A 60,948-nucleotide genomic window follows, 5' to 3' on the forward strand; every position below is an offset into this window, starting at 1 on the left:
TATTGATTTGATTTTATACCATTGACATGTTTGGCGAACCACTCGAGCTCTGAGTGAGACGTACAGTAAATAGATTTCTTAAGATTTAAAAATATTGACATTAATTAGACAGAAAGTTTGGCCGCATTATGAAACGTTCTCAACGGCAGACATGAAAACAGAATTACAAAACAGCTGTTACTGCTCTGAAGTAAAACATACCTTGTTTTAAATCTTCAGTTAGATCAATGCGGTGCTGCATTTTTGAATGCTTAAAAAGCAGTCACTTGCCCAAAAATAGAATTAATTATAATTTGAAAAAAATTGTTTGTTTCAACTTTTTGAAATCAGGATATAAATGGAACAGCCAAAGTGCTATAAGAACTATTGAGGTGTGAAATAAATAATACTGTGTGGGGTTCAATCTGCCAGCGTCCTTCACTTCCTGTCCCTGTGTGTTATAACCCTGTTCTCTTCTGTGCAGAAGCAGTGTAAGAACTGCGGCGGGGTTTTCTGTGAGAGCTGTGTGTCCAACGAGCTGCCGTTACCTTCCTCCATCCTCCCAGAGACTGTGTGTACCTCCTGCTTCTCTCTGTTGCTCCAACAATACGCTTCAACACCAACCTGAAACAACTCCGCATTTTACTACAGGACACCATGATCGGACACATGGAAACCGAGGCATTCAATACGAAGCTGGCACTGCAAAAATGCACTTTTTGACTTTGTGTCCTGAAACATTATGAAAAATCTGATGGCGTTCCGAAGGAGGTCTGAACTCTAATGTCCAAACATGTGCCAATTAGAGCTGTTTTTTTGGAGGCAGGTTTTTAGTCTTTCAGATACTGTTGTTATCTGTTATTCTTCCTCCAGGAAAACCTGCACTCAAAAAGCTGTCAAATGGCACCTGGATTGAAATGTATAGAAAAAGTCAACTTGAATCATCTCATCTCGTGCATGAAAACTGACTCTGCACAATGTCCACTAAGTGGATGATTGATTAAGAAGGTCAACTGTTATATTTATATTAAAAGTAATTAGGTTTTAAAATACAGGACTTTTTTGTTGCTTTAGTCACAACTGTTCTCCACCGCTCTAAATCATATACAGATCAGTAAAAGATCCAGTGGATTAGATGAAGCATGAAGTTTCACACTTTTGACCAAATACTTTATGAAACATTGTATTTAAAATGTGTCTATTTGGAGAAAGCTTTATTATCCACTCTAAAATTGTATTTAAAGAAATTCTAATAATACATGCGTCAAGTCTAATGAGTAATTGTAAGGCTAGAAAAAATACAAATATTTAAGATGTAGGCTACTGTATCACAATGGCAAATTTCTAGTCTGTGCCGTGTTTCTTATCACAATATCATTATGTGATGGAGACTTCACACTGCTGTTCAGACTGTAGAGTGGAGTATGCTGTTTGACATTTTGGGCAGTGTGCTGATTCTGTCTTGCAATGAGTTAATGACAAAATCGTTACAACTACATTCAATATATGAAGCTACAGTCAGCAGCAGGTTAGCTTAGCACAAAGACTATAATTGGTATATATTTTTTGTTTTATAGTACCAAAAAAAGTGTAAAAATGATGGTATGGGGGACTCTTTTTTTTCCTGGCCACAATAAATTCCTTTAGTGTTGAATGTGTTTGTGACTTTTAGAATTACTGGAAGGCAAACCTTTGGACTGAGTCAGATAGTCTTTATGCTCGGCTAAGCTAACATGCTAGTGGCTGTAGCTTCTTCAGGCATAATCGTATTTCCCATGATGCCACACTAAGTTTACAAAGCTGAATATTCTTGGTAAAATATGTATTTACTATTGTGTTCAGTATTAGGAGTGGCATTAACACGTTTTCTTAAAGACCCTGGTTTTTCTCAAACAGTTCTGCAGTTGAGGTTGTTTTCTGGATAATGTACCTTTCTTTTCTGGACATCTAAACATATTACGGCACTTTTAAAAGCATGGCTCTGGCTGTACTGAATAGGGCTTATAGCTGCAACAGCTTTTTTATGTTTTGATTTATATGAAGAAAAATTAGAAGCTCAGTAAAACGGCTTATTGTTCTTGTTGAAGCTCTTTAAACCATGAGATGGAAATGCGTGTTAGATGATCAACAATAAACTTTTATTAAATGTTACTGTTGTTTAAATGGATTACCCAGTCATATTTTTCATTTTAATCCTTTGTTTTTTATTCTTTATTTATTTGGGGTCACATAATACAAGTACAGTTTTTCAAATCATATATTTTTAGAGAGCCGAAAGTGACATAGCAAACAAAATTAGTCAAGATAACAAAAGTACACAGGGGTTGTTTGAAATAGCAAATGTCTACACATGTATGCATACATATATACATTCAATACACATACCACATACATGTGACCATACATGCACACCTATACATATACATTAAATCGGTGTATAGAAACAGTCAAACAAGGGATGGTCGTCTTTGGGATATGTACATTCTCCACTTTTTCCATATTTCTTCAAATGTGTTTTCCTGAAGCCTCATTGAGAATTGATTCTTTCCATAACATAGATTTCATGGGTTTTGTCGTACCAGTTGTCAAGAGAAGGGATATCCACTTTGAGCCATTTTCCAGGTATTGCTTTTTTTGCTGCAACAGTAAGAATTCCAAATAATTGTTTTGAAGTTTGTGGGGATTGAATGTACGAGCCCAAATAGAAATTCGTCCCAGTTTAAAGGGATTTTTTTCCTGTAGTACTATTTCAATTTCTATATGGATCTTTTGCCAAAAAGTTACTATTAAAAGGGCAAGCTCAAAACAAATGGTAGTGATGTGCTAACTGAGAACCACATTTCCTCCAGCAGCTGGGGGGCCCGAGATGATGTGATGACTGAGCAGGGCTGAAAAAGTACCTGCTCAGCATCTTCCAAGTAAACATTCTGTAGGTGCCTGAGCTCGAGATCTTCCATTGAAAAGTGCAGTAATTTGTCCAGACTTCCTCAGGGATGGTTTTTTTTTTGTTTCATTTTTCCCAAATCAAGATCATGTGAGCACCATCTTAATATCTTCATTTCCTCCAGCAAGTCACTCCTGGTAAGGACCCTTAACCATCATTTTAAGGAGAGGTTGATCCAGCGGTTATCTTTTTCCAGTAAGTTTTTAACATGTCTTTTATCCCCACCAGCAGAACAAGCTTCTTAATTGGGCTGATGTATAGTAGTCCTTCAAGCAGGGCAGCGCTACTCCTCCCTTGTTTTTTGCTAGTTGAAGAGTACAGAATCGAATCCTTGGTTTCTTCCCTTGCCAGATGTACCTTGATATGGTTTTATCCCATTCGTTAAACTGCTTGTCTGTGATTTCAATTGGTAGATTCTGGAAAAGGTATAAGAGTCTAGGTAGGATGTTCATTTTCACTGATTCTATTCGAGATTCAAAGCTCAGCACTGGGATCACGTTCCATCTATTTATGTCTTCTATTTTCTGACTTAGAGGGTTGAAATGTAGTGTATACAATTCCTCTGAATCTTTAGAGATGCTTACATCCAGATATTTTAAGTGGTTCAGATCCCAATTAAGATCAATGAGTGAGTTTATATGTTTGCTTGGCTTGTAATTAAAGCTCAGTATGTGGGTTTTTGTTATATTGAGTTTGGACCCTGAGACAGAACTATAAGTATCCAAAAAAGTCAGTAAACTCAAGAATGATTCATCTGCGTTTGACAGGTATATTAATATATCATCAGCAAATAATGATAATTTATGTTCCTGACCATATACTTGTATACCGGTAATATTGTTATTTTGAGTAACCCCCAAACTCAGAGCTTCGATATAAATTGCGAATAACAGACGGCTAAATGGACATCCCTGTCGTGTCCCTCTCTCAAGGTAGAAATAATTTGATATGGCTCCATTTATTTGTATTCTTGCATAAGGGTTGTCGTCCAGTGCTTAAACCGTATTAATAAAGATTTTGTGAAAGCCAAACTTTTCAAGAACTTGGTATAGGAATTATACTATGTATAATACTTGTTTCAGGGTCTTTTATTTTATAAATTGTGTTTTCTACCTGTTCTTTTAGTTTGTAAGCCAATAGTTTTGCTGATTTACCTCCTACCTCATAACTTTGTTTTTTTTTAATGTGGTTTGAGAGGATTTCATGGAGTTTTTTTATCTATTTCCATTTTAGTTTTTGTATTTAGGGTTTTCTTATGTATATTTTCTAGATGTTTTAGTTCTGTTTGAAGCTGATTTGTTTTCTCTTTTCTTTGCTTATTTATGTTTGAGGAGTATCCAATTATTTTTCCTCTTAGGACAGCTTTGCATGCATCCCACAAGATTATTGGGGACACTTCTCCATTATCATTATCGTTCAGATAATCTTTTATATCGGTCCTGATTTGAGGCCTAATTTGGTTAAGAATTCCTGTGTTCAGTCTCCAGATTGTGCTTTTCCTTTCTAGTCCTAGATTTAATGCCATGGAGACCGGGGCATGGTCCGATAAGTCCATGGTCCCTATACTGCAATTTTGAACCCTATAAAAATCTTTCTGATACATAAACAGATAATCAAGCCTTGAATATACTGAGTGTGGTTGTGAGTAAAAGGTAATATCTTTCGTAGACGGATTTAGGTCTCGCCATATATCCGAGAGCCCTAGGTCTCCCAAGATCAATTTAATGTTCTTGGTAATTTTTTTCCCTCCTAAGGAAAGGGGTTTTGATGTATCTAAAGTTGGGTTAAGTCTAACATTGAAATCTCCCCCACAAATTAGAATTCCTTGGGCCTCCAATGTTATTATTTCAAAAATGTGTTTGTAAAATGGCCATTCAGATCCCGGGGGGGCATATACATTCAGGAGGGTAACTAAAGTACCCTCCAAATAAGTACATATCTCCCATCTTTGTCCTTTTTTTCATATGTGCATTCAAAATGTAATTTACTGGAGATTAAGATTGTTATGCCCCTCCTAGATCCCTTTCTGTAAGAGGATGAATATGGACTGAAGTTCCACTTTAAGTTTTTGGTGTTCCTGTTCTGTTAGATGAGTCTCTTGAAGGAGGGCTATTTCTGCTCCATCTCTTTTTAATTTTGACATTACTTTATTCCTTTTAATTGGATTTCCCAGACCGTTCACATTGTATGTAATTACTTTAATTGACCCTTTACTTTGCATGGTGATTATTTGCCTTTATTTTAAATCCATGAGTTCCTACATTTAAATCATTTCACACATCCCCTGTTGTATATATATAACATTAATAAAATCCAAAAAAAGTATAACAAAATAATATCCACAAACATAAGTGACACTGACTTCCAGATTTAAGGCCACATATTGGGCCTTGGAGTGTGGAGGGAAAGTCTCTTCCTCTTAGAGATGGAAGGGGGCCCTCTTCAGCCCTTAAGCTGATACAATGGTCCATAGAATACAGAGAGTAGCAAACCGACCCAACATTTGGCTCACATGTGCCCGTGGTATAAGCCTTCTATTCAATTTGGTCTCAACCTTTGGGTAGGGAGAAAAATAGTAAAGGCAAGGAAAAAATAATAGTCTCAGTTACCTCAAAATAGCCGTATTATTGATGTTTCTTTTTAACCAAGATATTCAGAAAGGAGCATCCATTAAAGAGGGCATTTATGAAACATAGGCTACTTATCAGATATCCCGATGTCGAAAGCTTCAAAGCCGTTCCTTGAAATGTTGCTTGGAGCTCGGGTGTAGTTGATCTCCTCGCTTTCTGCTGGGTCCCCAGGTCAGCCGGTTAATCTGGTCCAGTAGCTAGCTCGGATTTGTTAGGACAGTCACTGTTATCCCTCTCTTCACCGTGTCTGCTGTTGCCTCCTCAGCCGAGTTGTCCTTTGGTTTTTCAAGACATTATCAGTGTGCATGGTGCTCTTTGTTGCTTTGAGCTATTTTGTATAGATTTATTTAAATTTTTAGAATAGATAAAAAGCTCTTAGGTTAAAGTGGATGACTGTTAACAACAAGTTATCTTTGGTTCACCGACACAATTTTGACAAGATGTATCTGCAATTAGTTTTACCATTCAAATCAACCTTTTTATTTCTGATCGAAACACAAATCACTTTAGATGCTAGTTTTTGTAAAGCATAAGCACTTTCTGTAAATGTATTACATAATTGGATGTTATCTTAAAGGTGAATCAACTAGCGCATGGTGCCTAATATGCCAAGAATCATGCTGCTATTTTCATTGCTTAATACAATGGTGGTGGTCAAATGTGAAATAGGTTATACTATAAGGGGAGGCCCGTTTGGTTAATTGCTTCATAAGTTTAGGGGATATTGAAACATCAGATTTAGAGTAAAAGTGTCCACAATTTTGCAAATTGTATTGACAAGAATAATGAAATGGTTTGGTTTCACTACACCTTCAAAGCAGATTAGCATGCATCATTATGGAGGAGTTGAAGAAAAACTCAGCTGAATCTCACACGGTTCCAGTTACAAACTTATTTTTATTTTGACACAAGGAATGTTTCTTGTTTGAAGTCCAAGTAGGGTTGAACATAAATACAATAGTCCTGTGTATGTGTGTTTTTTGGCATCTGGGACGGCATTCACCTGCAGGAGACGGTACAATATGTCAAACCACATCCGGAGTTGAAAAGTATAGCAGAGATTAAGCAAGGTAAAACAAGTGAATTCACATTTAAATATTAGAATATCAAATAATAAACTGTCTTTTAGAAATTAAGAAATGCAGCAGATTTTTTTCAAGTTGGAATTTGAAACGTTGTGGACCTAATTCAGTGTTTCTCACCTTAAATAGTCATTAGAGTTCAGGAATAACTCCATGTATCTTTCTCCTAAAAATCAAAGAAGGTTCAAATGTTCAGTTAAACCCGCAGTGACACAAACACAACTGTGATTATTATATCATTTTTTTATATTGTAACAAATAATGTTGTAGCAGACCAGTAAAACTGGGGATTGTAGTAAAGATCACATCCAATCACATTTAAGATGCTTCAACCATAACATACATAGAAGATGTTGTTGACTGTTTGCTTTATCTAAAATGATAACGTACATTAAAAAATATACGGAACTGTTAAGAATACCAAGGCATTGTACGAGGATAAATAATAAGTTATGGACATTATTTCCATCATGGTGACTTAAAAAAAAAAACTGTATAAAAAAACTTGCTATAACATCCTGACAAATGAAAGTAAATAACAAACACCATACAGTATCTACACCAGCACCAGCTGTCCCTCCGTTCTCACCTATGTAATTTCTGTCTCTGGACATGGCGCTCATGGCGTCCTGGTGGTTGCTGAAGTAAATTTCGGCATCTCCATTCGGCCGCCCTTCAGGAGTGCACTCAATGGTGATTTTAGACACAACTAGAGGACTGAAGAACTGCGGGAGAAAAACATACCCATAAAATATCAAATCACATGAGGATTGACCTTTAATAAAACAAGACCACCATCTTCAACTTCTCAGAGTTATTTAGTTTTTACCTCAACAACGTCTTCTGCAGACACGTTTTGAGGAAGTCCTCTCATGTGGATGTAGTGGCCCTGAGGGGATCCTGATGGAGCATATATAAACAGATTACACCAGTAAATACAAAATAAATCATTTACCACAAAAAAAGCCAACATACATTTATTATCTTTAATAAGCCACCACTTAAAAACAGCTAAAGAGATAATCACTGTTTAAAAGAAAGCGGTCAAAGTGTCCGGTCAAAATAATTTCCCCTTAGCGCAAATCGCATCAGTTGCACAACTTGCGCCATTTATGTGACAGACAAGAATAGTCAATTCTAATGTCTAACACTTAATGTGCAGAAAGAGATGTCCTGTGTGGGTTGATTGTGCGTTGATCTGTTGGTAATGCCTCGGGGTTCCGGTGGGCATGTAAACAAATGCATAATGCTGCGCTATACTTTGTGGCCTTACCCGGTTGCATAGCGACACTTATTGTTTAGGTGTCTGTTAATAAGCAGGTAGTCCTATCATTAGCTAGAACTAGCTGGATCTGATCGTTATGGACATAAACGCGAGTGAAGTCTAATCTGACGGGAGAGAGAGATCAGCTGCTTCTGACGAGTCGATACGCAGCTCTGCATAATCACATGCAGCGGTGAGCGGAACAAAACACACACTTCAGGTTAGAATATCACACATAGCTATTTTAATTACCTCTCAAACTACCTAAACTAGTTATAGATATGTTTAGTTTTACTGTCGGGTCACTCATTACTGATCCGCGAGCTGCATGATACTGACGGGCTGTCAGGAGGGGGAGAGCGCTCCGTTTTATTATTCCCGTGTTATTATTTCCGTGTTATTATTCCCGTGTTATTATAAATTACTGTTCACTTTTGAATAGTTAATCTACTATAATTAGTTTGTTTAATATCGAATCATATCAAGACCTTTGACCGGCACCTTTCACATTTTGTCCGGAAGATTTCAACTTTAACGGACATGTTGACCGGCGAAAAAATATTCTAACGGGAACTCTAGTATTACCACAGTTTAGGTTGTGTGAATTGTGTTAGTGTAATAGAAAAATACATTGTAAATAAGCTGCTGATTAAGTGCATCTAGTGTTTAAGCTACCGTGCCGTAAGAAGCCCTCACCTTGTCTGTCCCATGAGTCAGAGGCCTTCCTCCTGTTTGTGGACCGAGTGCTGGTCTGAGGAGAGACTGAATTACTCTTCCCGACCCAACTGGAGCAGTTCCTGCCAGCACTGCTGGGAAACACCTCGATGTATCTGCAAATCGAACAACAGGGGGTGAGCATATCCCTTGTGCCTCACTAGGTTGATTGCTTTTTAGCATTGTGCCTGTGTTAATTAAACATTCTGGCAGAGGTGAGTTTCCCCTCCCTCCCTTTTCCCCTGTATTTTGGATGTTCAATGTCAGATTCCTGTATTAAGTGTCTCCGTTGAGAACCACAGTTTTTGATCCCTTGTCCATTAAAACATGAAATCCTTCATTTTATTATTACATTGTTTTTCAATCTAAAGCGGTACCTCTAAAATTGTAGTTTCTTACCATTTTCTGCCAGAAACAGTTCTCATGTTTGGGGCAACAGTGTCTTTATTAAACAAACTTGCATTAAAAAGGCTCTAGATTCTGAAAATAAATAAATATTTGGTATTTAGTAGTTAAGAAATGTAACTCAGTGAAGGTGGAAAAATATCATTAATATTAACTATATCTATGGCAGTTTTTTTTATTACCCTATCCAACACATTGTTGTACTGAGAGGTACTATTCTTTTTAAACGTTGAGGTTTAACAAGGGTTAAAGGAGTTTTCTGGTATTTGCACAGTAACACCAGCGGCTGTCAGTTGGAAGTGAACAGATTACGGGTGGTATGAGCGCAGCAGCATCCTACCTTTCTCCAATGAGCTCTCTGTCTTTCTGCAGAGCTTCCTCAGCTGCTTCTTTAGAGGAAAATTGCACTAAGGCCTCTCCAGAAGGTTTCCCTTTGTGGTTTTGGATGAAGGTGATCCCACTCCTCACTATTTCCAAACCTGAGGGACGCAAAGACACTGAATGAAATATTTGGCATTTAAGAAAAATACCTTTTTTCAAATATAGATAATGTTTTCCTTTATCGTTCTACCTTTGAAATATAAAAACCTTTTTCCTTTTATCACATCACATATGTAACTTAACTAGACTTCACAACACTCTGGGATTCTTAGACATGTTTGGATCAAACAATAATAGGCAGCCACCACAGGATAAAAACGTTTACAACTCTTATTATGCTATTATACTGATACAATAGTTTAGCCTAATATTTTGTCTGATTTAAATCACAATAAATATAAATGCTAACAGAAAAAGAAAGCAGGCCCATTTAAGTTTAAGCTTTTTGTATCCGTCCGCGAGCATGACGCCATCCACGATCGATTAACTACCCCTCCTGTACCTGTTCGCTTCAGATCTGTGGGAAACACTGAGTCCAACTTTTTGTGCCCACCCAAAACCCTCTTTTTAAGCTAGTGCTCTGCTCACATAGATAGAAAATAGATTCGGAGAATGAAACCCTCTTTAAAAATTCACACATACATTCACACAGTGAAATGTGACCTCTGCATTTAACCCATCCTAGTACTAGGAGCAGTGGGCAGCCATTGTGCAGCGCCCTGGGAATGCCATATCTCCAGAAAATGAGAGAAGTTCACCTGAAAAAAATTGGACAATGTCGTCCGCGGTGGAGATGTAGGGGAGACCTCTGATATACACGACTCCTTCATCAGATGGACCTTGGACGGCTTTCTTCAGGATTTGTTCAGCTTGGCTTCTACTCACTTCATACACTGAAAACCCAGCAAGCAGGACATGAGCATCCGTCTGTATATTACATGCGTTAATAAGCCAATTTTTCAAATGAATTCTAGTTTAAAACATTTCGGACAACTCTTACTTGATAAAAAAAGCCCAATAACTTATTTGCATAACAAGATTGAAATACACACTTCTGATTTCCCCTAACCCCTCTGGACACCCATGATGACTGCTACATGTTCCTGCTCCAGCATGTCAAAATGTCCCCTCAGCATGTGGTTTTTGACCTGTAAGAATACAATGAGACGAACCTTCCACATATCGCGAGCCGAGGTACTGTCGGTCCTTCTCCAGAGCTTTTCTGACATCGTCTTCGTGCTCCATCTGGATGAAGGCCTCTCCTGACTGCCTCCCTCTACTATCCATAGTGAGATGGATCCCCTTCTCCCCGTCAAGGATCCTACACTCTAAAACACGGTAAACGTACTTTATTAGTATTTACTATCTCTCACAACCTTACTTTTTAACCATTATCATTCGTTGTATGCTGAGTTGTTATGTTAGACAATAAGGAGGACAACAGGCGTAATCATTTTATAGCACAGTGAACAATAAGGATTTTAACTTGAGAACCATGTTTATGGTATTGATACGTGATATTAGAGTTATGATCAAAATAAAGGTCCTGAAAAAAGTGTCCCCGCCACTTTCTAACAAAGTGACGCCCTTGTTTGTGACAGTCGTTTTTTGACTTCTGCTCACCTGAGAAAAACTGCAGGAGGTCCTGCACTGAGCACGCCCAGGGGAGCCCTTTGACCTCCATGACGTACACCTCCTTCTTCTCTGGCTCTGGTTCCGGCTGATATGGCGTCAGCGGAGGGTATTCATCTTCCAGCGGTTGTCCTGCCTGAAAAAAATATGGAAAAGTCAGTTGCACATCATCAGCCATATGAAACCAACAGATAAACTACAATCACTTGAAGAGGTATGCTGTGGATGTATCAATCTGAAATGGACCATTCTGCATAGGCTACTGAGTATAAACGCTAGCATTTCACTTGAGTGGGGTTGATGCAGTTCGACTAGAGTAGGACTTTGAATGCAGGAATGCTAATTCCCTGTGTAAGAGACTCACCTTGGTACAGAAGCGGTACTGGCTGGTTCTCACTGCGAGCTGCAGCGGACAGACTGCCCGGGTTGTGGATGTCCATGTCGGCTGTGAAGTGAAGCCGGACCCGGCTGACAACACGCTACTGCTGCGTCTTGTTGTGATGCATGTCGGTAACTTTCTTACTGCGACACACCGCTGCAGTAAACACAACAGAAACTTACTGTTCTGTGACATGTTAGCAGAGCCTATCCGGGTTTCAGGTCAGGTGTTTTAGAATAAAATAAGTAGATGTAACTAGCCGTTTTACGTTAATTTCTATTTTATTTGTGACCAGCTAGATTCGCTATCGGTTTAGACTGACTCACGTGGGGTTAGTCAAGGGCATATTTTAAGAGATGGAACGGTGCTAACAGTGAAATCCTTTATACTTCCGGTGAACCTTTCACAAAAAACGTCGAATGACCATATAAAATAGCATTCTAATTTTTATCACCTCAAAGAGCGATTGATTTTAAACTCATATGGAGCATTTTATAAATTATCAATATCAAAAGTCACCACCAGGCTCACTGGATTATTATTTGAATTTAGAAACGTCTAAACACTAACTAGAATTATAATACAAACGTTACAATAATGGCCATTAAAGTCCCTTCATTTTAATTTGTAGGCTGTATAGGAACAGCTGATCGTACAAACTTCTGCAAATTTGTCAACCGTCTATTCCCTCAAGTACTTCCGGTCTTTCACTGTGCTCTTGGTAAAGTCTCCTGTATGCTGCCACCTACAGGTCAGGATGCCAAAAATCCTCATTTTGGTGGTTATTCCGGTGGTGCAGATTCTGATTAATGATGTGAAATATAAACAACCCAGACTTTAGTTACACCTGAGTAAAATTCAGGGAAAGGTGATTGTCAAGTGCCAACAATCAGGCGAGATATTTTATAGTTGGTGCTTGAGAAGACTAAACATTTATCTGCAGATCTCTATAAAGTATATTCATTCATCGTTATTCTCTACTAATAGTTAATTGAAAACTGTATATAATTGCTATTTTGCACATCCCTTTCAACATTTCAAGATTTTCTAAGGTTTATTGACATATCATATACACAACTACGGTGTAGTTATGCAATGACTGAAAAACCTGGGTCGCAGGTTCCTCAACAGTGCATTACAATACATCTATCAAGTGTGTATACCTCCACCATTAAACTGTCATATTCTGCACATTTTCTTATACTATCTACATACATCTTATAAGAGTATAATACATGTGTATAATATCAGTTAAAATAAGTGCTTCAACATAGTTAACATTGCTGGAGGTATACACACATATTGATAGATGTCTTGTAATGCACTGTTGAGGAACCTGCGACCCAAGTTTGTCATTCATTGCATAACTACACCGTAGTTGTGTATAATATGATATGTCAATAAACCTTAGAAAATCTTGAAATCTTGAAAGGGATGTGCAAAATAGCCATAATATACAGTCTTTAATTAACTATTACTAGAGAATAACGAGTAATGAATATACTTTATAGGGATCCTATTAATATCTAATAATACAATTATAAAATGGAATAACGTGCTTTAACCACTAGGTGTCCCTTTATATCAGCTGTGCACCGTTATGGTGTAAATACAGCCTATCTACCAATTGGATCAAATATAAAAGTCAGCCAAATTAGTATTGATACTGCAAGGAGACGTATTGTGTGAAAAGAAATGTAAGATGTTGTTTAATGGCTGATATATTTATGATCCACGTCACGTATTCAGTTTTGGCGGCAGTTATTCCTGTTTGTCTAAAAGTCTTCTCAGCAGGGCTCTATAAATAGAGAACTACGGGAGATAATATGTAATTCAGCCGAACCGTCTATTACAATGCCGTTTCAAAGAGAAAAGCAAGCACACTCGGAATAAAGTATTATTTTTAAAAAATGTTTTCGGATTTCACATCGCATAAACACCATTTCCCAACGTGCATTGCGGCTAAACCATCCAATCACCGAGCTGAGGATCTTGCCTACGTCTGTTTCCGGTATTTGTTTGTGACGATGTGAGATGTGAGATGTGAGACTGGGCTGGAGAATTGCACAGGGGAAAATAACGTATCTATGCCACAATTTTAAATGCGGATTTTGTTAAACTAATACGTTTGCGCTGTGGACCAACACTATAAATTGACGGGGAAGGGGGTAGCAATAAAGATAACACCATTAAACAGTTACACAACATAACAGAAATCATATCGATAGCAGCGTCCCTAGCAACCACCTTGGTAACAATGAAAACGTTGAATGGACACAATTTCCTGTAGTAATCTTCGTAATAACTAGCAAACTAAAGATCATGTACATCCACTGCACACATAATCTGAAATAACAACTCATATTTCTCGCATCAAATGACATCAAAACGCATTTTAATGGCCAAACTAACCTTAAAACAGGGTTGCCAACTTTGGGTACCTGGCTGGAGTGAGATTTTGATATCATGGGTTTAATTACACATATGCGCACTAAATGACTGCTATCGTGTCAGCAGCGGGACCTTAGCATATATATAGCATGCATATACAATATATACAAATACACAATATTGGACACAGACTATAAAGGGTACACAGTTTCATTCACTAATGAAAGTCAAACACGTTTGTTTCCATTATATATTGTCCAAATATATTAATGAACACAGTCTCACTCTCATATACTCTTTGACTCTATTTTGGTCTAGTAGAACAATAAGCAGCAGACCTTTACTTTTGTATCATTTCTACTGGATCTTAGATCTGCGCATGCGCAATACGGGTCGGGGATTGACCAACCGGCTCCCACTGCTCTGCTGTCTGTTAACGTTGTTAAGAGTGGTGGGGGCGGGGAGGGAGCGGATCGACAGCTTGAGCAGCTGTCAACTCAACATTGTAAATAACCAACCAAAAACGATCGCCGGTTCATCTTGTTTTTGGCGTGAGAATAGTTTGGGGAGCGTGAGAGCGTGAGATTGAGAGTGAAAGCGTGTGTCACACGCCAGATGCGTGAGAGTTGGCAACCCTGCCTTAAAATAGGCATTTTCCACCGAGAATAAAACGAAGGTCGGCCATGTTTTTTTTTCTTCTGCGCGGAGAAATTTGAAGATAACGTGACATAGACGCCAGCCATTGGAAATGAATGGTGAAAAAAAACGTAGGGATCCTACAATTTCAGAGCCGTTTTTGTAGAAATACTACGTCCCAAGTTGTGGACCAACGTAGTTAGTACACGTTTAGATGTGAGACTGGGTTGGGTACGCAGTGTTTTATGAATCGGAAAATGTCTGTGCATATTTATTTGCTTTGTCCTACGTAAGCAACCTTCCCACGTGAATCCTACGCAAGGCTTTATAAATGAGGCCCCTGAGCGTTGTGGTTCGGTTCAACCGATCTAAAGCACTTTCTGAAGCAGTAACGTGGTATTGAGGGGCAGCGAGGCTTCGTTTGTCATCGGTAACGTCACTGGCCCAAAACGACACAAGCCTCGATACAAGCTTCACAAAAAACTTCTGTCGGATTACTCAACACATGCTCCGAAGCCTCGGCGCAATACGTAACATCACTACTTTCTGGTACGAAAGATGATGAGCAAAAACACTACTGTGCGTTAGCATCAGGGCCGCCCCTCCCTACAGACCGATCACACAGACTGCGATGGGCCTCACCTCGCGGAGGGTGCTTCATTTTGCGGAGGGTGCTTCATTTTGCTGAGGGAGCCTCAACTGAAGCGCAAATGCGGCGCACCTACAGTGTACGCGCGCCCTCCCCCCCCCGCTCGAGACACAGAGGGCCTCATCATATAACTTTGCGTGGGGCCACAAGTTGGCCAGGGGCCCCTGGTTAGCATAAACCCATCGTGGCAGCCTGCTGTAGGGTGGTGACATTCTGCTAAACAGTATGTTTGGGCCGACAGTTTTTAAATTCCTCTAGCTCACACACTGCTGCCATGTCTTCTTCTTTAATATCCTTACACCTTTTTCTTTAGAAGGTTTCTTTTCTCCATTGCAAAGTCGACAAAGGTCTGGCCAGGTGCTTTCTAGAGCCCATGAAAGAAACACTGTCATAGGCCTCAGGCCCTAACCCATATGCCTTTAGGATAGCACCTTAAACCTTGTCATACACAAGAGTATCTTAAACAGGAAGAGAAGAGCAATCCGTCTGAGCCTTCCAGACTAACTTACACTGTTAAAGTATGGCCTACACATCTTCCAGCCAGCAAAGCAATAGCAATGCAACACACTAAAGTAGGACTCAACTTCAATCTTGCGAAAGATTGGAACCAGCAGAATGTTAATACTCACATCAAAGCAGCAGCAGCAGCAGAACGTCACAGCGGTTGTGTACCAGAAGAGGTAACATCTAAACTTGTCTGCAGCTCTAGCTGACACATTTGGATAGCTGTGTCGGCCTCCAACTTTTGAATTTCCAGCTCCCAGGACCTGAAACCCTCGCTCCTCCTGCTTCAACTGGAGACGAGCTAACCGCAGCTTGGCATCTAATTTAGAACCAGTATGAGAGGAGTCACTCAACACGATGGAGGTCATATTTGTTATGTTCCTTTATAACCTAGGAGTAAAAGGGTAACATATCAAATAACCAGGAGGAAAAGAAAAAGAGGAAACTGATTTGCAAATCAATAGATAATGTGTTAATGAAATTGAATTAAAACAAATAACATGTCTCACACAGACACAAGAGAGAAGGACTACACATACTATATAACTGGACTGACATTTTAACTTCCATCCAAACAATACACAAGAATATTTGGAAAACAAAACAATACAGTATCAATTAATAAACAAAATAAGAGTTGCCTGATTTCTCTGCACAATGTTGTATACCTTTTTCTATTTCTATACATCTCAGTGTCACTTATATCCTAAAAACTACATTACAAGTAAAAGTCCTGAATTCAAAATGTAATTATGTAAAAGTACAAAAGTATTTAAATTAAAATGTTAAAGTACAATAAGAAAAGGTTCTCATTCTGCTCTCTGGCCCATTGCAGAGTAATATAAAGTAAATAAATAAATGATCAGCTTAATGTACTATTGTTAAGTAGCGAAAGTACAATTACTACCCCCCTATCACCTCTGAGGATACTCTTCCTTCACCCCACAGCTCTCTCTACTCTCCATTCACCCTTTCACCCTCGCCCACCCTCCTGGAGATCGCTGAACACATGAAGGAGATACAGAGGGTTGGCACCGATTCCTTCCTGGAGTTCAATAACCAAACTAAGGCGATACGCAGGGCTGGCAGCATGTCCTTTACCCCCGCTCCTCAACGACGCCCATCAAAATCACAGAAGCAGAGACGTGCACCACCTCCCCCGTCTCCGTCACCGTGCCTACGTCAACCACCTCCTCCCCCTGGACGCGCACCAACACCCCCGTCACCATGCCTACCACAATCATCCGGACCAAAACGTCCTCCCCCGCCCTTCAAGACTGCTGTCTCCGAAGCCTGATAAGGATGTGTGTGTAAAAAACGCAAACTCTAACTGATATGTGATGGGTCCAGGCTCAAGGGCGTATGGCACTCTCAACTCTTTCCAGGATATGCCGGGGCCCTGCCTGCCTGTAGCTTTGCCGATATCTGTCTTGATAGGTAATAGATTAAGAGCGGTGAATCAGCTTAGACACAGGAAGCGCTCAAACGTTTGTGTGAGTTTATCAAATTTAGAAGTGATTCCATGTCAGCCACAGCTTGTTACAAAAAACCTGACTAATAGTGTGTTCAACAGACTTAAACTAGCTTTATTAAATGTCAGGTCTTTGGCAGGTAAAACATTTTTAATCAATGATTTTATCACTGAGCACAATCTCGATTTTATGTTTTTAACGGAAACATGGATTGAACAAAATAACAGTGCAGCTGTTCTTATCGAATCAACCCCTCCCAACTTTAGTTTTATGAGTCAGGAAAGAATGCATAAGAGAGGAGGTGGAGTTTCTATTTTGTACAATGATTCCCTTCAATGCAGAAAGACATCTTATGGGAACTTTGCTTCTTTTGAATATGTGGCCCTTCAGCTGAAATGCTCCTCTCGAGCTCTGTTCCTAAATATCTATAGACCACCCAAATACTGTGCAAGCTTTTTTGATGACTTTACTGAACTGCTGTATAGTGTGTATTGACTTTGACCGTCTAGTCATTGTTGGTGATTTTAACATCCATGTTGACAACCCCCAGGACAGAGGGGCTAAAGAACTGTTTTGTGTTCTTGATAACTATGGACTGACTCAGCATGTGACGAAGGCGGAGCCCACGCACAATAAGGGGCACACTCTGGACTTAATTATCTCAAAGGGTCTGAATATCTCTGAGGTTGTGGTGACTGATGTTGCACTCTCTGATCATTCCTGTGTTTCTTTGAGAGCTCTATTTCTGTTCACAAAAATGTTCAAAAAGAGGTAACCACAAAGCAATATTTAACTGAAAACACTAGGGAAATGTTTACTCAGAATTTTTCTTCCACACTTGCCCCTGCTAACATCTCAGTAAATGAGCTAGTAGATCATTTTAATTCAAAAATTAAAAATGTTATAGATGCCATTGCTCCAACTAAGGTAAAGGAAGTGACTGGGAAGAAAATATCTACTGTGAGAAAAGAGAAAAAAGAGTGTCGAAAAGCTGAACGCAGGTGGCGAAAAACAAATCTCCAGGTGCACTTTGAAATCTATAAAGAGAGACTTGGCCTTTATAATTTGGAATTTAAATTTGCCCGACAGTCTTTCTTCTCTGATATCATTGCCGAAAACAAAAACAACGCACGTGCCTTGTTCGCTACCGTCGACCTACTAACTAACCCCCCAGTGTCAGTAGCCTCTGAATTCCTATCCACCTGGTTCTGCAATGATTTTGCCTCCTTCTTCACTGACAAAATTCAGAAAATCAGACAAGCAGTCAGTGCCTCTGCATCAGGAACAGCAAATGTTTTGTCTCTGTGTCCACCTAATATAAATTCAAACACCATGACACAATTACATCAGATTAATGATAAAAACCTAGAGGACATTATACAACTTCTGAAATCCTCCTCTTGCTGCCTTGATATTATTCCAACAGGGTTTTTCAAAAATGTTTTTCCTTGCATGGCCTCAGATCTACTTCATATAGTAAACAAGTCTCTTCACTCAGGTGTTTTTCCACAGGCCCTGAAAACTGCAGTCATTAAACCGCTCTTAAAAAAGCATAATCTAGACGCTTCAGTAATGAACAATTACAGGCTTATATCAAACCTCCCATTTCTAGGTAAAATCATTGAAAAAGTAGTCTTTCAACAGTTGAGTAACTTCTTGCATTTAAATAACCGTTTTGATGTTTTCCAGTCGGGATTTCGTCCAAACCACAGCACTGAGACTGCTCTTGTAAAGGTCTTCAATGACATCCACTTAAACACAGACAGTGGCAGAACTTCAGTGTTAGTATTATTAGATCTCAGTGCTGCGTTTGACACTGTTGACCACAACATATTACTAGACCGACTAGAAAACTAGGTGGGACTTTCGGAAACAGTTCTTAATTGGTTTGAATCCTACTTAAAGGACAGAAACAACTTTGTTTCTATAGGTAAATACAAATCTGAGTTGACAAATATGACATGTGGGGTTCCTCAAGGCTCCATCTTGGGGCCTCTTCTCTTTAACATCTACATGCTACCACTGGCTCAGATAATGAAAAACAACAAAATAAGTTACCATAGCTATGCGGATGACACACACATTTACATAACCATTTAACCAGGAGACTATTCTCCAGTTAAAACACTGAGTAAGTGCATTGAACAAATCAATGACTGGATGTGTCAGAACTTTCTCCAATTAAACAAAGACAAAACTGAGGTAATGGTCATTGGAGCCAAGGCAGAACGTATTAAAAGTTAGCGCTGCGCTTCAGTCTGCAATGTTCAAAACAACAGATAAAGCCAGAAATCTAGGTGTAGTCATGGACTCTGACCTGAGTTTCAACAGTCACATTAAAACAATGACTAAATCAGCCTACTATCACCAAAAGAACATATCTAGGATTAAAAGACTAATGTCACAGCAGGATTTGGAAAAACGTGTCCATGCTTTTATCTTCAGTAGACTTCACTACTGTAATGGTGTCTTTACAGGTCTCACTAAAAAATCTATTAGAAAGCTGCAGCTGATTCAGAACGCCACTGCTAGAGTCCTCACTAAGAAAGTGGATCACATCACTCCTGTTCTGAAGTATTTACACTGGCTTCCTGTGTGTCAAAGAATAGATTTCAAAATACTGCTGCTGGTTTATAAAGCACTGAATGGTTTAGGCCCAAAATACATTTCTGATCTTCTGCTAAATTATGAACCATCCATATCTCTCAGGTCTTCAGGGACTGGTCAGCTTTCTGTCCCCAGAGTCAGAACTAAACGTGGTAAAGCAGCGTTCAGTTATTATGCTCCAAATATCTGGAACAAACTCCCAGAGACCTGCAGGTCCGCTACAACTCTTACTACTTTTAAATCCAGGCTGAAGACTTATCTTTTTGTCGCTGCTTTTAATTGAAACTGAGCTGTTGTGTTCATCAGTAAAGTGGAATTTCTGTGTGAACTATTCATATCTTAAACTGCACTGTAACTTTTTATTCATGTACTTTTTATTCATGTATTTTTTCTTTTAATGTTTCTTTTATTATCTTTTACTGTTTTTAAATGCCTTTGTCTGAATGTCTTTCATTTTTGTAAAGCACCTTGAATTGCCTTGTGTTGAAAGGTGCTATATAAATAAACTTGCCTTGCCTTGCCTTACTAGTTAAGCACAATGGCCTATATTCGAATATTTTATTATTCTAGCATATTATATTATATTTGTATTGCCAACAAATATGTGTCATATAATCTTAGTGTTGTCGTTTCTCAGTGTGGAGCTTTTTTAGAGACTTCAGAAGATATTGGGGACATTTGTATTACAGTAGTTGATCATATCATGTGTTTTTGATATGTAAAAAGTAAATACTAACTGTGGAGTTAACTCCTCTACTCCCTGTACACACACGACAACACCATCATCAAGTTTGCAGACGCCACGACTGCAATCTGCCTGATTATCGAGGGCGACGAGATAGCATACAGAGAGGAGGTCAGAACTCTGATATCTTGGTGCCAGGATAACAACCTCCATCTCAACGTCAGCAAAACCATGGAGCTGATTGTGGACTACAGGAAGCAGCAGAGAGAGGGACACGCCCCCATCGCCACCAATGGGACTACGGTGGAGAGAGTCAGCAGCTTCAGGTTACTTGGGGTCCACATCACTGAGGACCTGACATGGACTCATCACACTAAGACCATCACCAAAAGAGCTCGACAGCGGCTCTTCTTCCTCCCCTGCGGAGGAAGAAGAGCCGCTGTCGAGCTCTTTTGGTGATCCTGACCTTCTACAGGTGCACCATAGAGAGTATCCTGACCTTCTACAGGTGCACCATAGAGAGCATCCTGACCTCCTACAGGTGCACCATAGAGAGCATCCTGACCTTCTACAGGTGCACCATAGAGAGGATCCTGACCTTCTACAGGTGCACCATAGAGAGCATCCTGACCTTCTACAGGTGCACCATAGAGAGCATCCTGACCTTCTACAGGTGCTCCATAGAGAGCATCCTGACCTTCTACAGGTGCACCATAGAGAGCATCCCGACCTTCTACAGGTGCACCATAGAGAGGATCCTGACCTTCTACAGGTGCACCATAGAGAGGATCCTGACCTTCTACAGGTGCACCATAGAGAGGATCCTGACCTTCTACAGGTGCACCATAGAGAGGATCCTGACCTTCTACAGGTGCACCATAGAGAGGATCCTGACCTTCTACAGGTGCACCATAGAGAGCATCCTGACCTTCTACAGGTGCACCATAGAGAGCATCCTGACCGGCTGCATCACGGCCTGGTACAGCAGCTGCACCGCCCTCAACCATAAGGCTGGTGAAAACTGCACAGCACATCACCAGGACGGAGCTGTCATCCATGGAGGACCTCTACACCCAGCGGCTGCCGTCTGACAAGCGGTACCACAGCATCGGGACAAAGACCACCAGACTTAGGGACAGTTTTGTCCCACAGGCCATAATACTGCTTAATAACTAAGCTTTTCCTAAACTACTTTTATTGGTTTATTTTAAATTTGTTTTATGTCTTTTATATATTTATGTTGGATTGTCTGAGGAAGCTGTTGACCCAAGTTTTTTCCTTACACTGTACAGTGTACATGTATGTAAGAAAAAAGTAAGCATTTAACTGTACATTAATACTGTTGATATAAAGTACTTTTTGCTAATACTACTAACATACTATGAAGTAGGCTAGTATTAAAAGCAGGTATTTTACATTTCAGTGCAGTAACAGTTTTCTCAGTGTTCTGCGCCCTATTATACATTTTTAGGGTCCTGCATTGATCAATCTCCTTTTTGGAATTGTGTTTTGATTGCCCCATCTAGATCCCCTGATCTTTACATAGCCCTTTGCTGTTTTCAAAGGTCCAATAACAATGGTTAGTTTTTATTTTCATGCCATGTAATTTGGTAGCAATATCCTAATATTAATAAAAAACATAATATCTGGATTTTGTATAGGTGAAGAGTTGTTCATGTGTAGCCCAGGCTTACTAATAATTTGGATCATAGAAATATCAACCATCAAAATAGACTCCTAAAGTTTACCTTTAAGTAGGCTGAAGGAACTGGATAGTGCGTTTACATCAACCTTACTGTATAGCTTGTCCTGCTGAGTGGAAGCAATACCTGGAGGCTTCTCTGACCATCCAAAAAGTAAAGAGGGAAATAAAAAAAGAAAACAGCGGATCACATGACCGCCTCCGTTATTTCCTGCAGCAGTAGCCACTTCTCCGCCACTCGCTCCTGCACAGCAGTGGTGTGGCCGCTCTGAACGCACTCTGACGGGAAGAAGAAAACACTCAAAGTGAAGGCCTCTAACGTGTTCACAGCGACGAAGGATATAACACTCATATAACTGTTTTCTAGTCTTAGTTCCAGTTTTTTGTATTTGATAGTCTCGTTCAGAAACAAGAAGGCTCATAATGGCGACAGCTGCTGTGTCTGCCCCTGCTGGCCCCAGCCCCGGGTCGGGGACGGAGCTAGTCCGCGGACAGGCCTTCGACGTCGGGCCTCGGTACACCAACCTCTCCTACATCGGAGAGGGAGCCTACGGGATGGTGTGGTGAGTGTTTCTCTGTTTACCTTCCTAGCTTTGTTTGCTCTTTTATTTTTACATTATGTAGTTTATGGACGTTTCTCTTTTAGCCCGACTGAACGTTTGCTAACTTACATATTTTACGTTAAAAACATGACATTTAACTAGCTTTAATATTGTTTGAGCTAGCAGGCAACAGTTTGAAACCGATGTTAGTTTTATAAAGGCAGCGTCTGTCTGGGAGAAAAAACGGGTTAATTCACGGCTGAATTGGCTTGACTTTTTGTCAGTGGTATGATGATTGACTAGAAGTCAATGCAACTTTGGTAAACGTGGAATTCTATATTTTTGGCGTTGGTTAAAAACGAATTATAGATGTTTCTCCATGAAATGCCATCGGGTTTACCTGGATGTCTTCCATCCTCTACGTGCAGTTTATAAAATGTACACGTTTGGTCTTATGTCAATAATAAATAACAACAGGCATCCAACTCCAATTTAAATTTACAGTCACTTGAATTGACTTTATGGTGATTTCTCTCTCCCAAATCAGCAATTGTAATACAAAACCACTGAGTAGCCTACAGGTTTAAGTTGTAATCAATACAGCATATACTAGTACTACTCTGACACTGCTATCTGCTAAAATATTCTTAAATTAATGTTCACAATTAAAAAATAACAATCAAAACAGACTAGGCTATATACTTTGCAGAAAGAGGCAGGAAACCCACTGGGCTTATTTGAGGGGGATATTGGTCAATAAACCCTGAGCAATGGTTATGACACTGAGAGTGAAACAAATAAAAAACTAAAAATGAATACAAGGACATCAATAAATGGGGAAAAGCTGTTAGAAAATAAAGAAGCATAAATGGTCATTTCACTTCACTTTATAGAAGAAGATTTGTTGGTGATTGGGGACTGAAGGACCTTTGCAAGTGATTAATATGGTAGCAGGGACATCTGAAGATTGACCTGATAGCTTTACACTTTGTTTAATGCTTTGGGATGGTTTTGTCTATCCCCCAAACTAGCTCTTGTAATAACTTACTTTGGAATGAACAGGTTATCATTCGTAATCAATACAGAATTTATACAAATTCTGAAGCTACTAGTTGCTATTTCTGTCCATTATATAATAATCACCGTACAATGTCCATTTGGTCTCAACCACAGTATGTTTACATTTACAGCGATTTCAATTTACTTTCTGGTGAGTTTCCAATTCATAGTTCAATACTCCGCTATTGTAATTTCCACATGTTCTCTCTGATTTTTGGTGCATATTGTGTTTTGAATTAATTGGTAATATTTGCTTAAAATGTACTAGTTTTTTTTTCTTATACATCTGTTCCAGTATCTGATGACCTAATCTAAAATCAATATTTCCTGCCTAAATGATATTGTACCAGGGGTGTAGTGGAGGAAAAACACATCAAAACTACATTTATGGACACTTTCTTATTAGATTTTACCCCATTGGTGTAAAAGTCATTGTGTAAATAACACAACATGAATTATGTTAATTTAATTTAAATGGCATTACAGATTTTATTAAGTCAAATTCTACTCTCGTCTTTTCAAAAATACTTGGTGTTTCTTTAGCCTGTGGTAATGTAGTTGACCTCAAATATGCACACTGTACTGTATTACATAATATGTTGTCATTGTGTCAAACAATAGCAGTGTAGTTCTTTCTTTCTTGTGCTGAGAGGAGCGGGGTTTGTTTTATTATCTAGTCAGCCTACACTAGTAGAGCTACAGCAGCATCTTTCTGTTCGCCTAATGCAGGGGTGGGGAACCTTTTTCCTCTCAAGGGCCATTTCAAATGTTACAACATCCTCCGAGGGCCGTACAAATTATTGAACTCAACCTCTGCTTAAAAAAACTAAAATCACAGCCCTTTCATTTCACCTTTCTTTCATGCTGTGCAAAGAAAAAGCAACCTCTTAATCCAGATATCTTTGATATCCAGATACCATGACTCGCGCATGAATGCACGTGCACGGTTGTGGCATGACCACCAAAACAGAAAGATATGGACACAAGATGTGTGCAAATGTATTTAGTTTCCTATCCATGTGAACATGATTTAAGAGGGGGGGACCTAACCTCCTCTAGGGGGGTCCAGGGGCATTCAAATATTGAAGTTAAAAGCATCAATCTGGTGCACTTTGAGAGCAAAATTCAGAGCTCTATGGATACATCTCTCAATATCCATTTGAAACAGAACTGTAAGCAGATTTTCTTTTTCTTTATGGATATTTTACAAATCACTCCCCTTTGTGTTCAAGGACCCTGACCTTGGCCAGGAAAAACAGGCACTCGCTTGTTTAATTCTTTTGCGGTCTAGATTTCTTTAATTCTTTTTATTTGCGTGTGTTTATAAATGACCTCGAGGGCCGTACCAAATGGTCTCGCGGTCCGTATACGGCCCGGAGGCCGGAGGTTCCCCACCCCTGGCCTAATGGAACAGACCCACCAATAGCGCTCATTCAGGTTTCTCAGTGTGTTACCCGATCAACAAATCAATGGTACATGTAGCTCAACGCAAGCAGACCATATACAATACAGTTAGCCACTAAAGCCCCTGTGTTGGAATGATTTAGATTTTTGTGGGAAGCTGTAAGCCGGGGGAATGACGCAACAAGAAACAGCGTCTGAGGGCTTCTTAACATTTAATAAACGATGAATGTGTCATAACCACTTAACGGGAAGAAACTCAGCTATCGGACAATATTAACCATTTTTAGCAAAATGAAACATAAGGGTAATAACACAAAGGCTCTGAATTAGCCCTAACGCAGTCAGCACAGAACTCAAGATAAAATACCCCTATTACTTATCGGATCTGCACAAACAATATATCGATTGGCATGCTGAGACTCCACAGATTCCAGACATATAAGTATCATCACTGAACGATCAGAACTCGCGACAGGGGAAGCAAACACAGACATCACAACACGTAGCTTCACGGAGGAAACACGGAGATATTCTTACCTTAGTTGTTGTTCTGATCAAAAGTTGTGTTCAATGGCATTAAAACGCTGCTGAAGGTTAATCCAATGTGTCTGTCACTTTGAAATGATTACTGATAATCCATCTTCATATTTACTAGTTTGAGCCTAGGTTTCAGTTTTCAGAGCGTAACATAGCTTTCGACTGCATGCACGTCACACTCACTCCTCAATGGTATGTGTATGTGGAACTTCCCCTTCAATTCTATTGACTCTAACGGTTCAAAAGAGATGTCAATCACCAAAATCGACCAATGGGTTCCAGAGAAACGTCAAATCCACCTAAATCTACCCAAATGACCCCAAAGGTGTTTTTTCTTTGCTAAACCTCTCTAAAAAGGTCAAATGTCACTTGTTTTGCATCAATCTTGATACAGGGTACTTATTATATGTTGGATTCCTAAAGCTTTTAGTCTACTATCCCATCATTCAAGGGTGGTTTTCACTATAAGTAATGTTTTTATTTTGGACGGACACTATAATTTACATTTTGTTGTAACAGTATAATGTTCAATCTGAATTTACTTTTCTACATCCAACTCACAGGTTTGTCATTGCTTTGAGAAAAAGATTATTAATTTACCCCTTTTAGAAGTGAAGTTATAGTAATTTGTTCTGGGAATATCATTTTCGAGCCTGAGGCCTGAAAAACAGGCTCGGGCTTAACTGGTTTAAAAGAGACAATAACACATTAGAGTAAATGTCTTTAAACTAGAAGCTGGATGACATACATACCTGTAATTTAGAAAACTGCATTCTCTAAAATGTACTTTTGATAAATGCTTAAACACTTATCAAACATTCTCAAGTTGTGGCAGTTGCTTAATCATTTAAGTTACTGTAAAAATGCCTTTTCTTATGTGTGAGGATGTTTTGTTGTGTTTCTGCTTCACTGTAAACTTAATATCTTTGAGCTTTTTGACATTTAGCAGGAAGGAAATCTATATATTTAAGACATAATTTAGCTCCATGGTTATCTTTACACTTGGCAAAGTATTAAAAACTAAATAAAGCAACAACAACAAAAAAACGTATGGAAACGCACACCATTGGACCAGCTGTTTTTGTTTTTTCCTGATTGCCTTGTTAAAGTGTATTTCAGTCATAGGGGAGGTTACAATAACTTTAGATAAAACCAGTACATAACGTCCTTGGGGGAAAAAATAAAACATGACCACCTGGACCGTCACAAATCAAGAATGAACTGTTTCTACTAAACTTCATAACATAATATGGTAGATGCATCGTTAGCATTTGCAATGCCCTATCAAAACTCTGCTCACAAAGAAAAGAGCTGTGTTTGTTTTAGGTAAAAATTGGCACATCATCCTTTTGAGCCAACAATCAACGTTGATTAGTTACAAGTGGTAACTTTTGTGGTTGCCATAACTTTGGTGTTTCTGTACTTTGCCTCTAAGAGATAATCTGTCAGCAAAACTGTGCGGGGGGGCAACTGTGATCACCCATTTAGACCATCAGTGCCTATTATTGCAAGTAAATATGTGATGAGACAAACATGTGTCATCACTGCAATACTTGATGCTGTCTTGAGCAAAACTCCTTTTGGTCCATTTTGGTACAGGTAACACTAAATATTGAAGAAAAAAAATGGCTTTAGTCTGTATTCTTTCCAAGGAAACAGCAATTCGGTATATTAGGAATGAGGATCTCAACAAACTACAGGAAACACCCCAAAAACACAATGAATACTGAGTATGAATAAGATGGCTCCTTTTATTATTTTCAAACATATAAAAACAGACACGGGCAGTTTCGTCAGGCTAGACAAAGGTTTCAAGGAAGTATATTTGACTCTCAATGATACCATATGAGTTACAATAACTTTATGTCCATTTATTTTTTGTGTTCTTAAAAGCCTTCCTTGCTTGTCACGTCGTTGTTGAGACATAATATGCAAAAGCCATTTAATTTAAACAATAATTGTGATCAGATTTACTTTGAGTTTCCTAGGAAGAAATTACATCTGAGTAATGACTTAAATTACCTTTTTAAATTGTTACCCTGACCAACCATGACTAAACATTTCACAATATGCAACTGCTGTATAAACAGTTGAGCCTATTGTTCACTCATGTCTCCCAGTTTTCTTACTTTGGTGTTTCTATGTTTTTGGTATTGAGTGGGTGATGTGTTAGACTCCACTAGGGCTGTACCCGAATATTCGAATATCCGAATATTCGTTCGTTGGAGTACTATTCGGGTTTCAATTTCGTTATTCGGACATTCGTTTTTTCCCGTTTTCTTTCAAATAGAATTTATTGAAATCTCCAATCTCAACGTAAGAGCTTGTTCGGGGGGTGCTAACACTTAACCATAAACGTTATTGTTTACTTTTTCCGTCTTTATATGTAGATATTACTTTTCTCCGTTAATCTCCGTCACGTTGTTTCCAAAGCAACAACAACTTCCTGTCAACAACGCTACCTCTCCTTCAAAATAAAAGCATGTCCATAAATAGGAAGCCAAGCCAAATTACACTTAAGACATACAACTGCAACTAAAGTAACAAACACAATTTCAAAGAACACAAATTGGGTTAATATCTATAAAACAACAATACTGTAGAATAACAAAATGAATGCCGTGAATACACCAAAATCCACGTGTTGAAGCGGTTCGCTGCTGATTACTACGACAGGCTCCATGATCACCCTGTTGGGTGTTCTTTTTCATTAATGACCGTTACCCGCTTAGTACACACCACATACTAAATAAACAAAAGACTTGACTCCCAATATGAATTTAATCAGAATTGAGTATTCAACTAAGCCGTATAATAATAACATTTAATCTTTTTTTATTTAAAAAGTGACAGTGTACATTAGCTAACATTCAAGCACATGTAAATGTTCTCTAGTTTGCTAGTTGGCTAGTTTCCATGAGAAGTGCCTTTGCTTGATGTCGTCAGGCTTTTCTGAGAAGCTGAAGGGAGAGTGTTCAGTTAGTACAAGTTGTCCAAAGAAAGGTCTGCTTATCAGTATGTTTTGAGTTTGTCAGTATATAGGCTGTATTACAAAATCTGGTTGTGTTTGTAATAAGAGAGTGTTCGACTGTGAGGCATGTCGTTTTTCAGAGAAGACCTATTTCTGTTTTCAATAGCCTCTTGTCGACTGTGAGGCTGTTGCTTGTCAGGGCTTTCCAGTGGATGAGGGCTGCAGATTGACGGTGTACAGAGCCTCTTCACACCAGCTTCAGTTTGTGCTTAAACAAACTTCACATACTGTATCACCTTCTGTGATGTTGTTCAGAAGCTTAGAATGCTCTGCTTTTTCAACACACCCACATAAACAGTTAGATCATGGGGGAATGCTGTTCGAGTGGCTCCTGTTTTATATATAAGCGCTGGTTGTAGTTGGTCATGTTTGGTCAGTTTAGCAAAACCAGATACCTTATTCATCCCCAAGGGGAAATTCAAGTTTATGGCAATTTGTAAGATATTTAACAATGGGATGGCATCTCATTGCTTCTTCCTAGAAATCTTGATTTCTTTGCTCAAAAATGCATGTAAAAGCCTATTGCAGTTTGCCCAATGGGACATGTTCAGATAACTTGTTTTGGCCAACCAACATTCCAAAACCCAAATATTTACAATTTGAAATGATAAAACGGAGAAAAACAGCTGTGTTATGCCATGAATTCAAATGTCCAGTAAAAGCTCACCGTGACATTTTAAGGGTATTCATTCTTTGTTTTTGTTGTATTTTATACATAGTTGTTAACAGTATACGTTTTTAGCACAAAAATAAAAAATGTAAAACAAATATTGTTTTGGCCAACACTGACGCACATTTCATATGTACTTAATATATTTCTAGTAAACATTTAATCTTATTTAACTTAAACTCCTTGACCCGCTTGATTCTTGCTGTTGCTGTTGCTCTGCTTCATTACACCATGAGCCGTCCTCTTGAAATGCCACTGCGGCCGTCTCCATGGCAACCCCTCTGCGTCTGACATCAGTACCACCACTCAATAGCCAATGGGAGAGGAGGGGAGAGAATGAGAGCCTTGACACTCTGAGATCTTGTTGTGCGATTCAGAAGGAGATGTCATTTGGTTGATTACGCCTGCCAAGACGAGCACAGTGACTTCTGGTTCAACAGCGTGTAAAACATTCCACACATTGAAGCTGAGATCCTCGTTCATCATCAGGGCCTGGCAGACAGTTTGTTTCTCTGCTGTTGCATCAACATATTTTGTAGGAAATTGTCTGACTCAAATGAGCACAAACTTGTCTTGCTTGGGGTACAGTATTACGATTTGATTTCTGTGTTGTGGTCTGGGGGGGAGGAAATGAAGGTTATTTTATGCAAAGTCAAATTTGCAGAAGTGGTCTGACCGTCTGACAGCTTTGATGTTATCTGTTGGTCTCATTTTTACATCATAGTACGCTTGCAGAAATTGAAGTTGCATGGAAATCAGCACAGATGACACACAGTATGGGTTTTAAAGTACAGTGAAGCTTTGTAAGCAGCACAGAGCTGAAGGATTACATCGCTGCTCCTAAACTTTGTGCAATGTTAAAGTGCAGGAAATATGTACAATACATTTGCATGTGGGAAAAGAAAGTTTGGGGCTCTCTGCTGGAACTGCTACCCCCGCGACCCGACCACAGATAAGCGGGAGAAGATGGATGGATGGTTGGACATTTGCATGTAAAACAAATGTTTTGCATTTTGTACCATGGATCTCAACAAATGCTTTTTAATGGGAAATCAGCAGAGATGTGGTGGATTTTTCTTCAAGGTTGTGAAGAATGTGCATATAGTATATACATTAATAGTTGTTGCAGTCCTCTCTGGATCTTTTGTTAGTGTCAAGGCTACAAACTTACAATTAGTTTCGGAAGTGTTTTATTTGGGGATTTTCTTAGTGGTTTTGTGTATTAAATGTAAGGCTTTGTCTGTAATGTGTGATTCATTTGTTAGTTGTATTATTATAATGTTATGATTAAGTTTCTGTTGACATTCAGTGTAAGTCAATAAATTGCACTGGGCGTATATGAGGTCTAACACATTAATGTATATCCTTACTCCTAAGATTCACTCAAACTCAATTTGCTGTATGAAAAGACACCTAGCTTACTATTACTTTATTTTGGTTAATGATTCATTTTTTAATAAAGTATATGACACACTTTATGATGTCCATCACCAAATGTTTCTTTGCGTCACTTGTATTAAACAGGATCTTATCAAAATGTACATTTTCCAGAAGACAAGGCCTTCCTTTTTATCTACAAACAGCCAAGGCCAAATTGTGTGAACTCCTGCAGTCAGTGTAGCCCGCACAACCTCTCAAAACAATGATATCAGTTCTAAGAAAGACTCAACTAAATTGATCTCTGTGCCCAAACCAAATGTACTCTGATTGGTTTTGTTTTTTTTACTAAGAATTCAATGATTTATAGTAAAAAGAGAGTTAATGTCTTCAAATGTCTTGTTTTGTCTAGCAAAGAGTCCAAAACCCCCAAAATGTACTGTACAGTTATAACATTGGTCAAATTTCAAACACATTTTCTTTTTTCACTTTTGCTTGAAATGAGTTACAATGAATTATAAAAAGTATTGCCAATCATCTGATACTGATTATTTTAGTCGTGAGGGAAACGGATACAAACAGTTGTGGTTAATGCACTGGCACTAGCCTTGACACATTACATCATATTAAAATCAAAAGAGAAAGTACATATCTGAGAGGATATTACTGAACACTCTAAAGGCCCTCTATTCCTACAGTCCCAGTCCTTAATGCACCGTCAACCTGTTGGTCTGAAGTTCTTTGCTGCAATCTGTCACGATGCCTTTAAAGCCTTTGCATATCGTTGGACTCTGCGAAAACTGTCTGCCTTGTGCATGGCGCATTCATATCTGCACTTCTTGGCTCACGTCACCCTTAAGCATTGTGAGCTTTTCGCCTTCTTCCTTTAACCCCTTGAATGTCGTCATGGTAACAGCCCAATTGCATAACACAGCGGCTGCAGTATAAAGCCTTGTATTCTCATCTCCTTGGAAACAGAGTCCGCCCCCCCCCCTCTCTGCTCCTTCCTGGGCACTGAGCATGCTCAGAGACCCATACAGAAGCAGAGGAAATAGGAAAGGCTCAGAACAGATTCTCATTGCTATTATATGAATGCAGTCCATTTACTGTTACAGTGTATTTACTGGTGCATACAAGACACTGCTGCTCTTATTGTCAACAGAGCATCTTCTATTAAGCCCGAGTCACACTGTCCCGAAATTGACACTGAGTTCAGATGTATACACGATAAAGGAAATGTTCAAATTCGGCTCTGATCGTAACAACATCGGGCCATTCGTGAGGGCATGCTCATGTACTGTGAACTCGCCGGAGCCTTGCAGCGGGGCTACTGCGTGCGGAGCGCATAAAGCAGACTCTACACGCTAACGAAGGATCACTTCTTCTTCAGGGCTGGGAAGGCTACGCAGTACGCAGGCTACTGTCCCGCAGCTGCTGCCTCTCTGTTGGACTGCACATTACTCACGAGACGTTTAAATATATATTTTTTTGCTTTACGTGAAACAATCGGGGCTTTTCAGAAAACATCTGGGGTTTGAGCCCAAGTAGCCACCCCCTAGCGCCACCACTGAACACGACTACGTGAAGTAGTCTGAAAATATCAGTGACAATTTTTATTATATACAATCTCAAGTTTCCAAAATGTAAGTCCCATAGTACTTTAACATAATTGTTTTTGTTACTTTCGTTGCAGTTATGTCTTAAATGTAATGTAGATGTTGCCTTCATGTGTGGTTCGGGCGCCATTGTGTGGCCTTCTGTAGGCATCGTACTTGCTTCGGCTGTTGCTTGGCTGTTGACCAAGTTCGGGGCCATCTTCGTGCGAAATTCACAATTCCATATTCATGTGTCCATCTGGTGTCAATTTCGGGACAGTGTGACGCGGGCTTTAGGATAAGCACATGGGGATAAATGACAAGAATATACGACACTGACTGGTTGCCAGCTCAGATCACTGTACTGTAGGCACATTTTAGAATACAAGTTTTGCCTTTTTAAATTGATCAGATTTTGTTCAACCTTTTCCTGAATATGCTGATCCATCAAGTTAGGCGGCAGGTCATGATTGAAGTTGTCCTTGATTGATCTGCCTATCATCATCAATTGAATTGATTGGTCCATAATAAAACGTTTTTTAATCCATTTTAATTTCCCAAATCTGAAGTTCACGTAATCCGATTGCTAGTACAGAGTCAATAGATCCTTCATTTTGGAATTGGAATGAATTCAAAAAGTAATCCCATCTGTTTGCAGCAAACAGTTTTTCCTAAAATTGCTTTTCTGAAGGCTTTAATTGAATAGATGGGTTCATAAAAAGTTAATCCACCATCATTTCCCAAATCTGAAGTTCACTAATACTGATTGCTAGTAAAGAGTCAAGAAATAATTCATTTTCGAGTCATAAAAGACTAAGAAAACCAGAAAGTAATCCCATTGGTGTAGCAGCAACCAATGTTTCTCTTTTCCTAAAATGTAATCTTCTGCTTTTTAACAGTGAGGAATTACAGTCAGCTGTGTTGGACAGGGGCCACAATCAGCTGGTGGTGGTCTACTCCCCACTAGACTAACATACATCAGTAAAAGTCCTGAACGCCTGAGAGTGCCATTCACAGAATGAAAGTCCACCCTTCAGTGACATGACTCAGAAGGTCTACATTCACAGTAGCATATTAATACTACAAACTCAACTTCAGTGTACTTTGTACTTCCTCAAAAAGCTCCTTCTGTTACACGCCTTAACAAACTTACAAGGAACTGAAGGGCTGGCCTCAGTAAACATGATGAAATGTACTGTGAGCTAAGATAGTGTTCTCTCTCCGCTTTACACAGCCACTGATTTTTCTTTCCCATGAAGGCATTGCAAGCATTTTGCACCCTATTTAGACAACATATTTATAGTGTTTCTATATTTATAAAAGGATTTTCTTTTAACCTATCATATATTAGGTTACATCTATTTAAAAGGCTAATTAGGCATGGATTTGATCTTTGCCTCAATGTATGCAAAACAAATGTGCTTTTCATTTATTGATACAGTTGTATATGGCAACTATTATGTCTTAATTGTAAAGACATTGTGCTTTTGAGTTTATATCATGCAGACAAAACAGTGTGCCTTGTCAAAAACAATTGGTAGAGCCAGCCTACTGTGTACCATTGACTGCTCTACACAAATTCTGTAGATGTTTTCGTGCCATAGCGTTTTTGCCCTGAATCATATTTTAGCTGTAGCTCCCCGCTGCTTTGTATGTGAGGGTATCTGCAGTTACATGGAGAGCTCACACACACACGCGCACACACACGTGCACACACATGCGCATACACACGCGCACACACACACGCACGCGCGCGCGCGCGCGCACACACACACACACACGCGCACACACACATTCCTCTCTCACAAGTTGAAAGGAAGGTCACTAATATTTCTCTCACAGAAGGTTGGCACACTTATGTTTACATTTGAGCCCCTACAACCCCCATCACTATAGCAACTCATTTTCTTATTTTGTCATACTGTGTGGGTGTTTTTCAGTCATGCCTGTCGTTTGTAATGTGTAGGAATAAAATAACTATTGGCTGAATATGTAAAAGATTAATCCTGGAGGTGCAGCTTTTTTTGGACAATCTCATTTTTTAAATTGCTCCAAATGGCAGCAGCTTGTTTGACAGCAGATGACTTAGAAATCAATTAAATCTTAGACACTGGAAGCGGTAATTAGCATTTCTTGGCAGTAGGCGGTGAGTTTTGGTGTGTCAGTTCCTGTTCACTGACAATGTCTAGCCAGATTGCGCAACCAACACAAGACTATAATATAAACTGTAATTTTTTTTGGAGTTTATAAGAAATGGTCTTGTATTCTTTAATTCATTTAAACCTCCATGTGCTGTTTTGATCTTAAATCCACTCATTTATCGTAATACCTACAGTGAATATGCAAGCAATAGTCAGAGAACTTAAAACATATTCATTTTCGCTTTTGTATTGAATTTATTACAGTAATGAAATGGCATGCAAGACGTAGTTTCAAACCTGTGTGGGGATTCAGAAAATCTCTACGCTGAGTAAATGTGGGAAGGTTTGCATAGCTATTAAGCCCGAAAAAAGAAACTGAAATGTAACAGTGGACATGTCTGTACCTGGAGTTGTGTGGAGGTGTTTCACCATGGGCACGGCCAACATTTTAGAGTGGAATTTAGCAATTGTTCTGCCGATTGTAAACACACAGTCATTTGTATACATGTCAAACAGTTTTTATTGCATTTAGCTTAAAATCATTAGTTTGGAAAGCTGTGTTTTGTACGACAATATCATCACTCTCAAACTCTTAAAACACACACACGTACACACACGCCCATCCTCAGCAGAGTGGGAAGAGGGAAATCCAATATCCCGAAAGAGCTTAGTGATCATTGAACAGGTTAATACATGTGTTGATGCAATTAAGTCAATGTTAAGCGTCATCCTTAAGCTGCTAAAAGTTAGATTTTACCCAAATGTTCTCCCCCCTAATGGCAAATGGCATGCTGGGATGTCTTTCTTGTTTGCATCGTATCAATCACAGGAGTTTTCAAGTTCTGTACTGTACTTTTCCTAGATTTTATTCTAGTTTCCTCATAAAAAGATAAGCAAATATTGTTTGTATTTGTTATCAAACGTTTGTGTGCAGTGATGTAAAATGTCTCCTGAGCTCTGTGCATTAACTTACTGCCCCTTTTTCTGAATCTTACGGAGCCCTGGAGGGTTCAAAGAGAGAAAAATAAATAAAACGAGGCCACGTTTTTGTGCGCACGAGATGTAATTCGTGGCCTCGATTTAAATAAAACAAGGCCACACTTTATTAATTTGTGCGCATGATATACTTTCTCGTGCGCATGATATACTTTCTCGTGCGCACGAGAAAGTTACCGGTGCTCCAAGTAGGAAGTGGAGCGCACAGGAGACAACCGTTTCATTGCAGACTGTTATGTTTATGTGGGGAAATGGCAGTGCATACATTATTTGAGATATATTTCAAACTCGGAGAAGTCTGCGAACCAGTCTGCCTTGATCTATGAATTAATGTCCGTGACTCTCACAGTATCTGCATCTGCACGCAGAGAGCTGTGTCTTTTACGCAGCGCCTTCACTGTGTTTACCTTCATTAGAACAGCTCAATTGAGATCAAGGTTGCTACGTTTTAACCACACGCACACGCACACGCACACGCACACACACACACACACACACACACACACACACACACACACACACACACATCGAACTGCCCAATTATTCCCCCTATTACTCGTTTTATGAAGGAGATGTCCGGTCATCAGGGTGCATGATGTGTAAATAACCCAATTTGTGTTCTGTGAAACTGAAAAGGATATGACATTGTTTTTGTTACTTTCGTTGCAGTTGTATATGTCTTAAATGTAATTTAGGTTAACTTCCTGTTTTATTTAGATGCTTTTATTTTGAAGGCGAGTTTACACTGTTGACAGGAAGTTGTTGTTGCTATGGAAACGTGAAATGCTACATGATGTGTTTGTGCTCTGCTCAGCTCAGTGGGGGTGTGTGTGTTCGGTGTATGTGTGTGTCCGACACCGGCATTTGTTTTCAAATGACCATGAACAGTAATTTACACACATCTGGCTAACTCCATATGTGTATTCCCAAGTGAAAGAAGATTGTTTAATCTTAATCTCGATGTAGGCTAGTGCTAAGTGCTGTCGGAGTGCACCGGAACGAACGCCACTATCATAATATCTTCTGAAAACAAATGCCCACACACACACACATTCACACACGCCCTGGCGACCGGACATCTTCTTCATAAAACTAATAATATGGCGTAATAATCGGGCAGTTCGATGTGTCTAATCATAAGAAAGCACGTATCCCGTGCGCTCAAATTAATAAAGCGTGGCCTCGTTTTATTTATATTGAGGCCACGAATTACATCTCGTGCGCACGAATTAATAAAACGTGGCCTCGTTTTATTTATTTTTCTCTCTATGAACCCTCCAGGGCTCCGTAGAATCTGGCTTTATTGTGATATCTGCAGGACTAAGGCATTGCATGCATGCAGACTTCCTATATAATTTCCTGTACATGTTCTGCTTTTCTGTATTGAAAATACAGATGGCAATATTGTGAAATAGTGCCCAGTTGTTCTTACCACTCTTTAAGATGATTTGTCAAATCACAGACACTACTGAGAGCGATTATTGGAAAAGAATATCTGCAATTAATTCACTTTTAATCAATACTTTGTAATATTGTTTCCTCTACGTACATGTAGTTAAGATTCAAAGTCAGTGCTCAGCCTTTCTGGTACTCATTAAAATCCTCAAATGTATATCTTGAACATTTCCAAAGAATAGAAAGTGGTTCACAGAAAGTACAATATACTAAAAATGAAATCATTGAATAAAATAAAAAAATGCTTTTTGCTAGGGATGCTCCGATCGATCAGCCGCCGATCGATGTCGGCCGCCGATCGATATCGGCCGACACTCACTCTCTACCGATCGATCGGTGCTCTCTAAAAATGACGATCGCGAGAGCCGATCGCATGACGTAAAATACATGACACTTTTCTCTGTGCGCGGCTAAACATGCTCGCCAAAATGGCTTCACCGGTCTGGCATTATTTTAAGGTGTCCGAAAAAGACAGTAAAATAGCGGTATGCAACGTGTGTGAAGCAGAAATCCTGCAGCTCCGCCCGCTGTGACGGACCGGTGAGCGGAGCAACACACAAGAGTTAGACCTATTTGATCTACCTCTGGAACTAGCTAAAGTTATAAATATGTTTATTCTTCACTGTCGGGTCACTCATTACTGGATCAGTGAGCTACATGAGATACTGACAGGCTGTCAGGAGAGGGAGAGAGGGGGAGAGAGGAAAAGAGAGCGCTTCCGCTCATTTCTCCCGTGTTATTATCCAAAGTTAATGTAAACTTGAATAATGTACTTCATTTGAATGTAATAATTATGTTGGTTTCTGTTTGTGGAAGCTCCAGTGAATGAGCCCCATTAACTGAGTTTTAAACATCACTTTAAATGGAAGATCCCCATAGGCCCCGCCCACTTGATCGGATCGACGATCGGTATCGGCCGATACTGATTCCGGCGATCGGCCCCAAAATTGGCGATCGGAGCATCCCTACTTTTTGCTTAATTACTCAGTCAATGGATTCCTCAGTAGGATTAAGTGAACAATTATGCACTACCAGATGTTATCTCATGCTTGATAGTTTAGTATAATTCAAAACATTTATTTGTAATTTACTGATTTATTTTGTATTTCCACAATGTTTTACAATGGACTGCATTTAAACATGTAATGGTGCTCATGGTCCATTCTACAGTAAAAATCTTTTTATTGTCTGATTTGCACAACACATCATACTCTGCACTTTTGTAGTATAGTGTTAAACGGAGTCGGAAACCACAATGAGGTGAGCTTATTCGATCAAGCTATTCATCTGGCATAGATCTGCGGTGTGCAGAGTGGCTTTATCCTGTGCAATGTCCTGTTTGGTAGCCAAGCAGAGATGGTCTCTAAACTCTACTGGCCTGTATCATCGTGGTAAACTCTCAGGTTTCAATACTTAAGTAGCTCAAATGTAGATCAACACTTTGTTCCACTCCTACATTACTGATTGTACTTGAATGTAACAGATGCAGCAGCCTCATTGTTTTCTGCTCCACACTATCAGAGGTGTATTGGAATTGTTAAGATACTGCTGAAGCAAACAGAACATTTCCTGCTGTTACCACTTTAAACGGCAACATTAAAAGCTTTCCACTGACAAACAACAGGAAGGAAGCAGCATTAGTCCCAGAGGTGGTGTCTACACAGCACGAAGGGATGTGAATTTTTATGTTCTTTCATGTCAGTGGATCATTTATTCCTTACTGCAGTTTGGACTTACCAGGCAGTTGCTCACATCGCAGCTCTGTGTGGTATCCTAACCATATAGAAAGTGGATGTATTGGCATTTATTGCTGCTATCAATCTTTTCTGTAGCAATGCTATTGGATATATGTAAGATGCACTTTGGCTAAACAAAAATCTGTTCAAAAGCACAAAACAGGAAGTTAAAGGTGGAGACACATGGGTGAAAATAAGTTTGGTAATGCTGTGTCTTTTGTAATGGCTCCTTTAGTATTCTTCTACTTAAAAATGATTGTCTAATGTGGGTTCTTTTTCTTTCTTTTTTTATCCAGCTCTGCCTATGAACGAGACAACAAGATACGTGTGGCCATTAAGAAGATCAGCCCTTTTGAGCACCAGACCTACTGCCAACGCACCCTGAGAGAGATCAAAATCCTTCTGCGCTTCAAACATGAAAACATCATCAGCATCAACGACATCATCCGCACACCTACCATTGACCAGATGAAGGACGTGTATCCTTTTACTTACACTTCTCATGGTTTGAATGTGTTTTGTTATTAATGTGCAGTTGAATTCAAAAGCTTTAGGCTTGTCCTTCACATCATAAATGGGTCTTTCTTTACATGTAAGGTTGTTGTTGGCATGCTAAAGTACTTGGAGTATTGGATGGTTTTATAGATAGTCATGATTTACTGCTACACCATTAGACACTACTTGGTCCTAAGCGGCAGCATTTGTGCTTGAATAAACGTTTTCTGTTGCACTTTATTACATAATAGCCACCTGTCGCCATATATTTGGCAGAGACAGTCTTCACTGTAGCCCGGCAGCAATAGAAGCTGCATACTTACTGTTTTATAATGCAGACATTTTACACTCTGCCTTATGTAAAGAAATGGATTTGACCAAACCCTGCATCTAACCAGCTCACTTATTGTTGCTTGCCAGATAAGATGAGAATTCACCCAAACAAAACAATTTTAAACTTGGCTTCAGTACATTCTAACTATACTTGCATGGCTCATTTACCCACCATGGGTAATTTTAGATTTGACTGAGTTGAGAGGTTGCCCACAAAACTATGCAAGTCAGCAGTTTGGCTTTTTTTAGTTGCACTGCCAGTCTGCAGGAACAACAACAAAAAAAGGATAATTGTCAAGCTACATGATGCAAAGCATTTCATTTTCTGTGCAATGCTTACAACATCCAATTTCAGTGTGGTGGTAAAACCTCCATTTTGTTGAGCTACTAGGGCTGGGCAGTAAAAATAAACTGTCGAACTCCAGAGGTAAGGAGGTGTCTGTATGAAGGAATTGATTTATCGTTTTATTCATGTTGATATGACAACAAAAAAATGATCATAATGTCAGTTTTTGTCACTTTACAGTTGATTGCCCAACGCTGAAACCTTGAGATGTTATTTTGCATGACTATGTGGAAATTATAAAACAAATTGCCCAGGTTTAAAATGAGAAGTTCTTTAACCTGGAACTGTGCAGATACATTGTCCAGGATCTCATGGAGACCGACCTGTACAAGCTCCTTAAGACTCAGCACCTGAGCAACGACCACATCTGCTACTTCCTCTACCAGATCCTAAGAGGGCTGAAGTACATCCACTCTGCCAACGTCCTGCACCGTGACCTGAAGCCCTCCAACCTTCTGCTCAACACCACCTGTGATCTCAAGGTAGTTGCTCAAAGACAAATGAACAGGAATCAAACTGAATGGGCTGATTTGAAAGCCTGTTTTAAGTCCCTGATTATACATATGTTGTTTCATATGTAATGCCAAAACCTACCAATTCAAGTCATATCATCCCAAACTTAATTTTGTCAGCGTAAAAAACCCTCTTATGGGAAGAATATAATGCTCACTATCAGGTTCATATTTGTATTTTTGATTTTGTTTACATGCTTTTAAGGTTAATAAAATGCAGTGTTTTAGAGCATGCCTTCTTAAGCCCCAATCCCAGAAAAGCACAGTGTGCTCTTATTGGTCAGTGTTTCCTGGCAATTTACATCGGCACTGTTGTGTTCTCTGCACTAAGGATGTCACAATACCAAAGTTATGAGTTTGATTTGATACCTGCCTATATCTTGATACCAAACCAATACCATTACCAACACCTCAACATCCCAAACAATTATTCAATAATAAATGACATAACATGTCACTTTTTGTATTTGTTCAAAAAAAGAGCAATCTAAGTTTATTGTTGTATCATATTTTGTTCATGCATATGAACATATTAGTATAAGATAGAGTTCACATCTCAGCAGTCTCCACCTCCAGATGTCACACTGTGTAGGTTTAATCCTTGCAGAGAAGAGTTGTTATTATGTTAAGACTTATTTTAGTGCCCTCTGGGAAGCAGTGGCGCCGTTTATTTGTCAAGGGCTTGTGAAAGGTGAGAACGGAAATGATTTAGACTATATTGCGTCTCCAATGACATGGACAAGGTTGAAATAATAGAGTTTAGATTTTTGTCATGGTTCAGGCCACACTATCTCTATTATTACCTTCTTAAGAATATGTGCACGTTTTGGCTACAGCACTTTAGTGCTATACAGTATTTCACCCTGAGAGTCTGCTTTGCTGATTAGCAATGACAACAAGAGCACATGACAGATATTAGTACAATATGTACCCCTCTTAAGTACAAAACAACAATTGCTCCGAAAATGTCCGTTTTGAGTTGTTACGAATTGACACCCATTTTATTTGTATCGTGTATCTGCTAATGCTTCATTCTTTCCCTGTCTTGTCACACATTGTTTCTGCAGATCTGTGACTTTGGTTTGGCACGTGTGGCTGATCCTGACCACGATCACACTGGGTTCCTAACAGAGTATGTAGCCACTCGTTGGTACAGAGCACCTGAGATCATGCTCAACTCCAAGGTGAGTTTCTTAGCCTGCCGATAAAATGTTAACTGTCAAGGATTAAAAGTTGAGTGAATGTTTTGGGTTTTTGCTTTGCACCTGAAAATAGGATCTGTAAAACCCAAATCCCTACTTTTAAGTTTCTAAAGTGAAGAGGAGGCGATTCAACTTTTTTTGCATTATGTCTGATTGGTTCTTTGAAAATCATTCAACTTGATGAATGATTCAACTTGAAAAACTGCGCATATTTATTTTCGGGAAAATATTCAGACTCAACTGGACAAGAAAAGGTTGTGCTTTTTTTATAGATAAAAAAAAATGAAAAGCTTTTGATGCAGTATACAATAAGGTTTAAATAAAAAAGTTATCCAAAGTCAAATGCTCATCAACTGTAATGAAATAGATAAAATCATACCTCACAGACAGACACAAACAATGTGTCGGTCTAGATCGATCAATCAATCAAAACTTTATTACAGAGTCAGGGTCCAGATAAAAGACAAGGCATTACATATAATAAATTACATACACAGCATAAAAAAAATTCATAGTTTAACAATAATTTAAATCAGTGTCCTACAAAGAGACAACTATATCAATGTCTCCACAGCTGCGATTGGTAGCGTGTAGCAGAGATGTTCACAAGTCTTTTTTTGCAAGTCCAAGTCAAGTCTCAAGTCTTTGGTCACGAGTCCAAGTCAAGTCTCAAGTCTTTGGTCACGAGTCCAAGTCAAGTCTCAAGTCTCTAAAAAATAAAAGTCTCATGTCTCTTCTGGTTGTAATAAGCCTTCTATTGTCTGCTGCTATCCAGTCTGTTAAGAATACTGCACAGCTATATCTAAGAAATTCAAAGCATTTACTGTATTATTATCACTCCTATATCTATTAGCATACAGTATCAGTACTGATTAGTTGTTTGTTATATGATCACTTTAAACAGGCTATTGCAATGCAATATGAGGAAAAACATCACACTTTAGCTAAATGCAAACAACTTATAAGCAAAACACTTCAGAATCAGAAATCAGTATCACAAATACTTTATTAATCCCCCGCAAGGAAACTGTGTTAAAAGTACTTAAGAGTAAACATTTGTTCTGTGCCATTTGCAACTAAAAAACTATTGCTGCAATATTATCTGAAATATACTGAACTGGTGATATTAAAACATGACCTGTTCCAAAAGAGATATCTACCATTAACACCATTTACCAGCCAAATGCTGGTAAATCATGCAAGTGGCTGGGTACTGTATGTTGCACGCACCAGCCACAAATAACAATGGCAATCTATTGAGTGGCTGGTAACATTTCAACATTCACTAGGCTAGCCATTTGGCCAGTGGACAAAAATGTTAAAATTTGACCTCTGCAACCGTATTGTTTAATTACACTGGGTCTCTAATGACATATTTTAAGTCTACTATAAATAAACATATTCCTCTATCCTCTCACTCAAACCCAGTGTAATGGTAACATGAGAAACCTGTAACATTAACGTTACGTGGTCAACAATAAACCTGTAACCTGCTTATAAACCGACAGATGTATTTATGTATGTAACTATGTATTTTTCTACGTTTAACGTTAGCCAGTAGATGGTGGCAGCGGAACGTAATGATTAACGTTACCGACCTTTTTTACGTCATGTCAAGAGTTGGATGTCAACGCCACTCAATGCAAACAAGTGTGACAAGCAAACATTCACTCATCTTTTCAAATATTCAGTTACAAAGCTAGTAGCAAGCTAAGTTAACATTACATAGCTGATGCTGAGCTAAACATGTTTGCTAACCGTCCATATGCGTTAATGTGACTGACCTCTCCGGGTGAGTTTTCAAGTGCCTGATGAAATTTGACGTTGATGCACCAGCATCCTTGATTTTAATATTGCAGACTTTGTAGTGTGCGCTCCTTTTGTTGGTGCCGCCGGCGTTTTGTTCGAAGTTTTTATAGTTGAACCTAATTACAAGCGGTACAGCTGCAGGTGTGCCGCCGGTCGGCATGGTGTTACCATAATGTTAATGTTAAAGGTGGGGTAGGTAAGTTTGAGAAACCGGCTCGAGATACACCTTTTGTTATATTCCATGGAATGCTCTTAACATCCCGATAGCCGGCCCGGCTAAAGTAACTGGATGGCCTACCTGCCTGTCAGCCTCCCATCGGGGCACAAACTTATCTCGTGCCCTCATTGGTCATGTGCGCGTTCGTGTGTGTTGGAGGAGGGGCTCTGTGAGGAAGTGGCAGATTTTCTCCGGTTGTGTATTTTCAAATTCTGGCGATCTCGAGCCGGTTTCTCAAACTTACCTACCCCACCTTTAATACGCCAAAAATAGAAAATACAATGATTGTTCACGAGTCCCAAAACACGAGTCCAAGTCGAGTCCGAAGTCTTTTGAGCAGGAGTCCAAGTCAAGTCTGAAGTCTCTGTGTGTGCGACTTAAGTGCGACTCGAGTCCGAGTCACAGACTCGAGTCCCCATCTCTGGCGTGTAGTACTATACCTTATGTTTGATAAGGCCAGGAGGATTTCATTATCAGAGTCATTAAGCCGGCAAATACATTTATACATGAGTTTTCTTAAAACAGCTTGTAGAGTATTGACTCCTGCAGCCACAAACATTTCACTTGCATTAGACCATCGAGGTCTCTTCAGCAATATTCTCATGGCATCATTATAAGCTACTTGAAGTTTCCGTAAACTTGCTTTTCTGTAGTTTGACCACAAATGTGCCGTATAGAGCGGTGTGCAATATGCTCTGAACAGAGACATCTTCACTCCATCTGTACATGCACTAAACTTACGTAGGAGAATGTTTGCTTGTGCATACATCATGCGGCATTGCCTATACATATCTTCATCATCTGTCATTTGTTCTGTAATAAAGTGTCCAAGATATTTTAACTTATTACAGACACTAAGATTAATATCAGACAATTTAAAATCAGGAAATTATCCTCTTTGGTTCTAAAGATCATGACCGCACTCTTACTGGCGTTGTATTTGATGTCATGTTCCACACCATACACAGAACAAACAGCAAGAAGCTGCTGAAGACCAGCGCTAGATGGACTCAGCACAACAAGATCATCTGCATACATAATATGGTTCACTAGAGTACTACCAATCATGCATCCAGTATTACAGGCTTTCAGTCGCTGAAGGCCCTGTCACACTGTCCCGAAATTGACACCCGATGGACACACGATAAAGGAAATGTTCAAATTCGGCTGTGATCGTAGCAACATCGGGCCATTCGTGAGGGCATCTTAAGCCATCGTATGACCGCCGGTGGAGTTTCTCAGGCTCCGGCAGCAACTTCGTGAGCGGCAACTTCGTAAGGCACTCGTGAGGGCATCTTGTCAAGTCGTGTCATCTTCATGTTATCATCGGTGCATTCACCCTCACTCTGATCGGGGCGAATGCCCGATGGCACCGATGATAACAAGATGCCCTCACGATGGGCACAATTGACACACAAATTCAACACGAAAATGAATCTTCGCAAGGTCCTTCGGCAATTTTTTGGCATGCCAAAGATTTTGCCCACCGCTCACGAAGTTGCTGCCGGAGCCTGAGAAACTCCACCGGCGTCATACGATGGCTTAAGATGCCCTCACGAATGGCCCGATGTTGCTACGATCACAGCCGAATTTGAACATTTCCTTTATCGTGTGTCCATCGGGTTGTTTTATTGCACAACAAAATCATGTAAATATATTATGTAAATAACCCAATTTGTGTTCTGTGAAACTAAAAAGGATATAATATATTATTTTGAAGGACAGTTGACAGGAAGTTGTTGTTGTTATGGAAACAACATTACGGAGAAAACGTAATATTTTCTACATATAGCGACGGATAAAGTAAAGAACAAAGTCTGAACATATCAGTACAGTATCATAGTACTGTAACATAATTGTTTTTGGTACTTTCATTGCAGTTGTATGTCTTAAATGTAATGTAAATGTTGCCTTCATGTGTGGTTCGGGGCCATCTTCGTGCGAAATTCACAATTCCATATTCGTGTGTCCATCGGGGTGTCAATTTCGGGACAGTGTGACAGGGCCTTTAGACAGATCATCAATATAAAGGTTAAAAAGAACTGGGGACATAATTCCACCTTGTCTGACACCATTGCTAACCCCAAATGGGGCTGAGACCCTATTGCCCCATTTTACTTGTATAGCCTGGTGGCCATACCAGTAGACCAGAATTCTCACAATGTATTTGGGCACCCCTCTTTGACTCAGTTTAACAAATAACTTCCTATGATTAACACGATCAAAGGCTTTAGAAGCATCAATGAAACACATAAGAACTGATGAGTTATTACCTCTATATTTGTTAACCATTTCCTTTAAGGCGTACACAAGTCAGTGCCATGTTTAGCCTTAAAGCCAAACTGGTTATCTGTTGAGTTAATAAAGTCATTTCATCTGTCCAGCAGAATTCTTTCTAGCACTTTTGACAGTATGCTGGCTAACGCTATGGGCCTATAGTTATCTAGGCCAGTGCTTCTCAAAGTGTCGTCCGCGGACCACTGGTGGTCCGTGAGCGCCCCCTAGTGGTCCGTGAGTATATTGGTAACATTTCACATTTGAAATAAATACATTTAAGTTTTCCGCACTTTCGCGCGAATAATTCCGCAATGGAGCGAGCTTAAGTTTCGATTGCATCATATAGCCCAGCGCAACACCTTCATCACACATGTTGCTACTTGTTTGTACAATTTTCAGGCGATTTGTAATCTGTTCTAGAAAAACGATGTGTTTTTGTATATTTGTGGAGTTAGGTGGTCCGCGAGTGTTTTTGTATTGGTTAAGTGGTCCTTGGTATGAAAAAGTTTGAGAAACACTGATCTAGGCTTCCCACTTTACCGGCTTTGTCCTTAATAACTGGCACTAACAGAACAGACAACATTGAGTTTGGTAACAAGCCATGACTCATAAAGGCCGTAAAGCAAATAGAAAGGAGAGGAGCTATCTTCATACTGGCATATTTAAGATGTTCAGCAGAAATATGATCTACACCACTTGCTTTGTTATCAGACAGCTTGTTTATAGCTTGGTACACCTCATGTGGCATTATCACCATTGAATCATTGCTATCAATATCATCTACCTTATACAGTTCACTTTGGACACAGTTGAATAAGGTACTATAATGCCGTCGCCATAACTCCGCAATATTGTCTGTTCCGGATGTTCCATCTACAGTGCATGGTAGAGATATTTTGCAGTTATTAATAACCCTCACTTCTTTCCAAAAATCAATAGCATTGTTACTTAGAAGCTTCTTAGCCATGGAATCGGCCCTCATAGCTTGCTCATTTTTACAGATGAAGCAAATAGCATACTTGTATCTTGCATTAGTAAGCTTCTTATACTCAAATACAGACCCTTGTCTGGGTCTGCCTGCCATAGCCCATGATTTAGTGCATTCACAGGCTTCAGCACGATATTCAGCTACATACTTATTACAGCCAGGCCTGATGTTGTGTGTTTTATTGTTATGTTTGTAGTAAGGCTTACTGCCTTCATACAGAGCACTTACTATATCATTGTACATGGAGTAGATATCACTCCTATGCTTTGCATCCTTACAATTAACATCACCACACATAATTGCATCTCAAGGTAGATGAATATTAGTTAAGGATGTACGCGTCTGAGCACAATAGGATGTAATGTCTTCCTTGTCTAGTTTTTCTGTTTGAACACTATGTACATTTCTGGTTAGCCCAGGTAGATGTTCGACATGTATTGAAATAGCAACAGGTATATGACCAGTCGTTGCTGTCCCATACAGAATGTTCATACACTCAAGTGAAGCATGCGCATCAGCTGTACTAATACAATGGTCAAGTCATGACGTAGTATGCCAGGCCTCACTAATGTAAGTATAACTATCTGCAGGCAAAAGCACCTTGCTTGACAATATAAAATTGTTATTGTGACAGAACTGAGCCATATGCTTGGCAAATAATGAGTTCCTGTGCGCGAAAAAAAGAAAAAGTTTTAACAACATTATTTATTGACTTTTCATTCCGGTATAATCATTTTGCGCAAAGATGGCACTGTTTGTCAGAGCACTTCATCCTTCTGGGATTTCATGAAGAACAGCTCCAACGCCTGTGTGTATGGGAATGCCTCTGGTGCTGGTCCATTAACTGCCAGTGTTTCCCACAGATCTGAAATATACTTTGGGGGGTGGTGGTAGCGGGGGGGGTTGAGGTGACGTGCAACAACATTAACCTTTCTGTTGGTCGCTTTGTTAGCAGACCCTTCACGCGATGGCAGAGCGAACAGGTACAGGTACAGGCAGGGTCCATAATGATAGCCCTATAGTTTAAATCTACTACCCACACATGAACATATGGAAATGGGTTACTATTTTAAAAAATAAATGTATTTATTAATGTATTTAGGAACCTATCCATGTGATTTTTAGTGGGGGTCGACCTCAAATCCTCTAGGGGGGTCCAGGGGCATGCCCCCCCGGTAAGATTTTATTTTTTATTTTGGAGTTAAATGCATCAATCTGGTGCATTTTGAGGGGAAAATAAAGAGACTAGATCTATGGAAACACCTATATTTAACAGAACTGTATACATTTCAATAATCATAAAATCAAGGCCATAACCAATAACATACCATTTCCAATATGAAAAAAACACTGAAACTTGTTTATTAATTTAGTTTTGGTTCATTTATAGTTGTGAGTGTGTCTGTGCTCCTGAATCAGCCTCTCCTGTCTCCCTCCTCTCCCCCTGCTCCTCTTTGAGGCAGCAGCAAAGACTAGTTTTCTCTCAACAAGTTTTAAAAGTGTATCTTACCTTTTTTCACCTAGTTAACTTTTTATTTATTTATTCATGCATATTTTACTAATCACATTACATTTAATTTAGCTGACGCTTTTATCCAAAGCGACTTATAATGACCGATTACAGGGACATTCTCCCTGGAGTAACTAAGGGCTAAGTGCCTTACTCAAGGGCACATTAGTGGTGGTGTTCCTGGCGGGATTTGAACTCACAGCCTTCCGATCTTCAGCCCACCTCACTATCCATTAGACCAATCACTACCCTCTCAAATGGAAATATGTGTTTACATAAATGGTGACCACACCGTTTGAGACCCACTGAGAACTTAGACTAAGTTAACTATCTAAACACTCAGAGAGTCCTTTACCTCACCTGAGCTGAGGTTATCCTGAGCTTGAATGACACACAGAGACCAATCAAGGGCTTTGATTTATGATCTGTATGACAGTGGCCATGTCGGCAGGCCACATCATGTGGACAGCCAGTCACCCTGTGTGAGGCAGGCCACTTAACAGGCCAGAAGGAGGCGAGATCAGAGCAAGGGAGCGAGGGATCATTGTCTACAAGTTAATCGATCGCAGATGGCGTCGTGGTCACGGACGAATAAAAAAAAAATATATTAAAAAAAAAACTTATAAAAAAAAAAAAAAAAAACTAAATGGGGCGCGAAATATACTTGGGCGGCCGTTAATATACCTGGGCGGCCCGCCCAAGTATAGTCTATGTGTGGGAAACCCTGTATACTCAGCAGTGTTTCCCATACATCGGTCCATTTGTGGCGGGCCGCCACAATTAAATATCGTCCGCCAATAGAATCAAATTCCGTGGGAAACACTGCTCAGTGTATATATATATATAAATAAATATATGTTTAGCATTTTTAATGTAGGTAGATCATTTTGACTTGGTCATTTTAAAAGTAGTTCCCAAGCTGAAAAAGTGTGGGCACCCCTGATATAAAACATTAGGGGTGTTGAAATTCATCGTTTCTACAATGTATCGCGATGCGGACGTGGACGATTCTGCATCGATGCAGTGACGGAACATAATCGATTATAGCGTAGTAACGTTGCTTCCTGATTTTCCGTCCGCGGCTTTACAATAAAAAACGTTTTCTGTCACTTTAATATCAAATTGGCCGTTGACGCAGAGATCAAGGAACAGACGTGACAGCGCCACAGCAACACCAAACACGGAGCAGTCTGCTTTATCCACCACCACAAGAACAACAGTCCAGAAGCAACAGCAGAATGACCCGCTCTGAATCAGTCTGTGTCGCTGCGGCTCAGACACATAGGGATTTATGTTTTTCAAAAATACTCGCGTTACAATCATGTCAGGTTTTTCATGGATTTAATTAAGTCTTGGATTGCAGAGTATGAATGTCCTCTTGCTATTTTCAGACGATATGTACGTGTGTAAAGTTTGTGAAGGCAGGAGGAAAAAAGCTTCCACGATCACCGTCTCCTCTCCGTTCCTCCAAACCCCGCCCCCCCCTGAAAATAATGAGTGACAGGCTGATAGTGACCCGATAGAAACTTATTATTCACTTAATCACTGATTGAGATATGATGAAGCTAACTTAATCTCCTACAATCTCCTCATCTCCCCCCCCCTGGCATCTGCGGTCTCCGAAGCCTGCCTACGTCAACCACCTCCCCCCCTTCAAGAAAGCATGTCCTTTACCCCCACCCTTCAACGACGCCCACCAAAATCGGCGAAGCAGAGACACGCACCATCTTCATCACCGTAATAAGGATGTGTGTGTACAAAACGCAACAAACTCTAACTGATATGTGTTAGGTCCAGGCTCAAGCCGGGGCCCTGCCTGCCTGTAGCTTTGCCGATATCTGTGTTGATAGGTAATAGATTAAGAGCGGTGAATCAGCTTAGAAATAGGAAGTGCTCAAACGTTTGTGTGAGTTTATCAAATTTAGCAGTGATTCCATGTCAGCCACAGCTTGTCACAAAAAGAAAATCTTACTGATAGTGTATTTAACAAACTTAAACTAGCTTTATTAAATGGCAGGTCTTTGCCAGGAAAAACATTTTTAATCAATGATTTTATCACTGAGCACAATCTCGATTTTATGTTTTTAACGGAAACTTGGATTGAACAAAATAACAGTGCAGCTGTTCTTATCAAATCAACCCCTCCCAACTTTAGTTTTATGAGTCAGGAAAGAATGCATAAGAGAGGAGGTGGAGTTTCTATTTTGTTCAAGGATTCCATTCAATACCGGAAGACATCTTATGGGAAGTTTGCTTCTTTTGAATATGTGGCCCTTCAGCTGAAATGCTCCTCTCGAGCTCTGTTCCTAAATATCTATAGACCACCCAAATACTGTGCAAGCTTTTTTGATGACTTTACTGAACTGCTGTCTATAGTGTGTATTGACTTTGACCGTCTAGTCATTGTTGGTGATTTTAACATCCATGTTGACAACCCCCAGGACAGAGGGGAAAAAGAACTGTTTTGTGTTCTTGATAGCTATGGACTGACTCAGCATGTGACGGAGCCCACGCACAATAAGGGGCACACTCTGGACTTAATTATCTCAAAGGGTCTGAATATCTCTAAGGTTGTGGTGACTGATGTTGCACTCTCTGATCATTCCTGTTTTCTTTGAGAGCTCTATTTCTGCTCACAAAAATGTTCAAAAAGAGGTAACCACAAAGCGATATTTAACTGAAAAACTAGGGAAATGTTTACTCAGAATTTTTCACTTGCCCCTGCTAACATCTCAGTAAATTAGCTAGTAGATCATTTTAATTAAAATAATTAAAAATGTTATAGATGCCATTGCTCCAACTAAGGTAAAGGAAGTGACTGGCAAGAAAATATCTTCATGGATAAAGGCCATGACCGTGAAAACAGAACAAAGAGAGTGTTGAAAAGCTGAACGTAGGTGGCGAAAAACAAATCTCCAGGTTCATTTTGAAATCTATAAAGAGAGACTTGGCCTTTATAATTTCGAATTGAAAAACGCACGACAGTCTTTCTTCTCTGACATCATACCAAAAACACTGCACGTGCCTTGTTTGCTACCGTTGACAGACTAACTAACCCCCCAGTGTCAGTAGCCTCTGAATTCCTATCCACCAGGGCATGCAATGACTTTGCCTCCTTCTTCACTGACAAAATTCAGAACATCAGACAAGCAGTCAGTGCCTCTGTATCATGTACAGCAAATGTGTTGTCCCTATGTCCACCTAATATCAATTCAAACACCATGACTCAATTCCATCAGATTAATGAGAAAAACCTAGAGGACATTATACAACTTCTGAAATCCTCCTCTTGCTGCCTTGATATTATTCCAACAGGATTTTTAAAACATGTTTTTCATTGCATGGCCTCAGATCTACTTCACATAGTAAACAAGTCTCTTTACTCAGGTGTTTTTCCACAGGCCCTGAAAACTGCAGTCATTAAACCCTCTTAAAAAAGAATAATCTAGACGCTTCAGTAATGAACAATTACAGGCCCATATCAAACCTCCCATTTCTATGTAAAATCATTGAAAAAGTTGTTTTTCAACAGTTGAGTAATTTCTTGCATTTAAATAACTGTTTCGATGTGTTTCCATTCAGGCTTTCGTCCTAACCACAGCACTGAGACTGCTCTTGTAAAGGTCTTCAATGACATCCACTTAAACACAGACAGTGGCAGAACCTCAGTGTTAGTATTATTAGATCTCAGTGCTGCGTTTGACACTGTTGACCACAACATATTACTAGACCGACTAGAAAACAGGGTGGGACTTTCGGCAACAGTTCTAAATTGGTTTGAATCCTACTTAAAGGACAGAAAACAACGTTGTTCCTATAGGTAAATACACATCTGAGTTGACAAATATGACATGTGGGGTACCTCAAGGCTCCATCTTGGGGCCTCTTCTCTTTAACATCTACATGCTACCACTGGCTCAGATAATGAAAAACAACAAAATAAGTTACCATAGCTATGCGGATGACACACACATTTACATAACAATTTCACCAGGAGACTATGCTCCAATTCAAACACTGAGTAAGTGCATTGAACAAATCAATGACTGGATGTGTCAGAACTATCTCCAATTAAACAAAGATAAAACTGAGGTAATGGTTTTTGGAGCCAAGGCAGAACGTTTAAAAGTTAGCACTGAGCTTCAGCCTGCAATGTTCAAAACAACAGATGAAGCCAGAAATCTAGGTGTAGTCATGGACTCTGACCTGAGTTTCAACAGTCACATTAAAACAGTTACTAAATCAGCCTACTATCACCTAAAGAACATATCTAGGATTAAAAGACTAATGTCACAGCAGGATTTGGAAAAACTTGTCCATGCTTTTATCTTCAGTAGACTGGACTACTGTAATGGTGTTTTCACAGGTCTCACTAAAACATTTATTAGAAAGCTGCAGCTAATTCAGAACGCCGCTGCTCGAATCCTCACTAACACTAAGAAAGTGGATCACATCACTCGAGTTCTGAAGTCTTTACACTGGCTTCCTGTGTGTCAAAGAATTGATTTCAAAATAATGCTGCTGGTTTATAAAGCTTTGAATGGTTTAGGCCCAAAATAAGTTTCTGACCTCCTGCTAAATTATGAACATCCAGATCTCTCAGGTCTTCAGGGACTGGTCAGCTTTCTGTCCCCAGAGTCAGAACTAAACATGGAGAAGCAGCGTTCAGTTATTATGCTCCAAATATCTGGAACAAACTCCCAGAAACCTGCAGGTCCGCTACAACTCTGACTACTTTAAATCCAGGCTGAAGACTTTTCTTTTTGTCGCTGCTTTTAATTGAACTATTCACATCTTAAACTGCACTGTAACTTTTATCCATGTATTTTTTCTTTTAATGTTTATTTTTTTTCTTTTTAATGACATTGCCATTTTCTTAATGTCTTTCATTTTTTGTAAAGCATTTTGAATTGCCTTGTGTTGAAAGGTGCTATATAAATAAACTTGCCTTGCCTTGCAATCATGGGATTTATGTAACAGTAAGACAGAGAATGTAAGTGTGCACCCACATGCAGTATTTGAGTTTGTATATGCTGTTGTAAATGCTCCTGTTGTCTGCTGTGTTCAGACTCAAGTCATGTTTGTGATGCCACATTCAGGACATTCAGTGTCCTTTTTTTAACAGAAGACCGTTGCTAGAAGCTGCAGCTAGACTGCAGAAGCATTCGTTTTTTGTTTTTGAGGATGGAACAATTTCACACACAGATAGAGGGATGCTAGAGCTATACAATTGATTTATTTTTGGTTTATAAATTAATGTCAAGACATTTATGTTATTGATTTCTGAAGCACTTTCTAAATAATAAAAAGAGAGTTCATATGTATTTACTGCATGTATGCATTGATGAAAAATAAGCCATGTGCAGTAATATAGAAAATTGAGGATGCAACGCATTGGTATGAATCGTGATGCATCATGATGCATCGGGATATCGAATCGTTGACAGGATAATCGTAATCGAATCGAATCATGAGACCAGTAAATGCACAGCCCTATAAAACATGCTGTCATGTGCTGCAATCATGCTTCAATTGTGCTTATAGGATTACATTAATGTCATTCTGTCTGTGCTTATGTGCTCTCTGTATGTTTTATTTTAATGCAATGAGCCTCCAAGGGACTGCAGATTTGAAATTAGCCTTCATGGCTAAATCTGGCATATTTTACAGTCCACCAATAAATGCTATTTTAACTTTAAATATATGTTAGTCATTACATTTTTCTCTCACTCTCAGGGCTACACTAAGTCCATAGACATCTGGTCAGTGGGCTGCATTCTGGCCGAGATGTTGTCCAACAGGCCAATCTTTCCTGGGAAGCACTACTTGGATCAGCTCAACCATATTTTGGGTAATTATTGTTTTTATTTTCAGTGTTTTTAGGACAAGTGTTTCAACGTTGTTGTTTTAAAATGTCTACGAACCCAGCAGAACTTCTCTGGGTTATCATTTTAGCCCTAATATTGTCAGTACATTTTAGGTTAACGATGCTTGGCTATTGGTCAGGGGAAAAAAACCTGAATTAGCAGCCCTAGTCTGAATAGTTCACACTTAGTTACCAATAGCTTCCGGGTGCCACTCCATAGATTTTGTAGCTGTTAATATTCAATAATTTAGCTGTACTTTTTGGTGCTAGACCACATATTGCTTGTCCCATCTGTCCTTTTGTGTTTCCTTCAGACTATTAAGTACTCAAAACTTTAAGCAAGGGCTGTTTTAATGTAGCAGTTTAACTGAGATTTGTGAACTGAAACAAAGAGTTATTTTCTAAATCTTCTTTGTTCTTCAGGAATCCTGGGCTCTCCCTCTCAGGAGGATCTCAACTGCATCATCAACATTAAGGCCAGGAACTATCTTTTGTCGCTGCCTTTACGCTGCAAAGTGCCGTGGAACCGCCTCTTCCCCAACGCTGATCCCAAAGGTGAGAGCCAGGGCAAACTTGTAATTGCTTAAAACGTTGCCTCTGATCATGGAATTACTAGAATTGTAATTAAGAAAAGAATATTTACCCACTACTAGCACAGCAGTCTGGCAAAACAAGTGGCAACGTTTGGAGATGGGAAACTAGAGGCATTGATTGTGGTTTCAAGGTACAAAACTACAATATATGAAGATTATTGAGATTTTAAACATGCAGAAGCTGAAGAAATAAACTCTCAGGAAGCTCAGAATTTAGTTAAAATAGCTATACTTTGTAAATGAGTGAAAGTAAGTCTCTTAGTTATATACTTGGTAATAATATGATAACCATTTAGCGCTTAATGGTGCCCTCTAGTGGGCTAGCATTGATGTTTCAGATGAGATAAACCTTTATTAATACCAGAGGGGAAAAGTGATTTTTTTTATATGGGGGTCAAGCCTTTGTTGTTTGTGGCGCCTTGGTCACAGGAGTGTCCGAGGTTTAGGGGCCTCTTCCTGCTCCCCTAGTGTTCCACCACTGGCTCTTTGGTCTTGCTAATGTTGATCTGGAGGTGCCTGTTTTTACACAACCCTACAAAGCTCTCCACCAGGAGAACTGAATCAAGCGTTCTCCTCTTTGTGCTGCAGCTCTGGACCTGTTGGACAAGATGTTGACCTTTAACCCTCACAAGAGGATCGAGGTGGAGGAGGCCCTGGCGCACCCTTACCTGGAGCAGTATTACGACCCAACAGATGAGGTGAGAAAGTCGTCAGTTTGTGCTATATAGGACTATCGGAATGAGGACACTTAATCTTGTGTTTACCACAATGTAAGTTTGTTGGCGTCTGTATCACCCTGTCCTCTCCAACTCCCTGTGTAGCCTGTTGCCGAGGCCCCATTCAAGTTTGACATGGAGCTGGATGACCTACCCAAAGAGACACTGAAGGATCTCATCTTTCAAGAAACTGCACGTTTCCAGCTCGCATTTAGGTCCTAACATCTCAAACAGGTGAGTCTACATCCCATGCAATCAAGTTTATAACCTGAACACGTACATAAAGAGAGAGGGGCAGTGTGTAAAACTACAGGTGCATTACACAATTGCAATTAGCTACATTAAAGTCTTGAAACATTCAACTTTTAAAAGTGTGACAGTCCTCGCCTCTGCTTCAAAAAGGTAGCACAGTTGAGGGTCCATCAGGAGAACTATTTGAAACACTAATACTGCAGGTGAGTGGTGTTACAGCTTTAACAACTACTGTTTTAATATGTGTTTCATTTTACAACTCAACACTCAAGTGCTAAAGTGAGGATCTTGCATCACAGTATAATATAGATTTAAATGTTGCTTTTATAAAGTGTAAAATGTAAGTTTTCATGAAGATAAAGGCACTTTAAAAGTACACCATTAAGTATAATAGATGTTTTTCTGCTTCTAATTCAGTTCAATTTCAGTCTAATTTGTTTTTTGGAGTCAGAAATTTAATAACCCTCAGGTAACTATGGACCATTTTAAGGAAACAAAAATGATGGAGAATTGATTCGGAAGCCTCAGAGATGTTTATGGCATTTAATCTGCACTCGCAAAAATATGAAAAATGTTCCAATGTAGCTATATTACCATGCATTGTGGCTTTTTTTAATGTAAAAAAAAAAAGGTAAAAGTATTTTAAAATAAAATGTCACTTGAGCAAAAGCGATAGGAGATGCCCACCCATTCTCTGCTAACCACCAGCTGCTCCCTGACGGGCCTCTTTTTGTGATAATAACCGTCCTTGCTGCCTTTTACAGCATATCATTCACCGTGTGTCAGCGTATGTAATTACTGTGTTTCCTGTGCAGCAATTCGATGCATAACAAAAGTCTACTGAAAAGCAATAGAGTGTGACATCTCCTTAATTAGAGCAGCACAAAGCTGCTCTGCAAAGGCAACAGTTTGATTGTTTGTGCAACTTTAAAATGTATTTTCAAACCCAATGCTCTTATGTCAGTATCTGTAATATGTTCTTGTATCTCAAATGCTGAACTATTACATTGCCCCTTAATGGGATCAAAGTAGAAGCAGAAGGTGATTTGACATTTATTTCAAATATAAAATACCTGTTAATGGTTTATTAAAGAAATGGAATATTCTTGCTGGCAAGAACACCTACTTCATAGTTGAAGGTTGCGACTCTAAAAGGTTCAGAAGCAAGGCCCAGTATCATATTTAATACGCAGAGGCAATACATAGTGCATTTTCAGATGAAACAACACCAGCAAATGCTATTGCAACCATTTAAAATAAACACAATTGGAAACACAAATACCAGATGGGAAATGTATATTTTTAATAATGTTCTCTCATGCTTTGCTTCCGCTTATTACGCTGCTACTTAGTACATTTTGATTTATAAATGACCGTATTGCTTCCCCTAAAACAAAACATAACTTAAAGTGACGCCAGCACTGATCGAGGTTTTCTGCTCCCAAACTTTCATGTTCACTTTTTTTCCAGAGCCCATACCATGTTCCCTTTACTGTTTGATTCCTGTCTGTCTTCCTCTGTGGAGTTCTCTGTCCTACAGCTCTCTAAGTCATATCACTTCTTTCCTTCCCTTTCAACTGTTATCTTGTTCCTCCTCTCTTTTTCTTTTCTTACTGGGGGCAGTTTATCCATCTTGTATCCAAAGTATCAAAATCAATATTCAAAAGATATTCCACAGGCTGTCCTGATCATGGAGTTTATTTTGCCATCGCTGACATTCAATCCGGACTTTTTTCTGTGGATTGATATGACTGCACATGGCCCCTTTATCAGATGTCCTAGGCAGTGGTCTTCTGTCCAAAAAGAGCCAGACTGCTGAATGTCTAATGTGAACAATCAGAATTGAGTATTGAACTAAGCCGTATAATAATTTCCGTTAACAATCTAACCGTTTTTTTCTCCTCCCAGACTGTTTTCTGGCACTGGCTCCTGCGTGGCCACCTCCTACCTCCACACTGTTGCTGTGATGGTTTATTTTTTTTCTGGGTTTTATTTTCCTCTCCTGTCGTCCACATCACCCACCCCCCTTGGGTCTCACTCGTCAAGTCCCACTCTGCTCAGGAATGGCGTCAGGAATCAACCAATCAATCATTCTCTTCTCTCCTTCTCTCTCTCTCTCTCTGTCTCTGTCTCTGTCTTTGTCTTTGGGGTGAGAGGACACTGTTGAGGTTTACATCACGGCTTACAGTTTTGGGGGTGATTTGTGTTTAAGCCAAGATAACAATTGTTTTTGTGTTGTCTCAAGGGTGTTGGCTCTGGCTATACCTTTCCAAGACCTTTTATGTCCAGTGGAATGAGCGTGATACACAAGCTGTTTGTGTTTATTTGGTGCGACTGTCCTGATGGTCACTCTGCGTTCATTGCAAGAACAAACAGTATATCACTTATAAGAATCATTCAGCATAAAAAAGGGGTCTTTTGAATTTTCTAACCTTTGTTTAAAGGGATACATTTGATCTCTATCTTTGACCCTCTTTATCTTTTTGCTGAATTAAATCAACTGATTTATGCAATGAAATAACATAATCAGCGACTTAAACAGGCCAAAAGCCATGACTTGGTGTTGATGAGGATCTATATTTTAATAAAGACCTATTTCATCCTCAACACTCACTAGGCCCAAATGGCAAATATATATATACATAAAATATATAGCCCAAGAGTCTTAAGATAGTTAAGAGTGAGGATCGAAGGTGAATCAGATGCATTTATAACCAATAATGTTTCCTTTTCTTTTTTTTTTTCATCAAACACGAACAAAAAATGCCCATCTTCATTTCTCATTGGCTTTGATACAATTTCAGGGGTTGTGTATAAATGCACATATTACAAGTGCATTGAAAGATTTTCACCATCAATTTCTGCCTTAGCCACGAGCAACCTAAAGGAAATGTCTGTTTATATCATACGAGTCTGTATGTACAGTATGATGTTTTTCACATGGGAGAACATTTTCCGCGCTCAGACAACAACGCAGAACTTATCACAGAACTTGTTTTTGTCTGGAGGAAATGTTGTTGTGCCTCGTCTTTCTTTCTGTTACATGTTTTCTTTTCTCTTCGTCTCCATTCTGTTAATTCCTCTCTCGCAAGCCTTGTTAGAATAATACTGTGCCCTTTGCATGACTGTTATAAGCTCTGTAAACAAAGACAACGATGTTAAGTGCCACACCAGCCAAGGGGACAGCGCCCGGCTCTTTCTGTTCCACCTTTTGTGGTATGTCACACTTTCCAATCCACATGGTGCTTTTTGTCCTGTATCCTTTTTTAGCTTTAGCATTTTCTGTGTTTATGTAACTTCCATTTACAGGTTATAGACTCCTCGTTTTCTAGCCAAACTCCATCCTGCATGCTGAGGTGTCTTGTTTGTGGTTGCAAAAATAGGAGAATAACCATATTACTGTACTTATGCCAACCACACAAAAACCACAAAACAAGTTTCCCAAACGGGACAAATGGGATCCAGGCATGGTACAGTTGAAAAAATACTCAAACATAACAGATCGGGTTTTCCCATTTAGTCTGTTGTGACTTTTGTTTGCGTTGAATTGCACATGTTCAGGCTGATAACAGTTGGCAGGTCAGTAACTGCTGACAAACGCATTTCAGCCAAAAAAAACAGCAGAAGTCAAGGCCACATTTTTCTGTTTTGTCAGTTACCGCTGATTAAAGACTGTTGAATATAAGATTTTTATTTTAAGCAAAGATCAAAGTCTAAATATATGTGGCGAAAAACAACCAACCATGTCATTTAATCTGAGTAGCACTGCAGCGTCATTTAGAGGTGCGTCTCAAGCATATATACTAGTTTCATGGTACACCTAGCCCTTTGTCTGCTACAGCACGCAGCACATTTAGTGCTGTGTAAGTGATTTAATGAATGAAACAAAGAACTATTAATCACGACACTAAAAACGTCTCAAAGTAGATTGAAGTTCAAATCGACTAAAAGGATTCTTCAGGAATGCTGGCACTTAAAGTAAGAAATTAGAGTTAATTATAAAATAAGACAATTTCATAACTAGCTCTGCTTCAGCATTGTCATATATCATTTTGTGAAGTATTAAAGGTCTCATACATTCTAGAGTCATACACATATTTCTCTAAGGGCAGAGCTGCTCTGTGTTGAAATAAATCAGTTTTTTTCTTTTAATTGTTCTGGCTCAATAATAATAGACTGAATTGAAGGAAGGGGCTTAGCGTGGAGGCTCTGCTGAAATGCACTCAAGCCATAACTGGTCTTCAGACCACATCCAGCAGTGATGTCACACTGTACCGGACACACCGTATGAGTACACCTCTACATCACTGCAGCCAGGGGGTTTTCAGAGGTTAAGAAAGTGAGACTTCAGATATCTGTAATGATCATAAAGCAAGATGGCCTCGCATGCTGACATAACAGATGTGTTACAAAGCTTTGTACTGCAAAGAACTATGTAGTATGGCCTCTAATTACACGTAAATAGGAGACAGGGTTAAATAGAGTTACAACAAACTATTATTATCCACCCGCCGATCCGACTATTTATTACACGATTGGTCAAAAAAAAAATTCAGATAATCTTTCCTGATATTGTTTTTTTCTTTATCTCACCAACAGTTGAAAACATGGAGATATGAAGTAAATTTGATGATATGAAAACTTGCAAATGTTCGTATTTTACCCTAAAATACCAAACCCTTGATCAGAACCTTTAAAGATTAAGTCATCAGCTGATGCTTGAATCCCTGTAGTGTCTGAATTGGTCCACACAATTGCGACAATACCACAACCTAAATTCTTAAGGTCAGAACGAAGGTTAGATTCAAAATCGTGCAATATTTGTAAGTTTAAAGTTATTAACAAATGACATCCTGTTGAGGAAATTCCTCTGAACCACATGAAACTCATCTGAAAAAAACTGTCTATAACTTTATTTGTATTTTGTGTCCTATAATAAGTGCACAATACACAGGGAGCTTTGAAGAAAATATTAGGACACAACAGACCTGCAAAAATAAAGTGTACCAGAAACATTCATACAAACTTAAGTATTACAAAAAAATATCAGTTTACTCTTCCTCACACAAACAAAAAACGTGTTTCCATCGACAGATTTAACCAATCTGAAGACGTAATAAAAGAAAATACAAAAACTCCATTGCAGAAATGACCGTTTTGGCACTCTCAAACTTCCCCTGTACACTCACTGAACACACCGTCTGCCACAGGATGATTCATGCACTTCTACAGT

General features: G+C 39.3%; 3 protein-coding genes across 4 annotated transcripts in view; 2 read left to right on the forward strand and 1 right to left on the reverse strand.

Moving 5' to 3' along the window:
• The window catches only part of rufy3 (RUN and FYVE domain containing 3), a 17,742-nt gene extending 15,612 nt beyond the window's left edge, over positions 1 to 2,130 (forward strand). For both annotated transcript variants that reach the window (XM_034216670.1, XM_034216671.1), the window contains exon 18: positions 464 to 2,130. In XM_034216670.1, coding sequence (XP_034072561.1) covers positions 464 to 607 — 144 coding nt within the window. In that variant the 3' untranslated portion in view covers positions 608 to 2,130. The remainder of the gene's footprint in view (positions 1 to 463) is intronic.
• A 4,300-nt stretch (positions 2,131 to 6,430) lies between these two features.
• grsf1 (G-rich RNA sequence binding factor 1) lies at positions 6,431 to 11,887 on the reverse strand. The gene is made up of 10 exons (XM_034216612.1): positions 11,396 to 11,887; positions 11,023 to 11,167; positions 10,572 to 10,727; positions 10,158 to 10,292; positions 9,359 to 9,497; positions 8,596 to 8,729; positions 7,465 to 7,535; positions 7,225 to 7,360; positions 6,756 to 6,801; positions 6,431 to 6,556 (listed from the first exon to the last, which is right to left on the reverse strand). The coding sequence occupies exons 1-10, from the start codon at positions 11,603 to 11,605 to the stop codon at positions 6,553 to 6,555; spliced, it is 1,176 nt and encodes a 391-aa protein (XP_034072503.1). The 5' UTR covers positions 11,606 to 11,887; the 3' UTR covers positions 6,431 to 6,552.
• A 10,375-nt stretch (positions 11,888 to 22,262) lies between these two features.
• mapk1 (mitogen-activated protein kinase 1) lies at positions 22,263 to 60,693 on the forward strand. The gene is made up of 8 exons (XM_034216653.1): positions 22,263 to 22,619; positions 38,896 to 39,078; positions 40,066 to 40,255; positions 41,353 to 41,469; positions 54,025 to 54,139; positions 54,578 to 54,709; positions 55,336 to 55,445; positions 55,569 to 60,693. Exons 1-8 carry the CDS (start codon positions 22,480 to 22,482, stop codon positions 55,683 to 55,685), a joined length of 1,104 nt encoding a protein of 367 aa, XP_034072544.1. The 5' UTR covers positions 22,263 to 22,479; the 3' UTR covers positions 55,686 to 60,693.
• The last annotated feature ends 255 nt before the right edge of the window (positions 60,694 to 60,948 follow it).

This window comes from Gymnodraco acuticeps, unplaced genomic scaffold (genome assembly GCF_902827175.1).
Source record: "Gymnodraco acuticeps unplaced genomic scaffold, fGymAcu1.1, whole genome shotgun sequence".
NCBI lineage: Eukaryota > Metazoa > Chordata > Actinopteri > Perciformes > Bathydraconidae > Gymnodraco > Gymnodraco acuticeps.

Coding starts and splice junctions, on each gene's coding strand:
- grsf1 (XM_034216612.1), bottom strand. CDS start 11,605: ATGTCACAGAACAGTAAGTTTCTGTTGTGTTTACTGCAGCGGTGTGTC. Junction 11,168..11,395: donor AGTACCGCTTCTGTACCAAG/GTGAGTCTCTTA, acceptor TATTTTTTTCAG/GCAGGACAACCGCTGGAAGA. Junction 10,293..10,571: donor CGGCTCGCGATATGTGGAAG/GTTCGTCTCATT, acceptor CTGGGTTTTCAG/TGTATGAAGTGAGTAGAAGC.
- mapk1 (XM_034216653.1), top strand. CDS start 22,480: ATGGCGACAGCTGCTGTGTCTGCCCCTGCTGGCCCCAGCCCCGGGTCG. Junction 54,140..54,577: donor TCAGCTCAACCATATTTTGG/GTAATTATTGTT, acceptor TTTGTTCTTCAG/GAATCCTGGGCTCTCCCTCT. Junction 55,446..55,568: donor ATTACGACCCAACAGATGAG/GTGAGAAAGTCG, acceptor CTCCCTGTGTAG/CCTGTTGCCGAGGCCCCATT.